The 63,340-nt window shown below is 43.0% G+C and overlaps 4 protein-coding genes across 4 annotated transcripts; 2 read left to right on the forward strand and 2 right to left on the reverse strand.

Moving 5' to 3' along the window:
• Window positions 1-6,347: 6,347 nt before the first annotated feature.
• On the reverse strand, window positions 6,348-7,822 carry LOC110500000 (myogenic factor 6). The gene is made up of 3 exons (XM_021577095.3): window positions 7,254-7,822; window positions 6,959-7,052; window positions 6,348-6,861 (listed from the first exon to the last, which is right to left on the reverse strand). The coding sequence occupies exons 1-3, from the start codon at window positions 7,764-7,766 to the stop codon at window positions 6,752-6,754; spliced, it is 717 nt and encodes a 238-aa protein (XP_021432770.1). The 5' UTR covers window positions 7,767-7,822; the 3' UTR covers window positions 6,348-6,751.
• A 22,988-nt stretch (window positions 7,823-30,810) lies between these two features.
• LOC110500001 (small ribosomal subunit protein uS9) lies at window positions 30,811-36,202 on the reverse strand. The gene is made up of 6 exons (XM_036957281.2): window positions 36,114-36,202; window positions 35,974-36,025; window positions 35,117-35,218; window positions 32,180-32,276; window positions 31,991-32,038; window positions 30,811-31,762 (listed from the first exon to the last, which is right to left on the reverse strand). Exons 2-6 carry the CDS (start codon window positions 36,019-36,021, stop codon window positions 31,617-31,619), a joined length of 441 nt encoding a protein of 146 aa, XP_036813176.1. The 5' UTR covers window positions 36,022-36,025; window positions 36,114-36,202; the 3' UTR covers window positions 30,811-31,616.
• Window positions 36,203-36,622: 420 nt separating this feature from the next.
• On the forward strand, window positions 36,623-53,161 carry LOC100653451 (nectin-1). Its single transcript, XM_021577099.3, has 8 exons — window positions 36,623-36,928; window positions 49,424-49,535; window positions 49,642-49,989; window positions 50,147-50,461; window positions 50,565-50,673; window positions 50,767-50,903; window positions 51,607-51,727; window positions 52,604-53,161. Exons 2-8 carry the CDS (start codon window positions 49,469-49,471, stop codon window positions 52,728-52,730), a joined length of 1,224 nt encoding a protein of 407 aa, XP_021432774.2. The 5' UTR covers window positions 36,623-36,928; window positions 49,424-49,468; the 3' UTR covers window positions 52,731-53,161.
• Window positions 53,162-55,289: 2,128 nt separating this feature from the next.
• Window positions 55,290-56,455, forward strand: LOC110500917 (uncharacterized). The gene has a single exon (XM_036957285.2). It carries the CDS (start codon window positions 55,663-55,665, stop codon window positions 56,110-56,112), a length of 450 nt encoding a protein of 149 aa, XP_036813180.1. The 5' UTR covers window positions 55,290-55,662; the 3' UTR covers window positions 56,113-56,455.
• The last annotated feature ends 6,885 nt before the right edge of the window (window positions 56,456-63,340 follow it).

Here is a 63,340-nt window from a genome sequence, read left to right on the forward strand (position 1 = left end):
TCTGAGTAAAAGTAATGGTTGGTGAACACCAATAGTTGAACAGGTAAAGAGGAGAATAACTTTACCTCTCAGATCTGACAAAATAGTACTTTTTCTATACCAATTTTTAAATATATACACTACTAATATTGCAATGGACCAACACTCAAAATCTTACACATATGTGTGATAATAATGGAGATTAGTTTTGTTTTCTAAAACTGACCAATAGCAACGAGGTGAACCATGTACAAGAGTTCGCAGGCCAATTTTATGCTTGAGACAAATAGCAGCGTTACAGATGCAGCCCAGCTGCAAAGGAAGGTGTAACATTTCAAATCATTCACATTGCTGCATCAGAGCCTCATTCACATTGCAGCGGTAACTCCTCTAACCGGTCCTAACTCATCATTGAAGGTGTCATACACGGGGTGTCTGTGTTTGTTAAATCTCATTAAAATAGGTAATTGAGCAATTAACACGAGGGCTTCAATTCGTGAATAATTTGCAAGCTTACTGTCATAGCCATACATACACTATATTTAAAACCTAATTATGTCAAATTATATTCAAAACAGATCGGCCTATACATTTAAATATGTACATATAATTGTTGCACCTAGAAAGGTCTCATGATGTCTAATAATGTATAGTTGAGGCCCCTCTTAAAATACCTGTATCGCATTCCATCCTTGATAAATTTTACTCAATAAAATTAGAAATCTGGCATTAGAATTGTGTTCATTTTTAAAACATTCGGCTTGTAATACATGTTAATAAGCATGCTATATTCATTATTTAAACTGCATCTCGAAAGAGGCCGCTGGCGCCCGAACCACATGTGCATAGCGTAATTAAGCATGAGAGACTAGCTAGAACAAACACTGATGAATAGCCATGATGAGCTGCCTGTTTCAGTCGTCGGAGTAATTATTCGAGCTTTGTGTTTGTTGACACCCTACAAGGATACAATGTGGATATTTCTCACAACGTGTCAAAACGTTTGTCCTCCTCTATCTCTGGGAACCGCGCACACCTAAGAAAACACCCGAGTACCTGCCACGAAATTGCCGTCCGAGTTTGTATTGGGCACAGCTGAAGAAGACATTGGCATGAGCCTGGCCCTCGATGCTGCCGATGAGATCAAAGGCTATATTGACTGTGAACAACCCCAACAATATGGACAAGGAGAAAACCTGGCAACAACCGACAGCTAATTGAGCCTATAGGATACGATTGCACCAGCATATGGTGTTAGTGGCGATACATCTAGCAGAAGCCTATGCGCTGCTCCAGTCGTTGTACACACTCACTCTGGCTCTGTGATCTGAAGTGCTAGTGGTGTCTCTTGGGAACTAGGGGGTTTGTTTTTTATCGCCTCTATTCCGGAGTTGTTGTCAGGGGTCAGAGGCAGAGTTAAGTGTAGGGCATTAGCTGGTATTTAATGTCCCTTTTCCCTCACGTGTGAAACCCGTATTTCTTCTAAACTGCTTAAACTTTGATTTCATGTGATGTTGTGGCCTTCCTATCCGGTCTCCATAGGTGTTATATATCAAATGTTCCATAAAGGTTTATTTACCACAGATTATATATGACATAGAGTGAAATATGCCAATGTGAGTGAAATAGTTTTCCTTCCAAAAAGTGTAATTATGTATGTTTAAAAGCATCTTTACCATGTTGGAATTGTGTGGGTGTACCTCAGCAACAGAATGTTGTGGGCATATACTGGTCATTAAAAATATTAATGCAAGCATTAAAAATAGTAATGTGCGTAGACCGCTGATTGGCCAGCTCATCCTTCTTTAGACCACTGATTGGACAGCTCATCCTCCTCAGGAATATGACATCATACTCTATGAGGAAATAGCAAGCATTTTTTAAGTGGTCTGTTTGAGATAGAAGTTTGAGGTGGGTTTTTTTAAGTGTTTTTTTTTTTGTCTAATTTAGGCTTTAGCCACAAATGCGAGAATTGGATGAGTCAACAAGATTATTCGGGTATGAGTAAGATTATTTGGGTATGAGTTAACAGAATATGAACTTTTAAAAGTGAGACTTTCACTGGACAGTTACTTTAGTGAGTGCATTAGATCATATCACATGACTAGGGTTTTTGATTGGCAACACCACTTGTCTGGCAGGGAGCTGCAGTGTGCTGCTTGCCAACTACAATGTTGCAGGGAATCATTTCGTAGCAGGATATTCTAGGAAAGCCAGAAAAATCAAGGCATTTCTCCCAAAGGCTGATCCTCTCCTATAAAATCTCCCCTTTCATCGGCCGTGACTTTTTAAACACATCCTTCACAGCAAAATCCATTTTGATCGCATCATAAGTGACAAGGAAATCTCTGTAAAATTGCAGGCCGATGTTGTCTACTAACAAGTCAAATGGTGATAATACATCATACTGCACTTATCCTCCATTTAAAACACCCAGAGAGAGGATTAAACAATTGAATCTCTAACACCTAACTTATAAAGACTGTATTATACATAAATAAGACAGTAATCATAGACATTAGTATAAGAATCACATCTATTAAACCCCAGACTGATCAATTTGCACCTAAATCTTAAAATAACAGGTCCCAAAGAAATTACGTCCCTCTCAACATAAAGGTGGTAATTGCTATTTTCCCAAGGTTTAGGTTTCAATGTGGAGCAGGTGGTAGATTTTGGTCAAACATATCAATGATATTATCCAAAAACAAACAGTAGATTGACAAAGTCATTTAGGGGGGGGTCTAGGAGAGCCTTAGAACTCATTTGGAAGGAAGACGCTGGACAATTCTCATGGACACTGGGAAACAGGCTCACAAACTCACTGTGAGAAAGCTGCTTCGATCCCATTAAAACAACATTACTATTGGAGCTATCTAGTTTCAGTTTGGTTCAGTGAGAGAGTCAGAACTAAAAGGAAAGATGTGAAGGGACTTTGAAGTACAGGCCCTATATCATTTGATAGTACTTACTGTATCAGGCATCACTGAAGTGCTCATTTAATCTATGTTTAATCACACTAGAAATAGGAGAATTGTGTGTTTTGACATTGTGTTTTGGATAAATGTTGGTACGTTGGATATGCAATCTGCTGTTTTGAGAAATCACCCAAAACATACCCTACCCTAAAGCCTTTTACACCTTTATACAAAGACTGTAAGGTTAATCAATTTGAATGTACTCAGCTGCAATACAAAAACAACACAGCACAGAGATCCCAGTGTATCTCTACTCTGGCCTCTTTTTCAAATGACTGTTGGATGAGTCACTAATAAGTTGTGTGTGTGCTTGGGGTCATGAGTCAGTGTGAGGTGTGTGTGTGTGTGTGTGTGTGTGTGCTTACAATTGTGTGAGGGCTGAGGGAAAGGCAGACAAAACAACCTGGAATCAGCGGTGGATGTAACATAGTCAACAAAAATCCGGGATGTTGAAATTAGGATGATATTTTACGTTTGTTATGACATGTATTAATTTCTGAATGTTCATCATCCATTTCTTATTATACAGTGCCTTGCGAAAGTATTCGGCTCCCTTGAACTTTGCGACCTTTTGCCACATTTCAGGCTTCAAACATAAAAATATAAAACTGTATTTTTTTGTGAAGAATCAACAACAAGTGGGACACAATCATGAAGTGGAACGACATTTGTTGGATATTTCAAACTTTTTTAACAAATCAAAAACTGAAAAATTGGGCGTGCAAAATTATTCAGCCCCATTAAGTTAATACTTTGTAGCGCCACCTTTTGCTGCGATTACAGCTGTAAGTCGCTTGGGGTATGTCTCTATCAGTTTTGCACATCGAGAGACTGAATTTTTTTCCCATTCCTCCTTGCAAAACAGCTCGAGCTCAGTGAGGTTGGATGGAGAGCATTTGTGAACAGCAGTTTTCAGTTCTTTCCACAGATTCTCGATTGGATTCAGGTCTGGACTTTGACTTGGCCATTCTAACACCTGGATATGTTTATTTTTGAACCATTCCATTGTAGATTTTGCTTTATGTTTTGGATCATTGTCTTGTTGGAAGACAAATCTTCGTCCCAGTCTCAGGTCTTTTGCAGAATCCATCAGGTTTTCTTCCAGAATGGTCCTGTATTTGGCTCCATCCATCTTCCCATCAATTTTAACCATCTTCCCTGTCCCTGCTGAAGAAAAGCAGGCCCAAACCATGATGCTGCCACCACCATGTTTGACAGTGGGGATGGTGTGTTCAGGGTGATGAGCTGTGTTGCTTTTACGCCAAACATAACGTTTTGCATTGTTGCCAAAAAGTTCAATTTTGGTTTAATCTGACCAGTGCACCTTCTTCCACATGTTTGGTGTGTCTCCCAGGTGGCTTGTGGCAAACTTTAAACGACACTTTTTATGGATATCTTTAAGAAATGGCTTTCTTCTTGCCACTCTTCCATAAAGGCCAGATTTGTGTAATATACGACTGATTGTTGTCCTATGGACAGAGTCTCCCACCTCAGCTGTAGATCTCTGCAGTTCATCCAGAGTGATCATGGGCCTCTTGGCTGCATCTCTGATCAGTCTTCTCCTTGTATGAGCTGAAAGTTTAGAGGGACGGCCAGGTCTTGGTAGATTTACAGTGGTCTGATACTCCTTCCATTTCAATATTATCGCTTGCACAGTGCTCCTTGGGATGTTTAAAGCTTGGGAAATCTTTTTGTATCCAAATACGGCTTTAAACTTCTTCACAACAGTATCTCGGACCTGCCTGGTGTGTTCCTTGTTCTTCATGATGCTCTCTGCGCTTTTAACGGACCTCTGAGACTATCACAGTGCAGGTGCATTTATACGGAGACTTGATTACACACAGGTGGATTGTATTTATCATCATTCGTCATTTAGGTCAACATTGGATCATTCAGAGATCCTCACTGAACTTCTGGAGAGAGTTTGCTGCACTGAAAGTAAAGGGGCTGAATAATTTTGCACGCCCAATTTTTCAGTTTTTGATTTGTTAAAAAAGTTTGAAATATCCAATAAATGTCGTTCCACTTCATGATTGTGTCCCACTTGTTGTTGATTCTTCACAAACAAATACAGTTTTATATCTTTATGTTTGAAGCCTGAAATGTGGCAAAAGGTCGCAAAGTTCAAGGGGGCCGAATACTTTCGCAAGGCACTGTATGTTACAAATTACAATTCGGATGATATTTTACGAAGTACATTTCGTATGAGATGTTACAAATTGCCATTCGTACAATATGTTTTGAATTTAAAATTCTTATGATATGTTACAAATTCCAATTTGTTGTGGCTAACATTATGTTACGAGTAGTCTATGACACCAGGCTGGACACACAGGGGTCAGCAGTGTCAGTGTGTCAGCCACAGAGATCTGAGAGGGAGAGGAGCAGTGCTCACTGTGCAGGCTTAGGTCAGCACAGCAATGCACTGTGGGATCATAAACAAGTAGCACTCCCCAAGTCAACACATGTAGGAGAAAGAGATCACCCTATCAAACATACATTCAGGGAGTCCCTTATAAACTATGTGTAAACATTGTTCTAATGTGCATGATCAAACAAGTGATTATGAATTAGGATCTATAGCTGGCTGCACCATTGCCTCCTGACCAAGTTTCCATGTCAAAGCATATCTGAGTTTAGAGGTGACAAAATAATGATAATAATAGTAATAATATTTAATAATATACATATTTAAAAATACATTATTTTCCGATCACCTAGCTATCCTAAAATGGGCACAATAATTGTATTTCGCTCTGGATAAGAGCGTCTGCTAAATGACTAAAACGTAAATGTAACGCTACTGAAGTGGACCAGGCTAGCTCTCTGCCAGCTGGAACAAAGAAAGGAGCCCAGGCTATTTCAGGTCCCGTTGGATTTTATGGTCTTCTAATACCCATGAATACTGGGGGAACTTGTGGCTGATGCTTGCATGTACAGTGTCATATCTCTATTCAAATTCCACATGGTCAATTGGGTTAGTGGGGACATTAGGGATATTCTCGGATATCATTATGAGACCTGAAAGGTATGGCTAAAAGTTTGTCACATAATAAGAATGACGTATCTGCAAAGAGGTTGAACACAGTATGACCTACCTTAAGTACCCATACAAACATACATTAAACTATAGTATTTGGAGTGAGTCAAGTCTAATTAAAAAACTGGTACAACATAGGATAATTCAAAAATGAATACCTGAGGTTTTAAATGCATGGTTTTCATGATAATATATTATACTATATGTGTCAAGGATATATAGAGTATAAAATGTCATTTGTAATTATATCAAAATGTGTAAAAACTGAATTCTTCTTAAAATACCTGACAAGTATTTAAAATAAATAATGAAGTGCATAGATAGTGATGAACAAAACAAAACGTGTAGATGCCTTGTAAGATACAATGCTTACAATTTATTTGTTGGTCAGTTCATATAGAAATACTAAAATACAACAATGAATCTCTTGAGGTTGAGAAACACAGCCTTTTATATGTAAAATAAATTAACTTGTTAATATATTATAAAATATTTACAATTATCAAATGTCCATTTGGAAATAAAAGATTATAGTTCCATTGTTGTCATACTTTAGAAATATAATATTGACCATTCATACAATTTAAAAGAAAACAGTGACTACAAAATGCCCGTTAATTTGTACAAATGAATATAAGTAAATGGAAACTAAAACATATGAATAAAGAAGTGAAAATAATTTCAAAATAGACAATGGAAATATGAAATGCTGACTTCGCTTATACAGGCTACAAAAAATCAAATAAATCAAGCATTATTTTTCTGAGACTTCTTCGTTGCAAGTCGGTTTCTCTTCACTTGATATACTGTCAACGATTGATGACAGGCGAAGAAGGCTGGTGGACGCTGAAGACTCCGTGAAGCCTGAAACACAGAAATCAAATATATAAGATGTACAATCAGTTGATGAGTTGCAAAATAGCAATTTAGATCTAATTTACTATTCATAATTGGTTCCAACCTTCTCTCTGATTCGTCATTGGTGCATTGGAATGATCAGCTGAGGTCTGCCAGTTTTGACAGTTCTTCTTCCAATGGTACTCCTTATTGGACGCCTTCATGTACACACACATGTATTAGCTTAAGTGTCTACTAACACACGTGTTATTATACAAAGTAGTAGGCCTACAGGTATAATGCACAGTAAGATATTTCTCTTTATGGCAATTTTCCCTGTAAAGCCAATTATTGTACGCATAAAGTGAAAAATGAAACATGAAAAATGCAGATGCAAATATTTCTCAAATGAAGCTTACATGGTGTTCTTTCACGTTATAGTTATATGAGCCATTTTGGGGCGTTTTTTCTTGCTCATCCAGTGTATGCAGCAGGTCCTGCAATTGCTCGATGTAGTTTATGGCGCTGCGTAAAATCTCCACTTTGGGCAGCCGCTGGTTCGGATTGGGCACGGTCTTTTTCTTCAACGCATCAAATGCTTCATTGATCTTCTTGAGCCGCCTTCTTTCCCTGAGAGTGGCCGCTTTGCGCCTGTCGGTTGGTGCAGACTTTCTTTTACAAACCTTACAAGCCCAGATGAGGCACTGTCCCTCGCAGTGCGGCTGAAGACCCGGGGGTGCGAGGACATGCTCCTCTCCACTGCTGTCACATCCAGTCTCGGACGGATCCCCCCCAGGTGACAACGGGCTGTCATTCCCGTGGTACAAAGGGGACACCCCCGCCATGTCCAAGTGCTGCAATGGTCCATGATCTCCCTCGAGATAGCGCAGATCGTTGAAGAAATAAGTGTTGGTCTCAAAAAGTTCCACCATACTGTTGTACCCTCGCACGGCCTATGTTTTGACAGTGGGACACTGCATGGCATTTAAATAGCCCAGTGACACAAGTCACCAGGCTTATATATAGAATGTGAAACTCTATCCAACGCTTAGCTGTCGCAGTGCATCAACCTTTTTTTCTCAATGGGGTTTTTTACTACCAAGCGAGTTTGTGTAGAAAATAAATAAGCGTTAACACCTCTCAATGAAAGTTAAAACGTCACTTCGAACTTATGACAGGTGTTTTCAATATCTGTTTCACAGTGAAATGGTAACATACTGTACCAGTGCCCATCTCAACTTTTCAACCTGCAAGATAAATGTCAATATAATCTTCAGGCCCTCCGCAAGAAGTTGGCTCCCCTAAGCGGAACAAATATTGTCCCTCAACTGACTTGCAAAGTTCCAAAAACATCACGTTCATGATCTATAGTAATAATAAAGTAGGTTTGTTCTTGTTGTCTTATCAAAACCTTTCCATTTTGAAGCCCAATTCTGAAATTCTACAGTGTAGCCTATTACATTTCAAAGAAACATATCCTAGACAGTGAGAATGGTTAAGTGCAACTGTAACTTGTGGCATGTCCAATCATAAATAGATATGAATGTGCAGTCAAAATGACACATGTGGTATCTAGGTGGTATAAATAGATCTGGGACTCATTCATCTTAAATCCATAAAATAGATGAAAGCCTTCTCAGTGGTGCTATGTGGCCTTTGACATTTTTTTATACGATCGGCAAAGTCTGCTTCTCTCAGCTGGGATACTCATGGTCGCTGAGGGCTCCTGTTTCTGCCTGGAGGTATGGCATCCATGACATGTGCCAAGAAATTAGCCAAGTACATTTTTGCCACCCTTCTGGCCACTGTTTACCATTTATAGTATTAGGGTTGGGGTTAACTGAACATCCATGAAACTATTATGTGTGTGTTTTGTGTGTGTGTGTGTGTGTGTGTGTGTGTGTGTGTGTGTGTGTGTGTGTGTGTGTGTGTGTGTGTGTGTGTGTGTGTGTGTGTGTGTGTGTGCGTGTGTGTGTGTGTGTGTGTGTGTGTGTGTGTAATATCATATGATGTATGATAAGCAGTGCATTGAGTACGTTCCAGATCAGTGTGTACTATACTGTTGTGCAACCACTCTTGGTTAAACCGTATGAATGTCCCATGGATGTCACACTCTGGCTCTGGAATCCATGTGTCAGTCAGTGACACATCTCTCTGGCCCATGTCAAGTCATCTCTTCTAAACCCATTTGGATAAAATATCCCTGACGTAAATTACCCAAATTAAAGTAGATTTCAATTTCTGTTGAAATATTGCCCCTCAAATATACAATTTCTTCTACATATTGTATCCGTGACCCTCCATCAATCCATGCCTCATCCTCTACACTATTCTATTGTTCTACAGCTCTGTTCCAGCCTGTAAATGTACTCATCCCTCCCAGTAACTGACACTTTAGGGAGCGCTCCTAATCCTGCTGGGGTTTCGGGGTTTGTTGATCATTCCAACATCCTCCTGGGATCAGCAGCTGCCCATCCAGGACAATAGGCCGGTTGGTCCTGGCCTGTTCAATGGGACTATTCTACTGCAGTCAGTTCTTCTTTCACACAACCCCAGGGACTCTGAGCTGAAGGCCATGGTCAAGGAGAAGCTGCAGATCCACTTCACAATAGATTATAAGTATGTTTATAGGAGGAGAATGGATTGTGTGGATGAAATTAACTCAATTTCAGAGGTAGTGAAGATGTGAAAGTGAATTATGTAAATGAAGACGTGATACATTTCCACAGTAAGTCGTAGAGGAAGAGCTGTCGTCTCGATCACTGGATATACAGTATATGGTGAGCAGTTCATGACATGTATGCCCATTCCGTTTTGTTTACAAGGGTCTGGGGGAGCAGTCATATGTGGAAGCCAATATAGATTTGATTGGTTTCTTGCTGACAGACCACCAGATCATGTCGGTTCCTGTCTTGGACTTGAGGACAGTTTCTCTGCAGAGATAGACTGCACACAATAATACCGATTTGAAAACCACGTTTTGTGAAAGCAGGACGTACTTTTCAGCTAGGGCAGATTTGACGATTCCACATAATTTCACATTTCACATCATTCATTTGACTCTTAATTACTATACAAATCATGATTTAACTTTTACCCCATTTTTCTCCCCAATTGGTAGTTAGTCTTGTCTCATCGTTGCAACTCCCCTACGGACTCGGGAGAGGCGAAGCTCAAGAGCCAAGCGTCCTCCGAAACCCGACCCTGCCAAGCCGCACTGCTTCTTGACACACTGCTCGCTTAACCCGGAAGCCAGCCGCACCAATGTGTCGGAGGAAACTCCGTACAGCTGGCAACCAAAGTTAGCGTGCATGCGCCCGGCCTGCCACAAGGAGTCGCTAGAGCACGGTGGGACAAGGACAAGAACATCCCTGCCGGTCAAATCCTCCCCCAATCCGGACGACGCTGGGCCAATTATTTGCAGCCTCATGGGTCTCCCGGTCGCGGCTGGCTGCGATACAGCCTGGGATAGAACCCGGGTCTGTAGTGACACCTCGAGACTCTAGTATCCTTTATCAATGTACATGCAAAGACAATAAACAGAGATCTCTTGCTGAGCTGGTACCAGATAGTTGGTTGAATAAAAACAGTGTTCAGACCCTGTAGATGACTTCATGTTGACATTTTAGTCATTTAGCAAATGTTCTTATCCAGAACGACTTACAGTTAGAGCATTCATATTAAGATAGCTAGGTGAGACATCTAAGATATTGGTTCACACGCTGTAGTATGCAATGGGGATAATGGGACACAGACCTGTTTCAGTGCTATAATGAAGGTTCAGTTAGTTGTGCAACAGTCAGGATGGGACAGATGTGCTTGGTGGCTGGAGAGGACAGGAGATACTTCCTTAGCCTCCATAAAGGTCTGAGTTCTCTCCATAGCCTCCTCTCATTGTCTATCACAGACAAAATGGTGTCAGACAGAGTTCTCTGCTAGATGATGTTGATGGTGTAGATGGTGACTTGATCCTCTCAGGCCTGGCACTGTGGTGTCACCCCGGTGTCCTGCTCTCCCCAGGGCTACCGTGTATCCTGCAAATGCCCATAAATCGCCGCCAGTGTCAAGGGGGTGACGTTTCAGCTGTCAGGGAGAATCACGGGATACCCTGCCAAGAAACCCAAAGCGCAGGGAGGGTCTAGCTTTCCTGGTGAAGGGGGACGGATACAGAGAGGAGTCGAGAGGGACTGCAGGAATCTCAAGACCCAGAGAAGCAACAGGGGTGATCAAGTCAATAAATCTTCAGCGTGAACTCAACATTTAAAAACACAGAACACTGGAGACCAAACGGGCATGTGAATATGGAATATGCTGACATGATAAGGATGTGAATTGACCTGAAGAAAATCTCATTATAGCGCCATGACACATTGACACAAGAGTCCAGGTGCCATCAGAGGAAAATAATGTGAAAAGGTTACAAAGCTGTGTTTCTGAACTGATGACATTGCAACATTTTAGGTGGTTTAGCTCCTGTAGTTCAACCTCAATCAGTCAAATGACTATTTCTGGAGTAAAAATCCAATAACTGCCCTGTAACTGAGTATGGTGTTGCATCACTCGACGTAACAGAGATAATGTAGTGAGTTCAGAGTTGACTGTTGGTCAGTCGCTCCGGAGTGAAGTTTCCTCTAGATACAGATCTAGGATCAACTACCCCTCCCCCAATCCGAACCTTAACCCATAGTGGGGGTAATGCAAAACTGACCCAAGATCAGTGTTTATGGGCAACGTCACCTTACTCCTGGTCTGTCAGTGTTTGGAGGTGTGATTTACTTGGCTTCAGGGCCCCTCTCTGACCTATGATAAACTTTAACATACAGTATGGTGTGTTGTGTACAGGGAAATGCTCACCTCGCATGGCATTCAGAGACTCCATCTTCTTCAGAGGTTAATAATTGACCAGGTACATCAATAGGCCTCTTCCTCATGATGTCAGTAAAGCCCCCACTACATGCCCAGAGTACTGAGAGAGAATATCATATAACAAGAAAACACAACTTTTACTTAAGGGACGCACTCACATTTTCACACTTTCTACAAAGTGATGTGAAACTTTCAACCGTCAAGGCATGCTTCCCTTTCACCAGGTCATGTTACTGGAATATTCTAGTGTATTTGTTGAGCTGTTAACAGTAACCTCATGCTGCTGTCCTCTTCTTCCTTATGCAACATGGTCAATAAGCCCAGTATTAGCCCCCTCACCAAAGACATGGAGGAGATTGCCTTACAGGAGGATATAAATACACATGACAATACCCAGAGCTGGGCCTGTTGGCACATTCCAGCTAATGTGGAAATTTACGAGAAATCTGCAGAGAGTTCAACTAATGATTGAGGTGGAACGTTTACACTGCGTTGGTCCAATCCGCTCTCTCTCTTTTTCTGCATTGGTCCAATCCGCTCTCTCTCTTTTTCTGCATTGGTCCAATCCGCTCTCTCTCGCTCTCCCTCTCTCCCTTCTCCTTCCCTGTCTCTCTCTTTCTCCCATTCTCTCTCTGTATTGGCCCAACCCTGCCTCCCCACTCCCTCTCTCTCTCCCTCTCTTTATGTCCATGCTGGTCAGGGCATTAACAATATGTTTCCACATGGTCTGTATGTTCTCTGAGTGTCAGTTAGTTGGTGAGAAGGAGAGATCCGGAGGGGTGCTGACACAGGGGTCATAACCAGGCTTGAAAATTAACATGAACTTTGGAGACTTCATCCCTCGCCGACCCCTCTCTCCCTGCTTGACCGGACCTCCTGGCTCAGACTGACTACACAATCATTGGGCTGTTTTAGAGGAAGCCAGAACCCAGCGTGACTGACACACCGTATATTACCCAGCAGTCTCACACAGTCACACCTGCGATTTGACTTAGCCAATGAGAGGTTAAGTAGCCCGGTCATGGACATGATGACAGTGCCTCACCTGGGGTCATGAACCTTTGACCTCCAGGTCATCAGCCCCATCGGCTTGGTGACTAGGTTCGTTAATGTTTGGGAAAGAGGCCCCATCTCACAATGAGGATACAGTATGTAAACCAGGATGTGTGAGGTAGAAGTTAGATGTTATAATGTTTAAATACACCTTCTATCCTCTTCATCCATTGACCGTTTACATATTCCTAGTTTCATAATTCAAAAACATCATCAACGGCATCACAAACCTTTCCCGTGAGGTATTGTTATCTGTCTCCCATCACTTTGCCAGGGGAGACAGAAACCGGAGACACGTTGGTTGTAGCGCTTCACATTGGCAGAAGGTCATGTTTGTACTAGTCCGCTCTCTCCTCTTCTAAATGGCCTCAAGCCATTTCACCACAGTTAAAACCCCTGTCCGTCTGTCCCCTTATGAGGCTCGGGAGGGGGATCGGTCCTCTCAGATACTGTCTGCACAGATTACCAGGCTGCAGTTGTGTGGGGAATCGTCTTAAAGCCTAATGCTGGTTCTTTGTCTGAATGGAGGGGAATAGGCAGGATCACAGTCTAACAGCTGCCCTGCCCAGCTCACAGGAGAGAGTGGAGCCAGACCTGGAGTACCGCCAGTCATTTCTGCTATCACACAGGGGCTAAAGCACTACACAAACATGGGCTCTCCTCCCTGACCCAGCCCAGCTATGATGCAGCGTCCCCCAGGGACTCTCAGGGCTACTGCCCCGTCTGTGGCTACTGATGATAGCATCTCTTCCCAAAAACAATCCTAAGCCCCGGTGCCTGGCTCCCTCAAACACAGACCCGTGTCAAGTGTACTTAGAAAGCAACAACAGTGGTGCAGCCAGCGACGCGGGGCCAGGGCACACTGTTTCTTAATGCAAAGCAAACAGACGGGTCCTCTCACTGGCGGCCGTGGCAGCGCCGAGAGCTCTGGGTCATCATCGGGGGCTTGAGTTTCAAAGCAGAGGGGGAAATAATGATGCCATCTGCATTCTCCCGGGTGGACGAGGGGGATTCAGTTCAAAGAGCCCAGCGGCTGAAGTGCATCAATTAGCGAGCGAGAGAGGCTGGCGCAGGCTCCACATGCTGCTAGCTAACTCTCTATGACCCTCACAGTCACAGCATTACACTATGAGGCTGTATCATGAGAGTGTTGCAACCTGGCCACGGAGCGATCATCACAGACCCACACAAACGGTGTGTTACTGACGGACTAGCTCATCTTCCCAGAAGATGGAGGCTAAAAATAACAAGCAACAGAACAGAACAGGCTACTGTACGGAGGACGAGAGGAGGACATGTATCACATGTCTTTTGACAATCCACATCACCATCACATCATCTCCTTCGACAGTGTGGACAGGACTCAACAGCTTGTCACTTGACAGACAATTCTGATTTAGTCTGGACAAATCACATTCCTTGGTGATTGATTCTGTCCTCATTCAGCTGAGTGATGGATTGTGGGTGTTAGCCAGTGGCTTGTGTGTATCCAGACACAGTCACTCATGGGGACTTAGAGGGGTGGTCATTGGGTGCTGGTCTTGACCCCTAGACGAGACCCCTTATCTGGACAGAGGGGCAAGACGTTAACCCCCTACCCCCACCCTGGCCTCTCTTACAGTGGAGACGATATGTGTAAAGCACATATAACTACTATATGTATGAACAGTACTGAGAAAGTTTCTGAGAGACATTTTGCTCAAACCATACATGGCTGAGAGAATTGGTTTGTAATCAAAACAAAGGGCACCAGCAGAGCACTTTAATGACACTTGGGTGCTTTGTAGCGGTGTGCTTCAATGTAAACGACTGTAAATGATCTGGTGAGACATTGCTATCATTAATATCACCCTGCCGGGGAATTAATGATGTAGCCAGGCGATAAGACCGAAATAAATCCAATCACCAGAGAACGTGTGACGGTCGCCATAGCAACCACCGAGACAATGGCCTCCAATATTAGTTTTTCTAGAAGTCAGTAACCCAGTATACCGTTTTGGTTACAATGAAAATCAGCCCTAATGTAGGCATGAGATATAAAGCAACAACAGGCTTTGTAGAATAAACTCACAGGCTCCAAGAGAAACTAATAGGATATTGACAGATGTCAGTGTTAAAGACTGAGGAGAGGGCTACCGCTGTCTTGTGGAATTGGTTATATCGGGTCCATGTCATTAAAACAACAGCTACTAGGGCAATGAAGCTTTAGTTGAATGGATGCTAGAATATGATAGCCATAAAGCCACTGTTGGTAAAGAACAAAGTAATATCTCCTAAAGCAGTGATGAAAGTCTTTGAAACAGAAAACCCTTTTTAAAATATTTTCACTCAGGGTACTCCACTCAGGGTACTCCATACATTTTTAACTTCTACAGAATCCCAAAGGCAAACTAAGCATTCTGGCTTTGAAGATTACATCTTTTAGTTTGACCAAATTCTCTTCTTAAAAATTTTTTCAATTCTGATTTTGAGCCTCCATTACCAAAATGTAAAATTGGTGTAAAGCGTGACATGAAGATCAAACGAGGAAGTGAATTATTCACTTTTACCATGATTTATCGATTTATTTGTCTCTATATAACATGTGACCAGTTCCCAATAGGTGGGTTAGCTGACAACGTCACAAAAACAATCCACACGCCTCAATGGGGCAGAAGTCAGCGTGTTGTTGTGATTCTAGATGGCCAGATTGCTAGCAACACTGACAAGAAACTGCCATGTGGGGAATTGTAAGTGGCTCGTTTCATCTTGCTCTTGATACCAGGTCCTGTTTTGAGGTGTTTTCACTGATTTCATGCCAATGCTAATATTGCAAAAATGTGTTAGCTCTCTAACCAACAACTGACGATGTATTTGAGAGACAACAAGTGCTCATTGTGCATTTATATTTATGTTTTCAATAAACATTGGAGACTAAACATTGTTTACATGCTGACAACATTCTAAGCCAACCCTGTCTGTTTTGCCCTATAGTTATGTTGCTTGCGCACACGTCGGTTTTGTTGCTAAACAACCAACTTTATTTAAGTATAAATATAAATGACCCTGCACTAAGATGTTGATCCCTCTAAATCCCTGTCTAAAAAGTCTGATATGTGGGCCTGCTCTGCCTTGTGATGGCTATAAATGTAATCTGAGTTACAATTGATCCATATAATGGTGATAAATGGCTAAGTGCTGAAGCCCAGCCCATCCAGATGTGTGGTCCACCAATAGTAAGAGTATCCCTGGATTCCCACATTTGACACTCACATGAATTACACTCAACAGGTTGCTCTGGAAGGGCCTAGGGTGCCAACCTGCATGATCTAACTTTACTGTCCAAACACAGGACGTGGTAATTGGGGATTTGATGATGGTGTGGCGAGTGAGTGAGGGGAGTGTGTGTGTGTATGTATGTGTGTGCGTGCTTGCATGTGTGTGCTTGCCTGCGCTGGCGGTGTGTCCGTCTGTCCGTCCGTCCGTCTGTCTGACCGCGTATGTGTCTGGGAGGTATGCTGTGCTGTAGCCAGGGCCAACTGCAGCAGGCATGGTAGGCATTCCTCCCTGATGGTGAGTGTTGTTGTTGGCAGACAGGTTCTCCTGGATGGTGGGTGTTGTTGTTGACAGACAGGTTCTCCACGTGCTGCAGGAAGGACCTCTTGCAAACAAATCTAAAAACATACAAGAGGAGGATAGGATGGATCAGTATCCCAACTCTTAGGTGTCCTAGAGACACACACACACATACATACACATACATACACACACAAACACATTCCACTCATCCTGGATGTCACCCCCACCTGTTTTAATACTGTAAAAGCTCTAGCGTTACTGTGGTGGATGTTATTAGATATAGTGTTACATACCTGTGTATAATTTAAGTGCAGGAGGGTGTGTAGGAAAATGGACTATAAGGAATTATATGGACAGGTGATAATAGGACTGCCATGATAGTGAATACTGGGACTGGGTCCAGTACAGGGTGCAGAGGAGAGACAATGGAAAAGCCTCATTCCCAGTGCTATGATAGTGAATACTGGGACTGGGTCCAGTACAGGGTGCAGAGGAGAGACAATGGAAAAGCCTCATTCCCAGTGCTATGATAGTGAATACTGGGACTGGGTCCAGTACAGGGTGCAGAGGAGAGACAATGGAAAAGCCTCATTCCCAGTGCTATGATAGTGAATACTGGGTCCAGTACAGGGTGCAGAGGAGAGACAATGGAAAAGCCTCATTCCCAGTGCTATGATAGTGAATACTGGGTCCAGTACAGGGTGCAAAGGAGAGACAATGGAAAAGCCTCATTCTCAGCACATTCACAACCTCTTTTATTATTTTGTTCTTCCACCGAAGCAGTCAAACGGAAATTCACACATGAAGTGTGTTTTAATGTTGTTTAGCAATGTAGCAGAAATCCTCAAAAAAAATTGATTCAAACCCCAGCACTCCTACAATAATATTCCTTGCTTCTGAGCTAATCAATACACAAGAACAGAGAGTATCTTTTTACAGCAGCTTCACAGAGGATCCCCACAGCGGTGGCTGAAGGTGATGGCTGTCCTTAATGACTTAATCCCAGGTTCAGTCTCTCTGGCCGTGGCCCTGCTGGCCCTGGATCTCTGTGTTCTCTCTCTCTGTGTTCTTTCTCTCCGAGCCCAATGCTGACCTCACTGTTTGGTTTCACGGGGTCTCCAGGGGCCCGTGGGGCTTCGGCGGGGCCTTTACTGCAGGGCGTGCAGAAATGCTGACGCGCAGGCCCTGGATCCACGGGGGAGCGCCGGCCCGGCTCCTGTTACAGGTGGGTTTAGTCACGCTCCCCTGATTTATGTGTGGAACGGTAGCAAGGGGAGAGCAAGGATTCCGGAATCAGAATATTGCCTATTAAACTCCCCTCTTCTCCAATCCCCCTGTCAATGGATTTCACAATTTTCACAGATCACACTGACAGACACACATTCATACACATACTCTCACTCGTGCTCACACACACACGCAAGCAAAACACGCACGCATGCACTTTCACAAACATCTCAGGGAGGTGACCGTGTCACTTGAACACCCTGGCATTACATGTTGGACCCCGGGTAAGATGCTTATCTGACATCACATCATGTCAAAATACAACAACACACATCACCAAAACATGAGACCACATGCCAATGCAAATACTATTATGGTCCACTTTTGGGGTATGGGATGCTTGGTTGCACCATTGGTCTGATACCGCCTGTCAGTATGTGGCAACAAATGGCTGTGTTTCTAAGCATCAGTAACGGCATTGTCAGGAATGTGACACCTAGTCACAGGACCCCTACAAACTTCAGATGTGATCTTTATTTAAAGTATGATGAATATCACAAATGTTACTTTGCTTTGCTGGCGTGTGTTCATCTAAGATCACAGTTACTATGATAGACTGCAACATAGATGCACAGAGGCTTTATTGAGGCAGGTATCTGAATGATAATGACCATCCTGACAAAGGGGATATACATTGAGTGTACAAAACATTAAGAACACCTGCTCTTTCTATGACGGGTGAATCCAGGTGAACGATATAATTCCTTACTGATGTCACTTGTTAAATCCACTTCAATCAGTCTAGATGAAGTCAAATAAAGGTTAAATAAATAAATATAGATGAAGGGGAGGAGACGGGTCAAAGACAGATTTTTAAGAGACATTGAATGTGTATGTGTGCCATTCAGAGGGTGAATGAGCAAGACAAAAAATATGAACGGGGTATGGTAGTAGGTGCCAGGCGCACCGGTTTGTGTCAAGTACTGCAACGCTGCTGGGTTTTTCACGCTCAACAGTTTAACGCATGTGTCAAGAATGGTCCACCACCGAAAGGACATCCAGCCAACTCGACACAACTGTGGGAAGCATTGCAGGCAGTCAACATGGGCCAACATCCCTGTGGAATGCTTTCGACACCTTGTAGAGTCCATGCCCCGACAAGTTGAGGCTGTTGTGAGGGCAAAAGGGGGGGGGGGGTATTAGGAAAGTGTTCCTTATGCTTGGTATACTCCGTGTGTTTTCATATGAGACCACACAACAGGATCCTGGGTGTGTGGCAGGTCGTTTCTAAAGCCAGCGCTTGTTGTAGCTGACATTTGCATGGGTGGTGCTGCAGTTCGTTTGTTGTTTCACACTGTTCAGCGTTGATGGGGTGGAGGACCACCACTCAGGCTCTAGGCTGACCCTCAGTGCTCGGGGCAGGGAGACAGGTGGAGTGCCCCCCCCCCCCCCCCCCCCCACACACACACCACACGTCCAGAATGGGAGGCCATCCAGAAACCTCCAGCAGACTACCCTGTCGAGGTGGATTAGGCAAAGATCACAACGACTCAGAGTTACGAGGGACAACGGCATGCAACAAGCCTGTGCCGTAATAACTTAGATGTTTTGTGTTCAGTTTTATAGATAAATATTTACTTTATTCTAAGAGGGGCAACATCTGAATGGTAACTTTGACATTAGCTTCAATGTAGGTGGTTTTAGCATCTTACTGCTAACAGAGACATAAGGGCGCTGCACACCCCTGTGGTGAATGTTGAACCACAGACACCTAGCATAAACAATGCTTAACCTGGGCTGTGTTTTATCCCCATGCCCACCCACAGTTTACAACAGCGGGGCGCTGAAACCGTAGCGCGAGCTAGGGTCCATCTGTAGCCACCCCCGCTAACACGCTAATCAGCGTGCCCGCTCATCACAGGCCCTGGCTCCAACACACTGGGAAGAACCTCCTCTGGGCCCCTCTCCCTGGCTCCAACCGCATTATCAAAACACAAACCCAGTCCTCTCCTCCTCCTACGAATATACATTGTTTCAATAGTGCATCAACACACTGCCAGTGCCAGCGATGAAAGACAACACTCCTCTGTCTGTGTGAGTACATTTTCTGGGTTCAGACATTGTTTTTATGAGACAGAGCTAAAGAGATTTGTAGCACCGTGGTCAGTTGACATTCTTAGTGAGTGAGGAGTTCATTTGGGGGGAATGCTTGTGTTTTAGTCATCTCTTCACGGTTCTCACATGAAGAAGTAATGAGGGTCAGGGAGAGGATGAGACATAGGAGGGATTGGAGCGGTCTGGAGTGCCCCTGTTGTGCTCTCAGTTTGGACACACTGACGCCCCAGACAGACTGCTTGTATATCACTGTTTTGGACCTACGCCTTTCAGAGGAACACCACAGAGGAATGTCCATCTCCACACTGGAAACATGTAGTCTGTGTAGGAATGGAGAATTGGCCATTTAAATATGTTTTATTGTCAAATACACCGGATAAGTGCAATTGTCTCTTTGCCAATTCTAACTCCTGGTCTTGAGTTACGTTTTCTAAAAAGACAGGGTTATGGTTTAAGATCTTAAGATTCCTGTGGAGTGAATTTGCGATTCTTCAAAAATGTATACAATTATAATATTACCTACTTTCATGGCTAGTTAATCATTGTACTTTTATTCCAAGTGACCCATCACTCATACAAGAGTCACAACAAACAGATTCAAAGAGGGTTGTGAAGATGTTGTTATTGAACCCTGTGATGTCATCTCACCGTGTGGTCCCCAATAACAACCTCCTGAAGAGAGGTTTCTGACTGCCGCACAGCTAGCCTCTTCTCACATACTACCCACTGTGCAAAAACTGGTTGAATCAACGTTGCTTCCACGTCACTTCAACCCCAAAAATTGGAAGGTGGTAAACTGATAGAATTTTGAAAAAAGTCATCAACGTAAGGGAATTTCACCTTTTTATCGCCCAACTTTTTACCTAAATCCAATGACATGGTGACATTTTTTGTTGATTTCACCATGAATTCACATTAGTTGATAACTCAACAAAATGTAAATCAAAACTAGACGTTGAACTGTGCCCAGTGGGTAGCTACCACTATGATCCCAGAGGATCAGGTGGTAGTAGAAGAATACAATCTCAGACAACCTACACTATCTTTCAAAAGTTTGGGGCAGAGTTCCTCTGTCCAGTGTCTGTGTTCTTTTGCCCATCTTAATATTTTATTTTTATTGGCCAGTCTAAGATATGGCTTTTTCTTTGCAACTCTGTCTAGAAGGCCAGCATCCCAGCGTTGCCTCTTCACTGTTGACGTTGAGACTGGTGTTTTTCGGGTACTATTTAATGAAGCTGCCAGTTGAGGACTTGTGAGGCATCTGTTTCTCAAACTCGACAGTCTAATGTACTTGTCGTCTTGCTCAGTTGTGCACCGGGGCCTCCCACTCCTCTTTCTATTCTGGTTAGGGCCAGTTTGCTCTGTTCTGTGAAGGGAGTAGTACACAGCGCTGTACAAGATCTTCAGTTTCTTGGCAATTTCTCACATGGAATAGCCTTCATTTCTCAGAACAAGAATAGACTGATGAGTTTCAGAACAAAGTTCTTTGTTTCTAGACATTTTGAGCCTGTAATCGAAACCACAAAGAAGGCTAGTTTTATTGCTTCTTTAATCAGAACAACAGTTTTCAGCTGTGCTAACAAAATTGCAAAAGTATTTTGTAATTATCAATTAGCCTTTTAAAATGATAAACTTGGATTTGCAAACACAACGTGCCATTGGAACACAAAAGTGATGGTTGCTGATAATGGGTCGCTGTACCCATGTAGATATTCCATAAAAAATCTGCCGTTTCCAGCTACGGTAGTCATTTACAACATTAACAATGTCTACACTGTATTTCTGATCAATTTGATGTTATTTTAATGGACAAAAAAAAAAGCTTTTCTTTCAAAAACAAGGACATTTCTAAGTGACCCCAACTTCTGAACGGTTGTGTATATCAAAAACTCAACCATCTTCTATGTCTACCTTCATTCTCTTTATAATATTACCCCATTGATTTGACCAAACCAAACATGATGAATGAAAATGAAACATATCTTATTTGATCATTTAATTAGGATACAACTGGATTGAATTATAACTGTCTCCTTATGCTGCAACTGAAACTGGGTAACAATTTGGCTCGATCATTGAGGGACCCTATTCAATAATTCCCAAAGGGGGGGGGGGATTAAAGGGGCAGGAGGGCAACCTGTGTCAACACACTGGGGTCGTGCTGGGTTCAAGCCCCGAGAACCTGTGGGCAGGTCCTCTCCTCCTCCTTTTTTTGCCCTCTCCTGCTCCTCATTAGATTTCAGCTTGACCGGCCTATATACATACAGCCCACTGGGCCAGTCCCGCCCTCCTCCAATCCCTCCCTCTGCCCCTGACATACAGTATAGAGGAGTGATTGACGCACACAATGTCAAATCGGCACCTTTGACCTTTCTCTACAGTACGAAGACACTCTTTGAATATGTTGCAATAGAGAGGAGACATCTGAAGGACCCTCAGACTGGTCTTACCTCATCCGCAGCGACAGGTTATGTGACATTTTGCCAATGTACGGAAGGTGAGATCTTTCAGTATGAATCATAGAGTCCAGAATGCACGGAATTCCAAGGCCTTACCCTGCATGACACACAAGCGATCATAGAAATGATTTGCACCCATCTCCTGCTCTATATCACCTCCAACCGTCCTCGTTCACTGTGGCGGTGAAGCTAGGGTTACATGTCAAATAACACAGCATTCTGATCAGCTTACCATACAGAGACATAGACCATCTGCCTAATTGAGACAGTGCTGGAGGAAGAATGGTTTTATGTCGGAGTTGAAACGACCTCCTGAAAAAAAAGATGCATACCTGGGATATTGGGTCCAGCACTATACCATACCCCTTTAAAATATGGGACTTCTCTCTTTCCCATATCATTGCTCAGGAACACTGAGTCTGCTATCTGACTCACTTCTCTGTTGATTCTTCATTGAGGGCTTGATTCATGCTCTGGAACCAATAGAGATGAAGTGGCCTTTTAAACAGGCCAGCACACAGTCTTCTCAGCAGATGAACTCCTATTGATTTATCGAGATTTACCTCAGCTAAGAAAACAGCTGGCACAGGGAAAAATATCAGAGTTTGGCAAGGCATAAATCCAACAGAAGAAACCTGGCTCATTTGTTAAAAAGGATGCCTATTGCTGTAAAGGAGCAGATAGTTCTAGAATTACCCGGCGTGATAAGGCCAGTGAGAAATACCTACATCGCTCAGAAACGTTACATCATTCACCAATTCTCTACAGAAGAGTTTAATGAGAGTGTAAAACTCACTTGTTAAAATAAAACACAGTTAAATGAATCGGTCTTATTAACATCCAACACATGCGGCAGACTACTCTCTCTCTCTCTCTTTCTCAGTATCTATCCTCACACTCCTCAGTCACTTTCTCTCTGTCCTCGGTCACTGCCTCTCCTCTCACCCAAAAACCAAAAAATGCAAAAAATGAAGTGCTGAAAAGCATTAGAATAGCTCCCATAATGTCAGGCCAGAAGCTTGGGGCTCTGGCACAGACACTTCCCCAGTGAGTCTCGATTGTGGGCTTAGGCAGCACCATCATTCCCTCCCTGGTGCCTCCTGGCTGGATGTGTACATAGTCAGAACTATGTCGGGTCACACAGTAGTTTCCCCTGTGGATGGAGGCTGTATTAGACCCAGCTGTGGCTGTGTTAGGTGAGCCGGTGGGCCTTGTGTGTAATGATGTTACATGGCTGCTATCTAACAGATGTTTCCTCTCCTCCTCCTCTCTCTCTCTCTCTTTCTTTTCCTCATTCTGACGTGCTGACTAGGTCTCCCTCTCCTCCCCTGACGATCCTTCCGCACCTTGCTCCTCGGTGAGACCGGAACCTTCCACTGCCGGCTCACGGGGTGGGCTCTGCTTGACTCATGGTGTTATAAGAGGGGTCGTGACCCGGTCGTATGACTGCTTCCTGTTGTAGTTGAAGAGGTCTTTCGAGGCCTGGGGTGATCACAGGAGATACTACATCCGGTGGTTGAGGGCCTGTCTCAGTAAAATATATACATCAGTTGAACAGTAGCTGTTCTGGGACGAAGGGAGAGAGGAAAACGGAGAAAGTGGTGTTATTTATTGCTATGAGGGCCAGAGGGAGGTCGTGAAAGAGATGAGTTCACTTCATATAGAAAAGACTGAATACATTTTTAAAAAACACTTTCATGAACTAACACTCACACTTGACTCCCCACCCCTTTACTAGCTCTGACTTTGCTGATAATGCATTCATCTTAAGATAGCTAACTGTAAGTCCCTCGGGATAAGAGCGTCTGCCAAATGACTAACATGTAAATATAAGAAAAGAGAACTGGTGGTCATTTGGGTGTTCTGGATGAATGCCAGGAGGACTCTGATGCTTTTAAAGTTCTGATACTGCTGTTCTCACAGACTATTACCTGGAGAGCTAGTTCCATGATCACCGATGTGAACAATAGTTCATATAGCCAGTGAAGACAAGCCCATGATACTAGCAAAGGAGAACAAACCAGCAAAGGAGAACAAACCACTGAAGGACTCTTATATTGGGTTATGGTTTGAATAGCTTAAAGTGTCACTCCAGTTACCTGGGGGAGGGGCTTTCCTATTTTGTTCTCTATTGCTCCTCCATTGTTCCTCGAGTAAGGGGGGAGGCAGTTGACAATGTGACTTCCCATTGGACCAACTCCTTGAAGTTTGCAGTTGTCTTAAACACACATTTGCGCAAAACATTTTTTTTTTACCCTTTAGTGTGTGTACTTTACTTTCTTTATACTTTGGATATTACAACAGGACAAGTAAAAAAAATCACTGAAGGATGTCTTTAAAGGAGAACTGCTTCCACTGATTTGGCCTAGTTTTTTTTGGCTTGCTCCTCAATAAATGCTGGCGGCCATGACAGAAGCCAAACTTGGGGGTGTGGTTTGACGTGGGTGTACTAGCAAAGTTTGTCAAAAATAACTAGCAATGCTAATGTTAGCATGCTAAAATACGATGGTCCCTTCAATCTTAGTTAGCTAGCTAAAGTTATACTGCATTTAAAGTTAATCTGGCGACATCACAATCATGACAAAATATTTTCCTACTAATTATTTGCTGTCTTTTGAAATGTTATCGTGTTTCCAAGCCAAATCTGAGTTGTATTGAGGTAGGCTAACGTTAGCCAGCTAGCTAACGCTAGCGATGATAGTGATAACGACTATCAAAATATACACAACCAGTTAACCAGCTGTCTAGCTACCAGTATACTCGCCACCACTGGGGACCAACGGACTCCAACCACCTATTCCGCATTATAGGGTCCTTCAGAAAGGGCATGCAAACTAGTTGGCTGTGCATCCTGATGGAAGCATTCATTGCATGGTCAATCCGTATAGGGCTTTTCAGGCTAAAATATCTGTGATCTTTCAACGCGTTGGGGGCAATGAAACAACGGAACCCCATTCAATGAAATGAAGCGAAGTGGGCAGAGGGGCCATTTGCATGTGGAGCCTGGTAAAGGGGGGCATGATTTGTTAACATAATTGTAATCCAAAACCAACCTTAATTTACTTGTTGTGACACACTAAACGTATCCTATTACACACTGTAGTAAAGTTTGACACCAGAATAAATGTTTCTGACTCATATTGATGCCACATAGCATAGAGATTAGTTGGTTTTTAGTAGAGGGTCTTTAATGTCATTTTCAAACAATTGTTATTCAAACACCTTTCCAACCTGATGGGAATTTAAGTGTTCTTTATTTTTCCCGTGAAAGACAGTTCTGACCTCGACATGGCCTACCGACAACTGCCATGCGCCGATTTAGGCTTATTTTTAAATCAGGAGCAGTCGGAGCTGATGGGACAAGGATGGGGTATCAGCGTCCCCAGAGGTCTTATAAATCTGAGCAGTTTACTGGACGGGAAAAATGGGCCCGCTCTCCGTCTCCAAACTCTGCCTAATCCCAGCACTTCCTCTCCTCCGCTCCTCTCCCCCTGCCCACGGTGTAATGCATTTTCTGTAACTAACAGCCGTTGTTTCCCGATTGTCACGCTCCCATCCCTTTCTCCAGGAATGTGTATGTCTGTGTGTGTATGCAGGAGGGGAGAAGAGGGGCCATTGGTCTCTGGGGCGCAGGGCTCTCTTCTAGCCTTGGAGCCATGGACACCGAGGCCAGAGTGAGAGAGAGGCAGAGAGAGAAGATGGGGGTGAGAGGTAGGAGGGGAGGAGAGAGTGAGAGAGAGAGGGAGGCTAGGAGCTGGCAGAGTATCTGGATAAGCCATTACTTTTTACACCACAAACCTCCTCTCCCCCTCCTCCACCTACCCCTCCTCCCTCCATCCCCAGCTCTGTGATGACTCTGGCAGGCATGGTGCTGTAACTGGGCCCCGTCACGCCTAGCCCCCCCTCTTTCCTGGTTGAACAACCACCTCAGCGAAAGAGGAACACTTGGGTGTCAAGTCCTCTCCTGCTGGCATCATCCGGTGCCTTTCAACAGCCTTTAGGGCGTTTAATTAAGCATGTCCCTTATCTGCCCAGAGCCTGACAGACACAGAGCCTCAGGACCTGCAGGGACCAAACTGTATACAGTACTGTAGGCACAACAGCACACCATGAGGACTTCCTGCAGTTAACCCTAAATACCATTCTGATGATTTGATGTCAGTTTCTCCCATGTGTTCCCATTATCCTCAATCATTATGTGAGCATGCTACTGTCATCATGTTTGTGTTTAAAAACAGCAATTCTTTCAGATCAGTGTTTTCCAGTTCTCTGTGCTAAAAGCTCTTGTCTTAGTGTTGTGCTGGTGGCAGGATCTTCTGTCTGTGTGGAGTGTAGTCCAGTCAGTATGTTATGCCTACAGAGGGCTAAAGCAGCTGGTGCTTTAGGGGATCATCACAGGTCCAGACCTCTCTGTCCCGCCAGCCCAGGGGTTGGGGGTGATTCTGGGTGTACGGGGCACCCTGTGACCCTCAACCTGGGTCGGGTGTCAGGGGCTCGCACTCTGGGGACACAACCTGACCCCAGTCTCATTTCACATGGGGCTCCACTCCAAGGCCACGTTCAGTGCCACGACACTGCCCAGACCGTGTGTGTGTTTGAGAGAGAGAGAGAGAGAGAGAGAGAGCGATAGAGAGGGCCGTTAATGGGAGACAAAGGCTGAGCGGTGTGAGCGCAGTGGGACTAATTCTACTTTAGTTCAAGTCTAGGGGTAAATACATTGGGAATGAGTCAATGCTGGCGAGCCAAAGTGTGACTAATTGCTCAGGGTCAATAACTCCGGGCCTGATTCTGGCTGGTTTCAGACCCCAAAACACTCCGACGTGCTGGTGTGAGAATGGGAGGGCAGGCCTCTTCGTCTGGAACAAAACAGTCAAGATGAATCAATCATCGGCTCAACATTCTGTTCTGGCTCTATTGTTCAAAAGCCCACTAAAAATGATTTGTTTGGTGATTCTGGGTGAAGGCGAGTGGAGTAAGGAACCATATGAAGGGAGCTACAATTTTCCTGATGGGGGCCAGGGCTCAGGCAGGTCTGTGGGGGCAAATGCTATTCAACCACAGGTGGTTGCTGCCTTTTCAGCCAAGTGCTTATTTTTTTAGCACAGAATAGTGTGTTCCTTCACAAAAGCCAAGGCCAAAAGAAGAAAATGCCAACTACTCTGCTCTAAAAAAGGCAAATCATTGTGAAAATGTTCCATGCCTGTGTTTCAGGAAGCTCCACACAGGTATGATCCGACACGGCTTACCGAATCACAATAGCCTGCTCTAACAGAAAATGTAAAAAAGGACATCTGCTTTGTCTGTTCCACCCAGTAAATAAGTGTTCAGTGCTGTTGTACCCTGGCTGAACAAAGCCTCCCCCTCTCCTCTTATACATTTTAGTCATTTATCCAGAGCGACTTACAGGAACAATTATGGTTAAGTGCCTTGCCCAAGGGATTTTTCACCTAGTCAGCTCGGGAATTTGAACCAGCAGCCTTTCGATTACTGGCCCAATGCCCTTAACTGCTGGGATACCTGCCACCCCCTGCTACTTCGACAGGAGCTAAGGAGGGAGCGTGGCACAGTCCCTCATTAACACTCCCAAGCCCAAACAGTGGCGTGTCGCTTGGCTAAGCTACATTTCCTCTCCAGCCAACCCAGCATCTGTTTGTGCGTGCTACTGTCCTCTTATCCCAGGCTATCTGACACCTTGCTCGATCAATTGTTATTTACTCACCCAGGGCAAAGAACCCTAAAGGGGAAGTGAGAAAAGGCAAGAGGGGAGAAATGCTAATGACTAATGACCTCTCTCTTCAAAGTAGGCTACTGATAGAGAAAGTGTGTGTGTGTTTGGGGGGGGGGGGGGGGGGGGGGGTTAGTGTGATGACAAAATGCATCCTGGACCAACACCTCTATTGTTTGTGTGATTAGTGGAGGTAGAATGAGGTGTGAATAGAGGAAAGCCAGGTGCACCGGTGTGAGTACAAGTGTTTAGTACCCCCATGTGGTCCACACTACCTCAACAAGGCCTCATCATAAATGACATCATTTGGACACACCAACGGTTTTACCTAACAAGGTGAATGATTTAAATATCATTACAAATTCTACAATTCTCAACGTAAATATTCTAAAATTCCCATTGCATCCCAATCCCATCCCAAAAGGTTTACAGCTACTGTATATTACCGCGGGTTCTCTCTGTTCTGATGTCAACGACCAGGGCCAGATAGGGCTGTAGAGGAGAGGTTAGGGCCAGGGATCCAGGAGCAGAGAGTAAACAACAGTGGCAGTGGGCCTCCCTGCTGGGTTGATTGTTAGAGTGCAGTAAATAGGCCTGCTCATTGCCTAGACAGAGACAGCACATCTGGAGCTCAGCTCAACACTGCTCACCTGGGCATCTGCACTGGTTGGTACACACTTTAGATAGAGGCAGAACAAACATAATTTACAGTTCAGTAAAAAGACTGCACAGTATGTATCATAACCAGGGACTGAAAACAGAGAGGTAGGCCTACACCTTCGGTATATGTTTACCAGCTATTTTTAAATGAGGAAAAACGAGACCTTTTGCTCTGTTGCGCTTCAAGGTCAACCAGCCACAGATGTTACAGCTTCTTCTGCAAATGTGTTAATGAACAAAACCAGAAGTCCCCAATGACACCCTGGGCACAGGAATCAAACAATCGCACATGCAGTACGCTGCTCCTTCCAAAAGTTAGTATTTTTTATCTGCACAGGCACAATGTTTCTGGTCTTTGTTCATCACCAGACAGAGAACTCCATGGTCAACCCATGTCTGTCTATCTGTTGACCATAGTAGAGATTGTATCCAATTTAACTGACTTTTAGGAGCAGCAATACTCTGATCTATTGATTGATACATTTTTCCATCACCAAAACTCCTTATGGATAGCTGACAGTTTCCCCGCGAGGGCCTCATGCTGAGGAAATCAAGTTGTGAGTGAATAGATGATCAGAGAAATTGAGTTTAATGAACAGAAGAACCTTGTGCTGTGTGGAACAGGCAAAGCTTTGCCTCGGATTTGAGCTGTAAACGCGTTTGTACCATTGGATTCGTACTTTGTCACACAGCACTCTCTGCTGGTGAAAAGGGAGCAGTTGAAATCCGAGAAATTGAGGTTAGGTATCAAGAAATCTGCACCTGTCCAATCCATTCCACAACTAGTATCAAATCTAGAAACATGTTGCAAACAGGAGAGAGGACATTAATATTACTGGAGGTAGGACGTTTTTCTTCTCTCCTCCACCTAGTCCTAGAATGAATAACAGACTGAGCACTGAACAAAGGACAAAACAACCTAGTCCATTCAAAATAAATGTATTTAACTTGGCAAGTCAGTTAGGAACAAATTCCTATTTACAATTACGGCCTACCCCGGACGACGCTGGGCCAATTGTGCGCCGCCCTGTGGGACTCCCAATTACGGCCGGTTGTGATTTAGCCTGGAATCAAACCAGGGTCTGTAGTGATGCCTCTAACACTGAGATACCGCTGTGCCACTCGGGAGCCTACTATAGGCGTTTACAATAAAAGTACACTGAACAAAAATATAAACACAACATGCAACAATTCCAACGATTTTACTGAGTTACAGTTCATATAAGTAAATCAGTCAATTTAAATCAATTCATTAGGCCCTAATCTATGGATATCACATGACTAGGCAGGGCGTACATAGTCCCTCCCACAAAAGGGCTTTATTAGTCTGAAATACACCCGTTTTATCAGCTGTCCAGGTGGCTGTTCTCAAGACGATCCCGCAGGTGAAGAAGCAGGAAGTGGTCTGTGGTTGAGGCCAGTTGGGCATAGTGCCAAACTCTCTAAAACGACATTGGAGGCAGCTTATGGTAGATAAATTAACATTCAATTCTCTAGCAATAGTCCTGGTGGACATTCCTGCAGTCAGCATGCCAATTGCACGCTCCCTCAAAACTTGAGACATCTGTAGCAATGTCCTGTGACAAAACTGTGCATTTTATAATGGCCTTTCGTCCCCAGCACAAGTTGCACCTGTGTAATGATCATTCCGGCACAGCCAGAACAGGCCACCCCTCATAGCCTGGTTCCTCTCTAGGTTTCTTCCTAGGTTCTGGCCTTTCTAGGGAGTTTTTCCTAGCCATCGTGCTTCTACACCTGCATTGCTTGCTGTTTGGGGTTTTAGGCTGGGTTTCTGTACAGCACTTTGTGACATCAGCTGATGTAATTAGGGTTTTATGAATACATTTGATTGATGCTGTTTAATCAGTTTGTTGATATGCCACACCTGTCAAGTGGATGGAATATCTTGGCAAAGGAGAAATGCTCACTAACAGGGATGTAAACAAATTTGTGCACAAAATGATATTTGGGTATGGAACATTTCTAAGATCTCGAAACATGGGACCAACACTTTACATGTTGCGTTTGTGTTCAGTATATGTCCACTTTGCTTTGGCAACAGCCGAACACATGGTTTTCACCGGTATAATGCTCTTTGACATTGATTAAAAATTAGTATTATTTTGGAGTGAGAATTCCAAGACTTCACTGTTATACACAATGCATAAACAGATAAATGTGAAATGGCCCTAAACTGAAAGGATCACTTGTGGGCCACTAAGTATTCATTTGTGATGACAGGAAGACATTTGCATAGTGATGCTCATGGTGCCCCGTGGCAGATGTGGGAAAAGACTACTGGTGATGCTGAAGTTCATTCCTTGGGTTTATTTGGTGGCTTTAGTTCTGAAAAACAATTGAATAACAGTTGTAGCAAAAGCAAATACAGCTCAGGTACTCAATGAGGAGCAACAATCTAGGGCTGTAAAGCCAAATTATTACCTGAATGGTGCTCTGCAAAGATGTTAAGGAGACAATCTGACGCAAGCATAATACCTGTTATAATGCTTATTCATTTTAAAACCCAGGTCTAGTCTAGCAATTAATTGAACGTATTAGGGTGAAACCCAGAGGATAGCGCTTAAGTATTAAAAGGTACCTTAAATGGCATTGCCACGAGCAGCACCGCAGATATTGAGGAGCAAGATAGCACTTATAGGTCACCACCTGCACAGGTTCGCTTCATGTCAGGGCGGCAGGGTGGTTAGAGCGTTGGACTAGTAGCCGGAAGGTTGCAAGTTCAAACCCCTGAGCTGACAAGGTACAAATATGTCATTCTGCCTCTCAACAGGCAGTTAACCCACTGTTCCTAGGCCGTCATTGAAAATAAGAATGTTGTTCTTATCCGACTTGCCTAGTTAAATAAAGGTAAAAAAAAAAGCCATTCAGTGTGGTTGCCACGGGACCAAAACAGCTGAGAAGCCTCATGCTCTTTAGTTGTGGAAATTTACTCCATATGCAGTTTACTTTCTGCATCTACGTCCTATCGCAGTCTACCTTAAAACACTTCCCAAAGTAGTGCTTGATGGTCATTAATGACATTTTTCATCAAGCAAGTTTAAAGAAACATGACAAATATTTTTTTCCTCAACTTTATTACATGAAAATGTACAGAGAGGTTAACGGTAAGACTTCTGGTAGCGGGCACGGGCTCCTGGTCCACCAAACTTCTTGGACTCGCAGCGACGAGGATCGGCAACCAGCAGAGTCCTGTCGTACTGGATCAAGATGTCCTTAATCTCCTTCTTGGAGGCCTCATCCACATCTGGAGAGAAAGAAACAGGTCAGATTAGTTATTGTGAACCATTTACTTGACCAAATGGAAACACAGCAATCATGCACCCTCCATAATCCAAAAGAGAGAAACCCAACATAGCAATATTGCTTCCTGCAAAAATGTGTCCAAAGTAACACTCATTTTATCAGCAGAGGCAATATTCCATTGAAAACAAGATACTGCATTTGATTTTACAGTAAAATTATTGACACTTACATTTCTGGTAGTATGCGACCAGGGCTTTGGAGATGGACTGACGGATAGCTGCAAGGAGAAGACGGCACAGCGTAAGACAAACAGCCATATTCAGTCAAGTACAGTTATTTCAAATCAAGACATCAGTTTCTACTGAGATGATCTGTCTAAACCGAAGTAGAGCAGCTTCCAGCTGTAAAAACAAGTCACCGTAGATCTGTGCTACATGTCCACCACCCTTCACTCGGACTCGGATGTCAACTCCAGCAAAACGCTCCTTGCCCAGCAGCAGCACTGGCTCCAGCAGCTACAACAGAGAGGGAATTTGTCAAGGAAGCACACAGTCTATACATCCTGCAGACACACATTCAGCTAAATGTCTGGACACAACCAGACATTTAGCTGAATGAAGACCCATGTTGAATTTGGGCTTAGTAAACCAACAGCAGCTCTGTAAGAAGCCACGTTACACATCATGAAATAGTTAGCGACTGTTTCCTAAGGGACAGATTGGAATTTACCAGAGGGGGGCTGGTTCAACCCAAGGTGTCAGAATGCACAACCCTCATCAACAAAAATGTTTTCCTCACATGACCCTCCACTTGTACAGTCAAATAAATGGAAGCCCCTCAGAATTAACTCAATGTTCACAAAAAATAAAAAATAGCAACCCTGTTTATAAACGTGGATATTAACTGCCACTTCACCATGCTTTTGTGGCACAGCCGATGCCAGAAGTTTGGGGGTTCACCGACAAGCTCACCCTCCCTGCCTGTTTCATGACACTACGATCAGAGCCAGCTACAGACAATCAGCTAGGGGTAATCAGATGTACCATTTTGAAGCCATATTTATAATTATATAAAATACATTGCTTTCGGAAAGTATTCAGACCCCTTGACCTTTTCCACATTTTGTTGTTACAGCCTTATTTTAAAACGGATTAAAATTCTCAGCAATCTAGACACGATCCCACAATGACAAAGCAAATTTCTTCAGCATTGAAGATAGCAAAGAACACAGTGGCCTCCATCATTAAATGGAAGATGTTTGGAACTACCCAGACTTTCTAGAGCTGGCCGCCCAGCCAAACTGAGCAGTCAGGGGGAAGGGCCTTGATTAGGGAGGTGACCAAGAACCCAATAGTCACTGACAGATCTAAAGTTCCTCTGTGGAGATCGGAGAACAATCCAGAAGGACAACCATTTCTGCGTCGCTCCACCAATCAGGCCTTTATGGTAGAGTGGCAAGAAGGAAGCCACTTCAGAAAAAGGCACATGACAGCCCGCTTGGGAGTTTGCAAAAAGGGCACCTGAAGACTCAGACCACGAGAAAGATTATCTGGTCTGATGAAACCAAGATTAAATTCTTTGGCCTGAATGCCAAGCTTAACATTTGGAGGAAACCTGGCACCATCCCTATGGCGAAGCATGGTGGTGGCAGCATCATGCCGTGGGGATGTTTTTCAGCGGCAAGGACTGAGAGACTAGTCAGGTTCGAGGCAAAGATGGCTGAGGACCTCAGACTGGGGTGAAGGTTCACCTTCCAATAGGACAACAACCCTAAGCACACAGCCAAGACAACACATGAGTGGCTTCGGGACAAGTCTCTGAATGTCCTTGAGTGGCCAAGATAGAGCCTGGACTTGAACCCGATTGATAATCTCTGTAGAGACCCGAATATAGCTGTGCAGCAACACTCCCCATCTAACATGACAGAGCTTGAGAGGATCTGCAGAGAATGGAAGAAACTCCAAATACAGGTGTGCCAAGCTTGTAGCGTCATACCCAACTCAATGCTGCCAAAGGTGCTTCAACAAATGACTGAATAAAGGGTCTGAATATTTATGTACGTGTAATTTACCGTTTTTATTTTTACAAATTAGCAACCATTTCTAAAAACAAACTGATTCTGCTTTGTCATTATGCCATAGTGTGTAGATTGAGGGAAAAAAACAATTCAACCATTTTTAGAATAAGTCTAACGTAACAAAGGGATCTGAATACTTTCCAAAGGCACTGTATACGCTACACATTTTCTACCAACAGGTTTCTGTGCTAATGCACCACAACCAATATACAAAGCATACCGACGTTGGGCACGCCAATATCATGGTTAACTTTCAACACCTCAATAAAGACTGCCAATCTCGGCAAATAGAAGAAACATCCCTCCCCACCTTGTAGGCTTAGCCAATGTAAAATTACAGAGGACAAAATGCTTAACATCCAGAAGAGTATGGGGGGGGGGGTTAAGTACAATGCTTGTTTGGCAGCTTATTGATGGGCAGGCATAATCGAAGTGACACTGGACTAGCGCACTAGCTATGTTTCCATCCAACCTATGTGAATATTCTAAAGTTGTAATAAAAACAATATGCCATTTCAGAGTTTCCTTTAGGAAAATGTGTAGCCGGACAACATACCAGGGAAAATTTTAATTTGCCGGACATCCAAATGCAGTCAGATCTGACCTGGCACGGCCAGCGCCTTCAATAAACCAGGGATATTGGCCGATTGAGAAAACGGCCTACAAATGACAAAAACACCAATTCCTTGTGCTTTAACGTGTAGCATACGCAAAACTTTACACCCTATTTTTTTGTAACGTTTTATGGTTACTTTCACAGTTCAGTTGTCAGATTTGAGCAATAAAATGTATCATACACGCATAGGCCTATAGGCTTAGGTGTCATATAGGACTAATCCAAGAGATAGATATGCCGGTGGCGTGCTACGACACTGGCACGCATTTCTTTATGAAAGAAGGCTACTGCATCTACAAATAGATGCAAAGGCTTATTAGTTAATTTTCAAATCAGAATATTTTTTAAAATAATTATTAAATTATAGGTGTAACTCTGGTAGGCCCGACAGTGTTCCTCGCCTCAAGTTCACCTGTCGGAGTCAGTTGGCGCGCCCTTCATACGATAAGCCCACAGTAGCTAAAGCATAATAATAGCTACACCATACCTTTACAAACATTTCTACACTTTATTAGGGTAATATCAAAAATCAAGCCCTTATTTGTAAGGAAGATATGAGCAGAAGAGCAAATGTAACGCACTACTCTCCCCTGTTCAAAGCAACAAAAACAAATCCCTTATTTTGGACAACAGTAAATTTCAATCTGTCTTTAAGGACTCACCTTGTACTGGAGAGTGGCTGGCTCAATCATCTCGAGGGGTCTGCCGTTCACCTTGATGAGGCCATTCCCCCTCTTGCAGTGAGCAACAGCGGTGGCTGTTTTCTGCAAAGAGATACTGTAATGTTCACTTCCATTTGCTTGGTTTGAGCTAATTACATGTGCACTTTTCTAGGAAGCATGGGTGGCTAAACAGACGGTCCATAACGTTAAACATTTCTTTGCTACGTTTACCCCCCCCCCCCCCCACCACCACACACACACACACACAAAAATGCTATTCAGGTGATTGCTGATCAACACTATTATTATAATCAACACTAGTTAGCCAGCCAATGTCTTAACCAAACACTGAGGTACATCATAAGGGATGGGTGGACCAAGTCATGGCAACTCGCTAGCTACAGTACAATGATTAGTTAAAAATTATGTAACCCCCCCCTCCCCAAAAGCACTCTAGTTAACAAATGCAGTATTGTGGCATAATAAATCAGCGAATTAACGTTTTTTTTTTTTTTTTACCTCACTACACCAAACAATTGGCGTTGATGTAGCTGGACAACATGCTTTCCGGCATAAAATTAGCTAATTGATTGACGTAGCTAGCAGGCCGCAACATTTGTAGCCATTTATATAAATATGCCACTGGCTGCAATCAAGGCACATGTGGACGTTTAACAATAACGTTGTCAAATCGACAGTCACTTATATTTCCAAATGTAATGGATACTTTTTGGGGGGACAAATACACATTTCTGGCCTGTCTGGCTAACATGGTTGAGCTAGCTAACGTCACCTAGCCGGATAGCGTTAGTTCTTTGGCTCAACACACGTGGAATAAAGTCAGATAGTTTACTCACTTTGCGTCCGAAAACCTGGACCGATTGCAGAGGACCTTTGGCCGGCATGTTTCTGAAACAATTAATCACAATGATTACCTTCAAAAATAATTAATATATCATATTTTTGCATTTGTAGCTGGGCTCAAGGGGGAACATACCCTCTTCAGCTTTAGTGCCGTACGAAAAGACCGAACGGGGGTTTCAAACACCGAAAATCAGGGGCAGTAGCACGACAGTTTATGGCATTTACGACAATTGCAGGCCGAGAGGAAGAGCCGATAATATTGTTTTGAAACTTGTGCACAATTCATTTTTATTTCATAGCAACAAAATGTATCACGTATTTTGGAAACTTAAGCAAATTATTTGTATTTGACATGTTTAATAAATTGTCATAATATAAATTATTTGACCCGTGCATTTAATTGTTGGCAAAATGTAATTCATGGCCCAAATAGTTTACATTATGACTGAATTAAACATGGTCTGTGATTTTTTTTTTATTAAATACATATATGACTGCAATATATTTCTGTCCAGAAGAGGTCCCTGTACGAACACGTTTTTCGGAGGACGAAACAAAGCAACTGTGAATGAACTCTTTGGTTTCCAATTTACCCTCGCCTTATGCCATTGGGGGAGTCGCGAGTTGTCCAAATGATTAGCCAATCATGGGAAGTTTGCAACGTAAGCACCGCAGCCCTCGTTTTTAGTCGCCTTTGCGAGCATACAATTATCTTCAAGCTGGATCCTAAAACTCCCCATAATTCTATTCGCTACGATTGTACGTCCGCTAACAAACTACGGGTGGCTGAAAACACAATCATCGCGAAGTGTCTTCTTAATTTGAGGGCTGAGGGGATAGGGTGTGTCTTAAGTGTTTGGACCGCACACCTGTTCGCGATGATTGTACATCCGCTAAATCAGCCAAAACTTAAAACCCACATCAACATGGAGAAGTAAACATACAAGTGTAAGTAAAAACGAATGTTAATATTTTAGAAATTGTGCTAGTAATGCACATGATGGCACAAACACGTATCATAAGTGTTTGGTTAGCTTTTTGAAACTTTATCTAGCGCATACAACTTTCCCTGACATCACACTTGTACATAGTAATGTTCGATTTACCTGATATTGTCGGATGGCTAGCATGCGTCGTCTTCTAGCCAAGATATGAAATGCAATCATAAATGACTAGCGCATATAATGCACACACACCACAGCTCCAGGTGGGTTCCATGATGACTGAAAACAACCTTGGGATGAACTTGTGGCACATTTCCGTGCCAGGGCGGTCCATTCAGTCTTCACTCGCTCTGCAAGTGTCAACTCATCATGAGAAGTTCATTTGAGGGAAGAGGGTGTGTCTTTTATGTGTTTGGATCGTAGAAGGGTTTCCCAAAAGGATCGAGTTTATCCATATAACCTTTGTAGGAGCATCGTTACATCTCCGAGCTGTTTCCCAAAACCAATTGCACGTGAAAACGCTCGTAATCTAACGCCTGGCACAGGCCACATGTAGTAAAGGGCTACGTTAGTGCATCCTTAGACGCTTTTTCGGCCTAAAAATATAATGACCGTATTTCTCTCTCCGTGACCGCCGACAACTTAAACACATTTGTCTACAAATACAAAGTTGCCAATGTTTTTGCAACTGATACAAACAGGCAACGTGAAGTATAAAGATATGATTCAAATGAATGAGGTTATGGGCTAGTGGGGAGATGGATTTGCTGATATCCAAGCCCCCAAAAATAAACTTCAATACTAACTAAACATTTCGAGATACTTACTCGAAATGTATAGAAAGTGGAACACACATATAGGATATCTTAATTTGTAGGTTAGGTTAGCTATCTAACATTGTCATTAAATCGCCTACAACTTGATCGGGATGTCAGGTGGAGGTGGGGATTTTTAGATGGCCACGTTGTCGAGATCAGCACAGTTTGGCGGCCCGGTGTTGTGCCGAAATACACTTTGTATTGGTCTATATTGTATTGGTCTATAAATATGTTTGAACAAACCTTCTCATTCGTTTTTTTATTTTTTAACTATTTTATATATTGTAGAATAATAGTGAAGACAAACTATGAAATAACACATATGGAATCATGTAGTAATCTGAGGCTGGTAACTCTAATGAATTTATCCTCTGCAGCAGAGGTGACTCTGGGTCTTCCATTCCTGTGGTGGTCCTCATGAGAGCCAGTTTCATCATAGCGCTTGATGGTTTTTGCGACTGCACTTCAAGAAACTTTAAAAGTTCTTGAAATGTTCTGTGTTGACTGACCTTCATGTCTTAAAGTAATCATGGACTGTCGTTTCTCTTCTGTATATCACCCCTACCTGGTCACAACACAACTGATTGGCTCACAGGCATTAAGAAGGAAAGAAATACCACAAATGAACTTTTAACAAGGCACGCCTGTTAATTGAAATGCATTCCAGGTGACTACCTCATGAAGCTGGTTGAGAGAATGCCAAGCGTGTGCAAAGCTATCATCAAGGCAAAGGCTGGCTACTTTGAAGAATCTCAAATATAAAATATTTTTTGACTTGTTTATCACTTTTTTGGTTACTACATGATTTCATATGTGTTCTTTCATAGTTTTAATGTCTTCACTATTATTCTGCAATGTAGAAAAAATAACCTCTGGAATGATAGGTGTCTCCAAACGTTTGACTGGTATTGTATATATTATGCTCATTCAACTGTGCCTCACAAGTAGTAGAACAAATTATCTATAAGGGTTTGTACAGTCATGAAATTCCTCTAAAAATAATGGAATTTTAAAATGTATTTTTTCCAGGCCTGGAAAAGTTTAGCAAAATTATAATAATCATGGAAATTAATTTCATAATTTCTGTTAATGTCATTTATTTAGGCACAGTTTTTAAATATTTTATCAATCAAATACAGATCTACATATCAGCCAGGATCAGAATTACACTTTAGCACAGGGATCATCAACTATACTGAACAAAAATATAAACGCAACGTGTAAAGTTTTGGTCCCATGTTTCATGAGCTGAAATAAAAGATCCCAGAAATTGTTCATACACACAAACGAAGATTTCTCTCAAATGGTGTGCACAAATTTGTTTACATCCTGGTTAGTGAGCATTTCTCCTTTTCCAAGATAATCCATCCACCTGACAGGTGTGGCATATAAAGAATCTGATTAAACAGCATGATCATTACACAGGTATGCCTTGTGCTGGGGACAATAAAAAGCCACTCTAAAATGCGCAGTTTTGTCACACAACACAATGCCAAAGATGTCTCAAGTTTTGAGGGAGCGTGCAACTGGCATGCTGACTGCAGGAATTTCCACCAGGATCTTGACGACCTGACTGAAGTTCCGCGTCATAACCAACATCAGTGGGCAAATGCTCCCCTTCAATGGCGACTGACACGCTGGGGAAGTGTGTTCTTCATGGATGAATCTCGTCGTGTGCGCGAGCGGTTTGCTGGCGTCAACGTTGCGAACAGCGTGCCCAATGGTGGCGGTGTGGTTATGGTATGGGCAGGCATAAGCTTCGAACAACAAACACAATTGTGTTTGTTATCTATGGCAATTTGAATGCAGAGAGATACCGTGATGAGATCCTCAAGCCCATTGTCGTGCCATTCATCCGCCTCCATCACTTCATGTTTTAGCATAGTAATGCACGGCCCCATGTCGCAAGGATCTGTACATTATTCCTGGAAGCTGAACATTTCCCAGTTCTTCCATGGCCTGCATACTAACTAGACATGTCACTCATTGAGATTGTTTGGGATGCGCTGGATTGACGCGTACAACAGCGTTTTCCAGTTCCCGCCAATATCCAACCATTGAAGAGGATTGGGAACACATTCCACAGGCCACAATCAACAGCCCGATCAGCTCCACGCGACGGAGATGCGTTGCCGGGTGCAAAACATAAATTAAAAAAAACATTCAGCACTAACTGTCCTTTTTATTCAGACATTTGGGACAACACAGATAATCATAACATTGAAAACTATATAAATATTAAAATATATATATACGGAAATAAGACTCAAAAAGTAACAAAGAAAAATAGAAACAAATTGTAGTATATAAATACAAATAAAAAAGAGAATCAAATAATTTCACTCTTATCCTATTGCTAACAAAAAACGCACAAGTCGGCGGGAGCACGTGATGCCGCGGAGCTGAGCAGACGTTGACAAACCGAGCTCTTCAAAGTTATTCTATTTTTACCTAAATAACAACGTTGAAACAATATTCTAACATCGGCTGATAAATTGTCAAGTACTTACCTTCCCAAAGAGCCATGGACCTCCGACCGAGAGGCAAGAAGGACGACCAAAACGTAGTTGATTCCCAAGATAACGATAACGCTACAGCTAGCAAGATTAGCATTAGCCCTCATAACTCAGACGACACTTCCAGACTGTTGCTCTCAGTAGCCTCTTGCGAGCCTGCCAATATGCTGGCTACTCTCCTCCGGGAAATTCAGGATGGTAACAGAGGTCTTTCTCTGAAAATTGATAAGAAATCGACTGAACTCCATTCTTCCATTGACGACCTGAAATCCTCCATGAATGATCTCCTTTTGAGAACGACTGAGGCAGAGTTGCGCAGTAGCACAGTTGAAGATACCATCGCTAGACATGACCAGGTCTTGATACAACTGCAAAAGGACAATGCCTACCTCAAAAACAAGGTAGACCAGATGGAGAACCAGAGGAGACGTAGTAATATCCGTGTGGTGGGATTGAAAGAGGACAGCGAGGGCCGTGACCCGGTCCGTTTCTTCACTCAATGGATCCCGGAGGTCCTAGTCATAATCAACTTCACCAAGCCGCTGGAAATCGAATGCGCCCACAGAACATCAGCGCCGAAACCCCGGCCAGATGAGCCCCCACGAGCCGTCCTGATCAGGTTCCTCCATTTCCAAGACAGAGAGAAGATACTGCAACTCGCAAGAGCCAAAGGGGACATCACCATCGATGGAAAGAGGGTCAGCCTTTTCCCAGATATGAACGCGGATCTCGCCAGACGTCGCAAGCAGTTCAGACCTGCCGCCAAAGCACTGAAGGAGAAGAACATCACCGGCTACCTCATCCACCCTGCGCGGATGAAAGTTCAGTACAAAGGCCGAAGCCATCTCTTCAACACACCGGGAGAAGTGCACACCTTTCTCAAAGAACTGAGCAACATCTGAGCCAGGACGGTCTCTCTGGGGGATGAAATGCAGTTTGTTTGTTTTCTCTTATCCGGATTGAACTGCTGGTATCTCCCGGTCACTATAATTGATTTGTACATTTTCAACTAACCGTATCTTCCCGGGGTGAGTTCTATTACATTACAGGAGAGTATATTTAGGTTTAGTCCATATCTACTGGGCGAAGCAATAAGTGGGCTTAGGCCCACTGCTTTCCCCCTCATTTATGTTCATCTTTCGAAAAGAGACTCAAGCATCCCTAACAGTGGGCAGTAAATATTCAGCCATAAATATCTATTCACAACGTTTGTTTTCAACTTAGAGAGCTCGCAGGTTTTAGTTTACGCCAAGGTTTAGCTAGTAAGAGCAAGATGGAAAGCGAGCAGCAACGTATCTCTACAAGTGTATTCATGTTTGATTGTTGGGATTGTTGTTTTATTCTGACAATCGGGGTGGGTGGGATTTTTATTATTCTTTTCTTCCTTTTTTCTATGTTTATTGTTTCCTTCCTAAAGAGACACACAGGTCACTTTTGTGCTCAAACCAAAGTTGAAACATTTCCTAATTATCTGCATATGATGGATTTCTATTCAGTTACATATTTGAAACCCAACCTATGCTTAATCCACGAAAATATGTCACATTCAACGTAAAAGGTCTTAACAGCCCGATTTAAAAGGAAAATAGTCTATACATACTTTAAGAAATGAAAGGCTGACATTGTGTTTTTACAAGAAACACATCTTATACAGCCAGTGAACACAAGAAATTGAAGAGGGAATGGGTAGGACAAGTTTTTGCATCCTCTTTTAACTCCAAAGCAAGAGGAACTGCCATTTTGATAAGTAGACACATCCCCTTCTGCGTCAACAACACCATCTCTGATCCCTCTGGCAGGTTTGTTTTGGTGCAGGGGCATATGTTTTCAGAGTCTTGGACCCTATTGAATATTTATGCTCCTAACTTCGATGACCATATGTTTATTCAGAATGTCTTCCTTCAGGTCGCTCAAGCACCACCAGGATGGCTACTGGTTGGAGGAGATTTAAATTTTTGCTTAGATACAGTTGTTGATAGGTCTTCTGATAAACCCTCACTTCTTACCAAAGCCGGCAAGCTCACCATGTCATTCATGAAAGATCTCAATTTACTAGACATCTGGAGACAGTTGCACCCACAGGATAGGGACTACTCTTTTTATTCACACCCACACAAGACACACACACGCATAGATAACTTTTTACTTTCGACACAACTGTTTCATAGAGTGTTAGATGTCGAGTATCTCCCCAGATTGCTTAGTGACCATTCTCCTCTGGTATTATCAATCTCCATTCCTACCAAGGTAAATGGAGCATATAGATGGAGACTAAATTCTACACTCCTAAAGCAACCTGAATTTTGTGCATTCATCAAAGAGCAGATCAATATTTTTACTTTGACAAACAAACCCTCTGCTCCTGACAGCTTCATTCTTTGGGACACATTGAAGGCCTATCTGAGGGGACAGATTATTTCCTATACTAAAGGGCTGAAGAGAAAACACGGTGCGAAACTGAGTGCCCTTGAATCTGAAATCTCCGAGCTAGAGAAAACCTACCAAAGAGGCCCGACTAAAGATCTATACAGGCTTTTGGTAAATAAAACACTTAAATATAATATTCTGAACACATATCAAGCTGAGAGGGCCATCACTAAATCAAAACAGCGTTATTACGAGCTTGGAAAGAAAGCTCACAAAGTATTGGCATGGCAACTGAAAGCAGAGGAAAGTAAGAGGACAATTAATGCCATAGAAACTCTTACTAATGAGATATCTTTCGACCCTACTGAAATTAATAATACTTTTAAGAAATACTATGAAGACCTCTACACTTCCCAATCAAGCGATGATCTATCAGAGATCGACTCCTTTCTCTCCTCTCTCAACCTCCCATGCCTGTCAGGGGAAGACAGCGAGCGTCTTGAGTGAACACTTCTCAGTTCCTGAATTGTTGGAGGCCATTAAATCCTTACCTTCTAATAAATCTCCTGGGGAGGATGGCTTCCCTCCAGAGTTCTATAAAGAATTTAGGGAGCTGTTGGTCCCCTACCTTATGGAGGTACTTAAAAAAGCCAGAGAAGACAACTGCTTTCCAGAGTCCTTCTCTCAAGCAGTGATTACAACACAGATTGTAAACTGGTCACCAAGATGCTATCTAAGAGACTGGAGTCATGTCTTCCCCTGTTGGTCAACCCAGATCAGACTGGCTTCATAAATATTAGTTTGTCCTCCAATAATCTCAGAAGGTTCTTTGATATAATTCACCTTGCTAACAATAACAAAATACCTAGTGTCGCAGTCTCCCTCGACGCTGAAAAGGCCTTTGATAGGGTTGAATGGCCATACCTCTTTCGCGTCTTGGAAAAGTTCGGTTTAGGTACCGTGTTTGTAAATTTGATAAAATCACTCTACAAATCTCCTAAAGCTAGGATTTCTACCAATGGGAGTACTTCCTCCTCTTTCCCTCTTTATAGGGGGAACAGACAAGGTTGCCCAATTAGCCCCCACCTCTTTGCCCTCGCCATCGAACCGTTGGCTGAGGCTATTAGAAGGTGCCCTGACATACATGGCTTTGAGGTGGGCCCCCATACCCATAAATTATCCCTCTTTGCGGACGACCTTATCTTATTTCTAACAAACCCAGAACACTCCCTCTCTCACTTGCAGATCCTACTACAGTGTTATAGTTATTTCTCTGGATATAAGGTCAATTTTGATAAAAGCGAAATCTTACCGTTGTCTGTCTTTGACCATCATACCATCAAGCACAAGTTTCCTTTTAGATGGTCGCCTATGGGCTTCACATATTTGGGCATAATGGTGGATGGTAATCTGAACAACCTCTATAAACTCAATCTGGCCAGTTTGTTGCAAAAGGTGGAGGTTGACCTTTGTAAATGGATGGACTTACCTCTCACTCTACTGGGTAGAATCAATGTAATTAAAATGAATGTCCTGCCCAGATTTCTATATCTGTTTCAATCTCTCCCTATCCCTGTTCCCGCAGCATTTTTTTTCCTCTCCCGACAAGCTGACCAGACGGTTTATCTGGCACGGCAAAACTCCTAGGGTTGGCCTGGATAAACTGACCCTTGATTACAGTCAAGGGGGCTTAAACCTCCCCAATTTTAGAATGTACTACTGGGCTGCACAGTCTAGGTTTCTGGCTCAGAGGTTTGACAATGGTCCCTCTCCCTCATGGTTGAACATTGAAAAGCTTGAGGTAAATGATGACACTGGGGCAGATTTGTTTTACAAATGGGACAGAAAATCTATAAAAACCATCACAGACAACCCTTTAATCATACATTCTGTCCTGGCATGGGGCAAACTGCATGAGCTGTTCGGACGAGGGGGATTCCTTTCCCCTAAAACCCCTTTATGGAACAATAGATTGATCCCTATGTTTTTCCAGAATAGTAACTTTAGACCATGGTCTGATAAGGGGATCACTCTTCTGGAACATTGTTACGAGGAGGGAGTTCTTATGTCTTTTGATCAGCTGAAACAGAAATACCACTTGCCTAACAGGGACTTCTTTAGCTACCTACAACTACGAAACTTTATTAGGGTGACTCTCAAGGGACAATGGAACCTACCTAAGATGTCACCTATTGAACAACTCTGCCACGCAGACCAACCACTGTTCAAGACCATTTCCCGTGTATATGATGCTCTTATGTCAGGACCAACACTGCCTGGGCTAGATAAACCCCGACTTAGATGGGAAAAAGATCTGGGTATTGATCTTGATGAGGGTCTATGGAGTGACCTATGCAGGGATGGTGTTACATCCACATTGAACTCCAGATACAGACGGATCCAGTTTTCCAATTTCCTCCATCAGCTCTATATCACCCCATCTAGACTGCACAAGTTCAACCCAGATATCTCCTCCCTATGTTTTAGATGTGGCTCAAATGAAGGAACATTCCTCCATTCCACTTGGCAGTGTTCAAAACTACACAGTTTCTGGCAGGGGGTATGCGATACCATATCCTCAATTCACGGGGTTGCATTCCCTTTAGACCTGGAGGTCTGTCTACTGGGTAACTTTACTAACACCAATCTTAGGCAAAGCCATACTATAAAGCTAACAGCGATATTGCTAGCGATCGCCAAAAAATGTATTGCCTTGAAATGGAAATTGGATTCCTCCCTGCCAGTTGCAATGTGGCTATCGGAAGTTAATAGTTGTATCCTTTGGAGAAAATCACTTACTGCTTGAGGAATAAGTTAAAGACATTTTACAGAATTTGGCAACCTTTTATTGGCTATATGGAGAATCTCCCCCCACATCTCATGGATTGAATCTATACATAATCCTCACATAATGTTTCACACGTAATGTATAATATGTAGCCTACGGCAGGTGATCCAATGTCTCGTTATTTATTTTTATTTTTTCTTAATGTATGTTTGTTTATATAATTATTATTATTATTTATTTTTGTTACGCTCGTCTGTTACTGTCACTTTGTCCTATCGTTGTCTAATATCTTTTCACTTTTGTTTTGAATGTTCTTAATTGGAAAATGCAAAAAAAACGCACAAGTCCTATATCACACAAATACACATATAGAATAACACACTTATAAAAAAGGAACCTGATTATTGCACTATTGCACTTCAAACAAGAAACACACAAACTAAATTGCATAACTGCCATAAACCCTGACCTTTCTTGCCTTCCTTGATGCAAAGTCATCAATTACATCATCATAAGAAATGTGCACAGTAATTGCATGGTCCATACTGATGACAGCAAGGCCACTAAGGTGTTCCTGTGACATGGTGGACCTCAGGTAGGATTTGATGAGCTTCAGCTTTGAAAAGTTCCTCTCTGCTTCAGCTACGGTCACTGGAAGAGAGACAAATTCTGAGAGCAGTCCATAAATTTGGGTACATTTCTGAGAGCTCCCTTTCAGGTATAAATATCAGCAGCTCAAGCAAATGTTGGCCCTGGACTCCTCTGCCTCAAAACCCCATACAATGTTCCTTTATGTGGGGCTCCTCCTTCAGTGACACCATGCTAATCACAGCTGACAACTGTTCAGTGTGGCTGACATCTGAGGTGCAATCTAGAATGATAGAGAAGTATCTTGCCAGCTTGATGTCACTCACCATTATTGAAAAGACCTTGCTGCTCAACAAATCAATGAGTTAATTCTGTATTTGGTGGCCAAGGTAGCTGGTGGTGTGACTCGAGTTCCCTTTTTGGACACGGTTAAAGTGCTCTTTCATGACTGGATCAAATTGTGCCATCAGTTCAACCTCTTTGAGGAAATGTCAATTTGATGGAGAGTACAGTGTTTCTGTGTGTCCCCATAGTGCCAGATTTCTAACTGCCAGAGACTGCACAATAGCAGTCAGATGTGTCAACGCCTCTCTCCATCTTATCCTCTCAGGCTCCATAAGTGCCATCTCATGCTTATCAATTGTTTCCCCCTTTTGTGATCCTCATTGCCAGTTCTTTTTCATGCAGTTTTGGTCTTCTGGACTGCTGTCGTGTGAAGTTAGCAAAGAACTTGCATGTTTCCAGTCTGTCAGTCCTGAGTTTGCTAAATATATTCTATTCTTAGAAAAGAGATTGCAGGAGAAGAGGCTGTTGTTTCTTTCAGAATACATCAACCAATTTCTAGGGATTTTTTTTCACCACTCACCAAGGTCTTCCTGAAATACTGGTGGTGGCAACTTCTTCCATCACTCTCATTCCTTGGGAAAACAAAGTTAGGTGTTACCTCACTTGGTCCTCTGCAAACTAGTTGTCTGAATTATGTCAGTCAGAACTGAAGGCCAGTCAGCAGGGTCTGTAGACAGTAGTTCATCCTCAGCAGCAGGGTCTGTAGACAGTGGTTCAACCTCAGCAGCAGGGTCTGTAGACAGTGGTTCAACCTCAGCAGCAGGGCCTGTAGACAGTGGTTCATCCTCAGCAGCAGGGTCTGTAGACAGTGGTTCATCCTCAGCAGCAGGGTCTGTAGACAGTGGTTCAACCTCAGCAGCAGGGTCTGTAGACAGTGGTTCATCCTAAGTAGCAGGATTTGGTGGGGATGCTGCTACAGGTATTTCTGATGGAGAGCACATGGGCATTAGTTTACACACGTGATTCACAGCATTTCTAGTGGTGGAACATCCCACATACATACCCAGTAATAATAAAATCATCATTGTTACCTACAATATGGAAATTTAAATCTTTGCAAAAGGGAAATTATTTATGTTTTTATGTTATGCAGGGATGCACACATAAACACAGGTGCGTGTACCCACACACACACACACACACATGTGCTCACAAACACACCTGAATAATCCTGCTGGGGAGAAGTGGAAGCAAATGGGTCTTCATCCTCAGGCTCAGACAACATTTGCGACGACACCTGTGTGGCTGAGGAGGTTGATGGCTCCTCATCCTGCCCAGTGCCAGAGGGTGCTCCAAAATATTTCAGAAGTGCCCCTGAACATGCATTGAAATACAATATATGAGTCTGACACCCGAAATACATTTGTTGCACAATTAAATATACATGTCATTATGCACAATTGATCAAACCTTCAGAATAAGAACCAAATAAATCATATGACCTCCTTGGCTAATTCTAGGCATTAGACACCCCAAAAGACTCAATATATCACAAAATATAGAAAATATCAGCATAATATAGATGTCTTTTAAGTTAGCCTACAGCATTGGAAATTCTCCTTACTGAGTTCAGGACCTAGTCAATACAATCACAGAAAACCTTTATGTCACCCCAATGAAAGTTAACCAAATCAATAATGTGCTAGTTAGGTTGTAATCGTTTTGCTGCAGGCTACACACATTATCATGATGAACCTGTGTGAAATGATATCCAATGTTATGTAAGCTAGTTGGACAGAAAACTGAATATTGTCGCCCTACGTGTAATGGCATAGCAAGCAACATAGGCTAGTATAATACTTCTGTTTGTTAGCCTATTTCATGACATGCATAATATTACACTCATAAAGAGATGGCATGGCTGCATACCTTTATCTTTTGCACGTTTCTCTTCTTCTTTCCTCTTTCCTAAACTGGGCACCTGATGGCTTAGACCTCTTCTTATCCATTTTGTGTTGATTTGGCCCTCGAGCATCAATACATTACCCATCCCCCAACACTGTCAACCAAGAGTCAAGACGAAACCAGTTCACCTTGGTGGTGTGCAGGCTGGTTTTAAATTTCGCACACACCTGAAAAAAATGCAACAATATGTCCGTGAAACTATATAGTCACAATATTTTGAAGGAATTCTGGTTTATTTGGTAGCATTTCGTATTGTGACCGATTTGTATTATTTATTTAAAAATATAAAAAAATATTCTAATTACATTAGTACTGTACAAAGTTCGAGGTGTGCTATTTGATAGATTCCCCCGCTCCCCATACCTCGGGCTTCCTGTGGGGAGAGACCGGAGGTCAACCTACCCACCCCATTTGTAGCCCAGTAGGCCTGGCGAACTTGTTTGTGTGAGCAGATTAATATATTTGTTTGATGAAAATGTTTACATGCTTTTCAAGAAGAACGATTTCCCTAATAATCCTGTTTACATGGACACATCTGAAATCGGGCTACCTGGTGGGACTTTGATAAATGCTGAAAATCATCTGCAATCAACATAATATCTTTATCACAGCGACCATGTTCTTTTTGGGAAGGTTATTTCATTCTGAGTTTGGACATAAAGTTTGAATATGAAAACAATTTCTACGATGCATTAAGTTTTTCAGAACTGACTTCACTCGCGCAAAAGAGGTTAGCTGGTGCTGCGGTGCTGCTGGTGCTGCCACGTGCAGATCCAATACACTGCTGGAACTCCGATTTGAAGGTGTTTACATGTCCGAGTAATTAGAAAGATTACTCAGAAATCTAGGTGTGTGCTTACTTCAATTATGATTTGCTGAGTTAAGATAATCAGAGTAATGTGTTTACATGACTAATGATAAACTCGGCCTATTGCCACAATCAGTTTAACATTGAAGTGTTAGTCAGCATGTTATCATTCTCAGTATTTAGATAATAACGGGGCCTTCAAGGGAGAAAAATGTGTCGTTGTGGTTTCTTGTCCCATTCTGCCCCTGGACCCATGTTTAGGTTGCTGGTGTTGTGATCTTGCCTCTTGGTCTACATCTCAGGCTCATTTCATTCTAATTGTGCTTATGCATAGGTCTAAACTGTGTGTCCCCCTCCCCCCCAGGTTAGAAAGTTTACTTGAAGTTGTCATACACAAGATCGCATACCAATGAAAAATCAAACATATTTCTGGGTTCTGGTGGACCTCTGTCTCATGCTGACTCAGACTGGAGTTGGTGAGTGTAGGAGCGATGCAAAGCAAACCCATAACATTTGTTCTCCACAATATAAAGAAGAGTCTGAAAATTTGCTCTCTTATGCATCCTGCTAATATTCCTTTAGGTATCAGAGTCATCTCTTACAATGGCCGCCCAACAGTGACTCAGGGACAACACGCAGACTTGACCTGTGAGCTCATGGAGACAAACGAGGAGCTCATCCAGATCTCATGGCAGAAGAGTACCAGGGGTTACCGTGCCAACCACAACTTCTTCTTCATCACCCCTAGCCAGGGTCCATCACATGTCAAGGGGCGGGGGGACAGGGTGGGCTTCATTGGGAACACCACTGCGCTGGTGGGCTCTATCCGACTGGGGGATGTGTCCCTGACTGATGAGGGCGTCTACACTTGCATCTTCACTGTGTTCCCCAGTGGGCCATACAAGGCAGAGATCCACCTCAATGTCCAAAGTAAGAGGTTATTTATGATGTATTTCCCCAATGTAATGAATTGTTTGATATAATTATGTTAGTGGTGCTCCTTTACCTGCTATCCAAGGGTTAGGTTTTAAAGTATATAAAGACATTCATATTAAGTCAATGTGTTTATTGTGTTTTTTCCCAATAGTTCCTCCTGTGATTTCGGTTGCTGTGGAGACTCCACCCGTGGTTGCTGAGGGGCAGGAGAGCATCTTGGCCACATGCACAGCGGCTAACGCCAAGCCCCCTGCAGATGTACGGTGGAGCACGGCCAGTGCAAGACAACCACTGAGTCTGACAACCTCAACCAACACTACACTGAATCCAGACGACACCGCCACGGTGAGGGTCCACCTGAAGGGAGAGCCCTCCAGAGTCATGCACCAACAGGAGGTTCAGTGCCTGGTGAACCACACCACTCTGAGCCAGCAGAAGGTTGTTCCCTACGAGATCGATATACACTGTGAGTATTCTCCATGACAACAGCCACAGTGTTTCTACTCCTTATTAGACACAACAGTAACAGCACATAAATAATGTGGTACAACTTTATGCCTATTCTATAGATCCTCCAAATTCGGTCAAAATCATCATTCATGAGAAGCCACCCCAGGCACCGGCGTTTCAGTGTGTAGTAGATGCCAACCCCCCTCCATCAGAGTTCACATGGAAGAGGTCTGTTGTTCACAGTATTTCATTTCCCCCAACCCATTTTCTAAGGATCAGTGTCTACATCTATGTTTTGCTATGCGTCTACACTTGTCTTAGACTGAATAGATCAAACCTCAGTGAGACTGGGGGCTTGTTGGAGTTAGTGAAGGTGGGCCCTGACTTCAGTGGTCTGTACAGCTGTGAGGTGTCCAACCCATACGGAGCAGCATCTGGTTTCCTATATGTGCATAAAGGTAATGGCGTGTGTAACTTAGCCGTCTTGACATTTAATTCATTTATTTGAAGCATACATTCTGCAGAAGTTGAACATACACTGACTGTACAAAACATTAGGAACACCTCCCTAATATTGAGTTGCACCCCCTTTTGCCCTCAGAACAGCCTCAATTCGTCGGGGCATTGACTCTACAAGGTGTCGAAAGCGTTCCACACGGATGCTGGCCCATGTTGACTCCAATGCTTCCCACAGTTGTGTCAAATTGGCTGGATGTCCTTTGGGTGGTGGACCATTCTTAGCGTACACGGGAAACTGTTGAGCGTGAAAAACCCAGCAACGTTGCAGTTCTTGACACTAAAACCGGTGCGCCTGGCACCTACTACCGTAATCCGTTTTTAAAGGTATTTTATGTTGCCCATTCACCCTCTGAATGGCAGACATGCACAATCCATGTCCCAATTGTCTCAAGGCTTAAAAATCCATCTTTAACCTGTCTCCTTTCCTTCATCTACACTGATTTAAGTGACATCAATAAGGGATCATACCTTTCACCTGGTTAGTCTGTCATGGAAAGAGTAGGTGTTCCTAATGTTTTGTTCACTTAGTATATATCTCCAGCTCTGTTTTCAACACAAAGTTATGTTCCATTATTGTTACTTATAATATTTAAGAAAAGGTAGATTGTTGGAAAGTAAAGGTTCTGTTTTTCCTATTTGCAGTTGATCAGCGCTCCATTGTACCAGTAGCCTTGTGGGTTTTCCTCCCCATACTCCTCCTCTTCCTCTGCATTGTAACTGTATCACTCTGGCTGTTGTTTTCCAGAGGACCCCTGAGAGGGAGGTAACATTGTACAACTTCAGGTCAAACCGTGCACACACACCTTTATTGACAAGTATCATTATATGCTGCTGCTTTGTCTAAAATTATATTTACAGTGCCTTCAGAAAGTATTCACACATCTTGACTTGTTCCACATTTTGTTGTTACAGCCTGAATTCAAACGGGATTAAATTTAGCTTAAAAAAATCAGAAATTGAATATCCCTTTTGAGCTGGTTATTAATTACACTTTGGATGGTGTATCAATACACCCAGTCCTCTTGCTCTTCTTTCTATTCTGATTAGAGTCAGTTTGCGCTGTTCTGTGAAGGGAGTAGTACACAGCGTTGTACGAGATCTTCAGTTTCTTGGCAATTTCTCACATGGAATAGCCTTCAATTCTCAGAAGAAGAAAGGACTGACGAGTTTCAGAAGAAATTTGTTTCTGGCCATTTTGAGCCTGTAATCGAACCCACAAATGCTGATGCTCCAGATACTCAACTAGTCTAAAGAAGGCCAGTTTTATTGCATCTTTAATCAGAACAACAGTTTTCAGCTGTGCTAACATAATTGCAGAAGGGTTTTGTAATTAACTTGGATTAGCTAACACAACCTGCCATTGGAACACAGGAGTGATGATTGCTGATAACGGGCCTCTGTACACCTATGTAGATATTCCATAAAAAATCTGTAGTTTCCAGCTATAATAATCATTTACAACATTAACAATGTCCACACTGTATTTCTGATCAATTTGACGTTATTTTAATGGACAATTTTTTTTGGGGAACGGTAGTGTATATTTAATCCGTTTTGAATTCAGGCTGTAACACAAAAGTAAATTGGAATAAGTCAAGGGTTATGAATACTTTCTGAAGGCACTATGTGTTCTTTGCAGAGCCATGGCACTGTTTTTTTGTAGTGGAGAGGCCATCCAAAACCCAGGAAGGGTAAGCCGTAAAGAACTGCAGGATTCTCCAGTGTGTGAGTCCGTTGAGGTTGAGAAACAGAATGTTGCGGTTTGATAAGGATTGTGTTGATTGGGTAACATGAGGGGTTCCGCGATGTTAGAAACAGGGTCATGTTTTGTTTTTGTGCTCTTGCCTTTTTGTTGTTGTTCTAACTAGCATCTAAACTGTTTAGAATTCCACAGCACACTACTGTACACAAGTGTGAAGATGATTTCTATGGGGATTTCTACGTTTTTGTTATGGTCTTGACTGTTTATGTAAAAATGTTCAGACACAGTTTTGTTAAGAGTTTGTAATGGTAAAACTGTACCTCGACATACGAGATTGTATTAGGCGTAAGAGTGTACAGCATTAATCGTTTGAATTATACAAATTCCTCAAGCAAGTTTAAATATCACTGTATTTGTGTAGACCTATTATGTCATACAGTACTGTGTTGGAATGTGGCAGTTACTTTGGTATAAAATAACTACATGGTTTGACCATTTGAGGGCACCGTTTCCTTCATTCCTAGTGCAAAGGATTTTTTGGGGTTGACCTGTTGGAAGTGTGTTTAGTATACTATATTCTGTATGTGCCTGTGGCAACATTACAGGCTTAGGTCTGACAGATCTATGCAACTATCTTAAATGGGATCTATTTAAAACACAAGCTCAAAAAAACACTTGTTTTTTCATCTCAATATTTAATTAGAGGCTAACAAAGAACTACTCTGGAATGCCTTACAAAAGAGAGAATAATAATCTGTTTTAAAGACAGGTGAGCTCTGAATTTTAATAGAAATAAAACTGTAACACATAACTAAACAATACTGTAAATGAAAAGACACATTTCACTAGTCTTAATACTAGAGAGGGGAGGCAGTAGTGTGGCTATTTATAGTCTAGTCCTGGTCAATTGTACTTCTCCTTGCTCCTATTGATGGACACAGTTGTCCCTTGCCATCAGTGACCAAAAGTCTTAATTTTAAACCAGACCACCACCTGCTACTTATAATTGACCAATCAGTAGGGTTGAAGTTTGGTCTTGTCTTTTTCTTTGGGTTGGAGGGTTCCTCTGTTGCTCACTGAAATGTGTCAATTGGAAAATAGTTAGGTATGGAGGACTGGGGGCGTTCCCCTAGAAATTGAAGAGCTTTAGTCCACAAACGTTTGAAATGTTCTCTCAACCCATTTAAACTGACATCTGTGTTGCACCGGATGCTTGTTCTGATGCTATTACTATTTTAATGAGGCTCCGTACTGGCCTTAATACTGTGACTCTTAGTTGTGGGTACTGGCTGGCAATCTTCAGGGGTGAGTCTTAGGCTGTGGAGTGCAGGGACACTTTCAAAATCCTTCTATTGTCTGTCCCCAAATCCTAGCCCTTAGTCCAAGGCCTGTACTCTGCCATGTTGCTGTTGCCTTTTGAGGAAAAGGCTACATATTCACTAAGAGGATCAATCTTCCACGGCACAGCGGTTTATTGGAATTCTCAGTGTTCATAGGGGACACCCGTGGACGACGCACAGCACCTGTCAATTATCTCATACTAAAACCACATTTGTCCTTTTGCGCTCTTAACTCAAGGGCTGGATATTTAAGTGCAGAACACTGTATTCTATTGTTGCCATCAGTGCCCAAGAAGTAAACATTAAAAAAGCTATCCACTCCACCCTGAAAGCTGGAGTCATCTATTGCAAGAATGTTTGAATTACATTCCGAAGTGGAGACGAGGCAGTGTTCAGAAATTGTTCTTGTTAGAAGTTGTATTTTCAGGGCCCATCTTTCTTGGACGGGTGTTTTTTGTCAGCACTCCAGGAGGATCAGTTGAAAGCTTGCGCTCAAATAGTATTTACTATGGTAGGGTCGTCTTTGGCTGGCAAACTGGAAGAGGTTTTTATTTGTTTATTTTTTTTTACAAAGTGCAACATGAAAATGGAACAGTGGTCAAGCATTTCTTCATAGTTTCTTTGTTATTTAGGGGAAATTGATACTAATTTGAGGTGTCAATTAGCAAAGTGAACATATTTCAAATAGTTGTAGGAAGGACAACTATTGAAAAGATTATACACACACAGCTTTGGTGTTCTTGCAAAGGGTACTTTATATATTGTAATGACATGCTTTGCTCTAGGATGAGCTCAGCGGTAAGCTCTGTAAGTCGCAGTGGAAAAACGAGGCCTCTAGATGAATGTGCTTCAGTCAAGATGGTGGTTATGACGTAATGGCATAAGTGAGGTGACCGCAATTACGTTGTCTGGTGTTCACATTCTAACAACAAAGTGCTACTTTAACTGGCAACAAGCCTTTTCAATGGTCTATCTTTGGTGCATGACCCATACATGTGCTTGATATATCACTCTATGTGGAATATAAGAGACCATTCATTATATAGTTATTGATATAGTGACCATTCCACTATTAAACTATTACTCTTCATTCTTCTAAACTGAAATTAGGAAACTTCATCCCTTTGATTATTTGATCACTATGACTTTTTTTTTTTTTACAGGTGTACTTACCATATACTCTCTCTCTTTTTCTCCCTCTTGATGACCAAGTGCATAAATAACCCCATAGTATATGAGTAAGAACTTCTCTTGACCCTGACAAAAATCATGCTGTGATCGTGATGTATACATTCGATTGCGGGCTTGAAGGAGAGCACAGGTTTGAGTGGCACCTGAGTGCATCTGTTGTGCGTCTGAAATAGGGCACTCCGATTGTCCTTGGAAAGGAATGATGGGGAGAGTCTGGGGTTAAGGAGAGGGGGCAGACTTGTTGAAGAAGAAAATGGACTCCATTCCATCTGTCTGAACATCTCGGCTAGACAGTGGGGTTTGGACACATATTCAGGATAAAGCTTTAAAAGAGCCCAAGCAGCCTGAAAGTTCACTTCACTTCCCCTCTTGACTGTTGGGACACAAGTTGGTCTCTGTGTGTGTGTGTCTCCGCTGGTCTTTCTTACTTGACTTCTTGACTGTCTCAGAGGCAGGCTTAACATCATGTCTGACACAGAGGATATTGTGGAGGAAGAAGTAGAGGAGGCACCTGAGGTGGAAGAGGAGCCTGAAGAAGAGCAGCAGGAGGAGGATAAGGAAGATGAGGAGGACGAGATGGAGGAGAGGGAACATGGTGAGGGGAGCGAGGGGGAGACCAAGCCATGGACCAAGTACATTACCAACATCGCTCCTCCCAAGCTGCCCGACGGCGAGAAGTTAGACTTTGATGACCTCCACCGCAAGAGGCTGGAGAAGGACTTCAATGACCTGCAGAGCCTGATCGAGATGCACTTCTCCAGCTGCCAGAAAGAGGAGGAGGAGTTAGTGGCCCTCCGCAGCCGCATCGAGCGCCGCCGTGCCGAGCAGCAGCGCGTGCGCGCCGAGCAGAACAATGAGCGCCAGGCCCGTCTTGCTGAGGAGCGGACCCGCCGGGAAGAGGAGGCCTTGACATGATCAGATTACCCTAGCTGTCTTTGGGCCGTTTTAGGTACATCCACCTGCTTCTGCTTTATCATATTTCCTGAGGATTGGGTATAGACCTGCTTGTTTTTTTGTTTGCGGGTTTCTACAGTATACCGTTAGCTAAGCAGGTCTATAACTGATCAGCCTACATAATGTATTTACAGGTTTTGCACAGGCTGTAATTTTCTTTGGGGACTGTAGTTGTCGGATGTAAACATTTTAATATGGTTCACAAGGTATATGGTTCCTGATATCGTATTCACAGATCAAGCTAATTGTTTGAATGCTGTTAACACAGTTTTGATTTGATCATTCTAATAAAATGTGAATGTTGGGTGCAGTTTTGGTCGTTATTATACCTAAGCAGTCTTTGTAGCTGGTTAGTTAAATTCCTCTCTTTCTACTGTGAGGGTTACTGAGCCAGTCAAATACAAGCCAAGGGATAATGTACTACATTGCAAAATGTTTTTTTTTTACACATTAACATACACGTCATGAATGTTTATTTGTTTGTCTTGGTCCATTTCAAGAGGGTTGAAACGTGGCTCGTGCCTGACAGGCGTGGCACACATGGAACTGTAAAGAGCTAATTTAGTCTCTGCCATGCTCAGGGTGGGGAATGCAGTTGTATTGACCTGCAGAGTCTTGGCCAGAAGGAGTTAACTATGGGTTCAAATTCCGATAAGGGGTATCCCCATTCAAGTCAATGGGTGGCTGTTGGGTGGACTGCTAGCCATATTGAGTGTACCCATAATCCAGAATTCTATTTCTGGGGAGCCCACTATCTTAACTGCCCCTCTGAGTGATAGATGTCATTCCATTGATGGGTGTTTACAGTCAGCCATCTCGGGCCATCCACCTTCAATCAACAGGAGACATAATGGCTGCATCTATGGTATTCAATGGCAATGTATTTAACCTTTATTTAACTAGGCAAGTCAGTTATGAACTAATTCTTATTTACAATAACAGCCTACCCTGGCCAAACCCGGACGACGCTGGGACAATTGTGTGCCACCCTATGGGACTCCCAATCACGCCCAGATGTGATGCAGCCTGGAGATCATACATATCAATCCATTATATGAGGTGGTATAATTTACTCAACCAATTTTAGTGCTAAAGCGTATCAACAAATATCCGATGTACTTGCACTACTGAGACGTTATTAAGCTGGAGTTGTTTTGTACTTACTGGAGACAGTCTGGACAACCACTAGAGGGCGCTAAGTGACCAGTTTACAGTTGAACGTCTGAATGTACCTTTTCTTTACACCGTCGATAGCATGCATAACTTGGCGCTCATTGAAGTAATGAGCACTGTGCATACCTCATCCATAAGAGGTTTCCTCCCCTCCCATTTTCCTCTACACTTGTGAACCCTTAGCTCTGTGCGTCACAATTACCTGTTTCTACTGGCAATTCTCCCCTCAACTTCTGAACTATTCTGAAAAACAATCAAATTGTCACTTGGCAACAACAAATCAATGAACTGAAATGAAAGCTGTGACATAATAGGGAATGCAATTGGGGACAATGTTTCTGCTGTCCAGTTTTGATTGTCATTTAGGCTGGCCTCACTATTGCCGAGAGCTGCTTGTAACCATAAGAACAAATTAAAGCCTCCCAGGCGCTGCTACAGTACATGCCAACAGGTTTCCATAGAGACTGTGCGGTAGGCCAACTCAGCAATCAGGGCCCCTCCCTCCCCACTCGGCTGAAAGGGCTGGAAGTTGATATTGATAGAAGTCTAGAAACGTCTGGGTTGACTACAGCTCAGACAGGATCAGTTCAGAGGCAGTTGATCTACTTACTAGATTCAGTTTGAGTTAGTCTCTGCATCAGCAAGCAAGTCCATGTGGGTATGTGTGTGAGCATTGAATTCATGGAATGAACATCCATTGTCGCTGAATTTTGTTATGTTTTATGATGATTTAAAGGTGCTTTGTTTAGGTTAAAGGATTATGCATATAGTTATTGGGTTCAACTGACAAGCTGAAACTACTACTTATGTGTACACTATAGTCATTTATCTTCGCCCACTACGGATAATGAGAAATTAAATGTGCTGTTTTATACACAGGCTCAACAATCTCACATCAACTGACTGACCAGAATGACACATGGTACCCAATCAAAAGTTTGCATGCTTGTTCAAGAGCATCTTCAAAACAATATAGCTCTAACCAGAGCTATTCTTCATCAATTAGCATTTCATATCCTAAAATGTTCCTGTTAGGGTGTTGGGATGCACATGCACTCTTGAAACGTGACCCTGTTTGTGTGATTAGAGGCTAGATGCGTGTGTGCGAGCATGCATCCCTGTGTGTGTGTGTGTGTGCGCGTGCGTGTGTGTGTGTGTGTGTGTGTGTGTGTGTGTGTGAGGAGTGACAGCAGCTGCAGGGTCACCTGCTCATTATGGCCCGGCAGAGACCATAGGACATTCTGGGCCTCTGCCCACACAGTGACTGACAGCTGTCACTCTCTCACATACACACACACGCACGCACGCACACACACACACACACACAACACATTCATCTACAACACACACACACTGCCCTTGTCATAAAGTAGGGCTATCTCTTGATCGCACAGAGAATCACAAGCATTTAGTTGATACTAGTTTTGAACAGGAAATCTGTTTGTTCGATGTAGATGTGGATCCATGATTAGACTTCGAAAGGGAAGGTTGGTGGGTGGTTGAAAGGACATGATGCTGTGGCGACGCCATATGATACTGTACTGTAGACATCCACCTGTAGTTTCATTACGGGCCTGTGTGTTGCAGGTTTTGCATGCTGCCTTTAAATGATTACCATTGTCAGTAGTGGAAAGTGGCCTTTAATTGGTTAAATGGAGTCATGATTAGATAGCCGGTGAGTAATTACTGACGGAAAAATAACACATCTGCTCCTGGGGTTCGGGAGCTGGTGTTAAATATCCGCGGAAGCCTTTTGTTTACAAAAGCGCAACTTTTAGTTGGTTAAACAACTTAGAATAACACAGAACATTGCAATCTGTACCGATGTATCTGTCAAGCTAAGTGTGAATAACAACCACTAAGTGCAGTAGAAGAGACTATTGTCTGTCTGTGTGAGGAAAGGCGTCTGAGAAAGTCAGGGCTACCCACCGCATTTCAGTCCCAAAGTATAATGAGCTGTGCCACTCACACAGCCCATGTGTTATTGCATCTGTGACTCAACCGTTATTTCATTGGGAATGTGGTACATCCTGTCCCTGGTAGACTAAAGGACACATCAGCGGGCCTATAGTAATTATAAGAGTAAGTAGCCTCATCGATTTAGAATGGACAGAGATTGAAACGCAGGAAATGGACAGAAACTTCAAACATCTTGTGATCACAGCAGGTGTCTGAGCTATGCCCTCTTTCATTTGGCATTTATAAGTCTATCTTTTCATCTCTATGGAGACCAACAACCACTGAACAGTGGGCTGAATCCACTAAGGAGCCACTCTTTACAGTGGATTTGGAAAGACACATTTTCTCGAGATGAACACAAATCAAATAACCTGTATTTTAAGTAATCATTAGGTTGATTTGAATTCCTTTGTGTACGGAATCCTCAATATCGGCTTGATTTGAGCCCATTTGTTGCTATTAGGAGAACCACGGCGAGGCACTGAGGTAACCATCTAATCTGGCTAATTGTATTTGCTAGATTATTGTGACTAATCAGGAGACTTGTGAGGTAGGTATATGAGGTTGGGTTGTTATCTGGATGTAAGGTTTATTGTACATTATACACACACAGACAGAGATACTGCAGTGACACAAACAGCATGTGCCAGAGGGAAGATATCAGAGCTGCTTCTCTCTAGCCTGTGGATAAATTAGTCTGCCCGGGAGACAGTGTCATTAGGGCTTATCTCTACCCAGCTCCAAATTGAGGTGGGACCTGCTACCAGCCAGCGGTATGAAGAAGATTTATCCCCTCTGACAGGGACATTCATCTCCACGCCTCCCTAGTCTCCTCTGAGTTTACAGGCCCTGATCCCTCTGGCCATTTAAAGAGCCCGTGTCACTCCTCCAGCATGCATACCATTAGGACCACTTCCCCACCTCATCATAGGCCTTTCAGAGGACGGGGGAAATAATGTACTGGTATCATTCAATCAGGCAGACAGTGAGGCTTTATAATGTGCATGATGATAGGGGTGATCTCATGTGTGTACCCAGTCTATGATGGATATTCCCTGTGAACTTTATGCAACATCTCTAACTGCTTTAACACAGTACTTAGCTCTCTGTGAGTCTCAGTTTAAGTGCACAAATGAGGGGAACTTGAGTGGCAAAATAAACAGATGCGCAGTACATTCTGTGCCAGAGATTCTGAGTAGAGGGTTTTTTGGTTAATAAGCTCATTCATTAAGGCAGAGCCGTAAAACCTCAGAGGATGTAGTGCACTTTGTCTTGTTGCATTGCTGGCATCGTTGCATCATTACATTGTTGTTTCTACTTTCGTAGACTGTATTTGTTTGTTGCAGGAAAGGCTAGTGGGAGGAGCTATAGGAGGACGGGCTCATTATAATGGCTGGAATGGAATCAATGGAACGGAGTCAAACATGTGTTTGAAGTGTTTGGTACCATTCTATTGATTCCATTCCAGCCATTATAATGAGCCTGTCCTCCTATAGCTCCTCCCACCATCTCCTCTGGTATGTGTGTGTGTGTGTGTGCGCACGCGCCCTGGCATGTGTGGGTACGCTAAATATAAACCCGTTTCATTATTCCTAACAGCAGACCGTCAGCTGAGCCCACTGATATACTGTAAGACACAGGGCCAATGGATGACTCATCGCTTTAGAGGAGTGGGAGTCTGGCAGCTCATTCATAAAAAACACAGCTCCTCTACAATACCGGCTGTCTGACATCAGCTGTCTGCTAGGCTAGCGCAGGGGTTAGCCGAACAAGTCAGGGCTAACACAGCCCACTGACCTGGCTGCCTCCTCAATTAATGGCTTGTGGGTGTTGTGCGTCATGGTAAAGTTGCATTAAGAAATGGTTTTCCTTTAGTGAATAATTGCTATTCATCTACTAGTCATTGTTAGCTAAGCCCAGTAAGTAGTGTGTGGATACATTGGAATCTTATGTGCCCTAGTAGTGCCAGCGTGAGTTTTTCTGCATGCTCGTGGTGTTTTCGGGATGCTGCGGACATTTGTGGATAAGTGATCTGCCGGGAGGTGAGCTGTACATCTTTGTGAGTTGATGGGCTTGATGAACAGCAGCATCAAGAGTCATGCTCATGTCCTCCCACCGTGTCCTCTCTCTGTCTCTCCCGGTGATTCACGCCGCCTCGCCATCTCTGCACAGCATGTAAATCAACCCAACAAGTGGAGGGCTCTGATCCCAGCTCCATCCTGTTATTATCACTTGCTGGGACTCAGAGGCGGTGGCAGGAGTGTACCACCAAACTGCACCTGTTGTGCCGGTTATAACGCAATGATGGCCGTGAAGGCTCAGGTTTACAATTTAAACGACAGAAACAGAAAAGGCCTCCCACGTCCCTTAATTACTATTCTCAGACACATTCTCAGACAGGCTTTAGTGAAGCACTGACTGTGAGACAAGGGAACAGGGTAGCTCAGGTACACAGAACATCAGCCAGGTGGCATCGTGTCTTTCCCTTGGCTGATGAGGTCTCTAGAGAGAAGCCTGTGTGCGTCACGGCCAAACACTGTTTAGAGAGAACAAGAGTTGATTCATGTCTTTGGAGTTAGGATAGTAGCACGTTATGACCTATACTGCAGCTAGCTTGATAAATTGGAGGAAGAGATTTGTTTTTTTCTATATAAAATGTTCTTAATTATTTCTGGTAATTAGTTTGGCTTCTGTAATGGAGGCCCTGTTTACCACAGGATGCCATTTGATCCCAGACCCTATCCCCAATGTACACAACACAGGAGAATACTTTAATTAATAACAACCGCATTCAGCGCATAATCAACTATAAAATGTTCCGCCAGTTTCTGTTGCTGTCTCCAAATGCCCATACGTGGCACCCTGCTGAGACTTGAGCAGCTCTCATTCTGAAGACGTGTAGTTCAGAATCCCCATCGCCGGAGTAAACATGAATTAACATGTCGTGGTTATTCATGGGACTGGATGCTCGTGTCAAAGCAAATCAGTGCGGTGGGAAGTGTAATGAAAGTTGATTTCAGTGTGCTCTTGTCCGCGGGGTAAAACGTCTATTTTGGGCCACTTATATCAATACGTTTGCATCACAACCTTTCATCTTTCGTCCCTGTGATTGCGGTGGAAGAAAAGAGTTTCAACAGCCGTGGTTGACACTGACAGCTCCGCAGGCCCCTCAATTCAGCTTTTTCTTGTTGCTTTCATCCACTGGATGATATATGTATATTCAAATTATTTCAAATGTAACTTCAGAAATACAAAAGGTACAATAAAATCTTTGTCAAAACGAATTACATATACAAGATTGAAGCAATTACTGTCCAAAAACAAGATAATGTAATGAATACAGGCCAAATAAGAAGTTAATAACTTCGGTCCGCCTCCTTAACCACCACCTTTCACCACCTTATCATCAGGCCTAGCAGCCTCTTTCCACGGATATGAGAGTCGTGTTAATAGGAAATCAATACGGTGTGTTCTAGATGAGCTGCAATCAGGGGAAATCCCTCAGCAGATAACAGCAGTGTGTCTGTCTCTCCTACTGATGAGCCTGTGTCAGCCAGTCTGAATATTATAAACTCAGCAAAAAAAGAAACGTCCCTTTTTCAGGACCCTGTCTTTCAAAGATCATTTGTAAAAAATCCAAATAACTTCACAGATCTTCATGGTAAAGGGTTTAAACACTGTTTCCCATTCTTGTTCAATGAACCATAAACAATCAATGAATATGCACCTGTGGAACGGTCGTTAAGACACTAACAGCTTACAGACGGTAGGCAATTAAGGTCACAGTTATGAAAACTTAGGAAACTAAAGAAGCCTTGCTACTGACTCTGAAAAACACCAAAAGAAAGATGCCCAGGGTCCCTGCTCAGCTGTGTGAATGTGCCTTAGGCATGCTGCAAGGAGGCATGAGGACTGCAGATGTGGCCAAGTCAATAAATTGCAATGTTTGTACTTTAAGACACATAAGACAGCACTACAGGGAGACAGGATGGACAGCTAATCGTCCTGGCAGTGGCAGACCACGTGTAACAACACCTGCACAGGATCGGTGCATCCG

The sequence above is a fragment of the Oncorhynchus mykiss genome, chromosome 21, assembly GCF_057628025.1.
Source record: "Oncorhynchus mykiss isolate SJ-2025 chromosome 21, ASM5762802v1, whole genome shotgun sequence".
Taxonomy (NCBI): domain Eukaryota; kingdom Metazoa; phylum Chordata; class Actinopteri; order Salmoniformes; family Salmonidae; genus Oncorhynchus; species Oncorhynchus mykiss.

Bases quoted from the DNA above. Each gene is read 5' to 3' on its own strand.
- LOC110500000 (XM_021577095.3), bottom strand. From the start codon at position 7,766: ATGGTGGAACTTTTTGAGACCAACACTTATTTCTTCAACGATCTGCGC. The intron at 7,053-7,253 runs GTAAGCTTCATT...GTGTACATGAAG, and splicing joins ATAACGTGAAAGAACACCAT to GCGTCCAATAAGGAGTACCA. The intron at 6,862-6,958 runs GTTGGAACCAAT...TCTGTGTTTCAG, and splicing joins AATGACGAATCAGAGAGAAG to GCTTCACGGAGTCTTCAGCG.
- LOC110500001 (XM_036957281.2), bottom strand. From the start codon at position 36,021: ATGCCGGCCAAAGGTCCTCTGCAATCGGTCCAGGTTTTCGGACGCAAA. The intron at 32,039-32,179 runs GTGACTTGTTTT...TTCTCCTTGCAG, and splicing joins ACATGTAGCACAGATCTACG to CTATCCGTCAGTCCATCTCC. The intron at 31,763-31,990 runs GTAAGTGTCAAT...CTTTCTCTCCAG, and splicing joins GGTCGCATACTACCAGAAAT to ATGTGGATGAGGCCTCCAAG.
- LOC100653451 (XM_021577099.3), top strand. From the start codon at position 49,469: ATGAAAAATCAAACATATTTCTGGGTTCTGGTGGACCTCTGTCTCATG. The intron at 49,536-49,641 runs GTGAGTGTAGGA...ATATTCCTTTAG, and splicing joins GCTGACTCAGACTGGAGTTG to GTATCAGAGTCATCTCTTAC. The intron at 50,904-51,606 runs GTAATGGCGTGT...TCCTATTTGCAG, and splicing joins TTTCCTATATGTGCATAAAG to TTGATCAGCGCTCCATTGTA.
- LOC110500917 (XM_036957285.2), top strand. From the start codon at position 55,663: ATGTCTGACACAGAGGATATTGTGGAGGAAGAAGTAGAGGAGGCACCT.